Source organism: Pan paniscus, chromosome 19 (genome assembly GCF_029289425.2).
Source record: "Pan paniscus chromosome 19, NHGRI_mPanPan1-v2.0_pri, whole genome shotgun sequence".
Classification (NCBI taxonomy): Eukaryota; Metazoa; Chordata; class Mammalia; order Primates; family Hominidae; genus Pan; species Pan paniscus.
This window is the reverse complement of record NC_073268.2, coordinates 74,146,525-74,211,675: the sequence shown is the minus strand read 5'-3', so window position 1 is coordinate 74,211,675 and position 65,151 is coordinate 74,146,525. Positions and strand designations below refer to the sequence as shown.

Sequence of the window (65,151 nt, the reverse complement as noted above, 5' to 3'; positions counted from 1 at the left end):
CTTTATTTCAGCAATATCACCAACTATGTTGCTATAATCTAAATTCTTCACATAACTTACATTCTATTGATCTAAGGGGTCAGCAAACTATGACCCACTGGATAAATTCAGCCCACGACATGTTTTTGTAAAGATTTATTGGCACATAGTTACACTCATTCACTTATTGCAGTAATCACCTATAACTGCAGAACTGAATAGCTGTGACAGAGATCACATAGCTAAAATACTTATTAGGCATGCTAAGCCTAAAATACTTATTATCTGGCTCTTATTACTTATTATTACTATCAAGATCTTTACAGAAAAGGTTTGCCAAGCCCTGATCTAACAGATTAAAAAATAAAATGTAATTTTGTTCAAAAGATATACAATTTAAATACATTTCATCAAAAATGTACATTAAAGGGCTGGGTGCACTGGCTCACGCCTGTAATCCCGGCACTTTGGAAGGCTGAGATGGGTGGATCACCTTAGGTCAGGAGTTTGAGACCAGCCTGGCCAACATGGTGAAACCCTGTTTCTACTAAAAATACAAAAGTTAGCCAGTAAGTTAGCCAGGTGTGGTAGGGGGCTACGCACCTGTAATCCCAGCTACTCGGGAGGCTGAGACAGGAGAATCACTTGAACCTGGGAGGCAGAGGCTGCAGTGAGCCGAGATCGCCCCACTGCACTCCAGCCTGGGTAACAGAGTGAGACTGTCTAAAAAAAAAAAAAAAAAGTACATTAAGGTCAGTGCCAAATATTGAAAAATTTAAATTATATTTCTGTTATTAAATCTTAAATTGCCTATTAAAATTAAGACAAAATTCAGACCAGGCATGGTGGCTCACGCCTGTAATCCCAGCGCTTTGGGAAGCCAAGGTGGGTGGATCACCTGAGGTTAGGAGTTTGAGACCAGCCTAGCCAATATGGTGAAACTCCATCTCTACTAAAAATACAAAAATTAGCTGGGCATGGCGGTGTGCACCTGTAATCCCAGCTACTCAGGAGGCTGAGGTAGGAGAATCACTTGAACCCGGGAGGCGGAGGTTGGAGTGAGCTGAGATCATGCCATTGCACTCCAGCCTCGGTGACAGAGCGAGACCCCATCTCAAAAAAAAAAAAAAAAAAAATTCAAGCTATCAACAAATAAATATCAATATTTTAACTAAAAATAATTTAAGGCTGTGTACAGTGGCTCACGCTGTAATCCCAACACTTTGAGATGCCGAAGCCAGCGAATCACTTGAGGCCAAAAGTTCTAGACTACCCTGGCCAGCATGGTGAAACCCTGTCTCTAGTAAAAATACAAAAATGAACTGGGTGTGTGGCGTGTGCCTGTAGTCCCAGATACTCGGGAGGCTGAGGCAGGAGAATCGCTTGAACCCAGGAGACAGAGGTTGCAGTGAACCAAGATGGTGCCACTGCACTCCAGCCTGGGTGACAGAGCAAGACTGTCACAAATAAATACATAAATAAATTAAATTAAATTGACATTTTGTTTTTGGGCATTTTAATTAAATCTTAATATTTTTATTAAAATAAAACTATTCTCAATTTGTCTTAGTCCCTTAAGACTGCTATAACAAAACATCTTTGAGTACCTTAGAAACAACAGAAATTTCTTGCCTACTGTTCTGGAGGCTGGGAGGTCCAGTATCAAGATGCCAGCAGATTTTATGTCTGATGAAGACCCACTTCCTTGAAGATGGCACCTTCTAGCTGTGTTCTCACATGGTGGGTGGAAGGAGTGAGTGAGTTCCCTCAGGCCTCTTTTAGAAGGGAACTAATCCCATTCATGAGAGCTCTGCCCTCATGACCCAGTAACCTCCTAAAAGCCCTACTTCTTAATACTATTACTTAGTACTATTATACTTAATACTATTATGCTATTGGGGGTTTGGTTTCAACATATGAATTTTAGGTGGTGCTGTGGTTTGGATGTTTGTCCCCTCCAAACCTCATGTTGAAATTTGATCCCCAGTGTTGAAAGTAAGTCCTAATGGAAGGTGTTTGGATCATGGGGGCAGATGCCTCATGAATAGATTAATGCCCTTCCTTGAGGGTGAGTGAGTTCTCACTCTATTAGGTCCCTGGAGAGGGGGTTGGTAAAAAGAGACTGGTACCTCCCATCTCTCTTGCCATGCAATCTCTACACATGCTGATTCCCCTTCCCCTTCCACCAAGAGTGGAAGCAGCCAAGGTGCTTAGCAGAAGCCAAGCAGATGCCAGTGCAATGCTTCTTGTAGAGCCTGCATAATCATAAGCTAAGTAAGCCTCTTTTCTTTACACACTACCCAGCCACAGGTATTCCTTTAATAGCAAAACAAAACAGACCAAAGCTGGAGACACACACATTCAGACCATTGCACAATTCTAGTATACAATGTTCATCTAGTGACCAAAATAAAGAACCTGTATCATGCATCGCAAATCATGTTACCTACACATAGGCACATTTAAGACTAATATGAATTGTTTAATATTGCAAAATATTCCTCAGTCACAATGTGAAACTTTTGCAAATACCACATTAATTAGCATGAGCCACAAATGGAACAAAAAGAGAAGCAAGAAAATAGATGTGTGGTACTCCTGGGAAACAGTACTTCATTATGCAAGAATCTATTGCATTCATGTTATCTGAGAGAAAGGATTTGACAAGTTAATTTGTCTTTTCTCTTACCTAATCCCCCGATGCTCAAATCCAAAGCGTTCTGTCACCAGCACAGGCAGCAGCCACAAACCATTTTGTTTCATGGATACTGGGCACAGGCAGTGAAAAAGCATTGCCCTGGGGCCTGAAGAGCATTCATCGTGAGAATGGATGTTTAGGATGATAGGTCATGTTGGTTCCATGCTGAGCATAGAATTCAGAATGACAAAGGCATATTTTGTTTTTTAAAATAAATGTGTGCTTGTGATATGAAGTGCTATAAAGCATTGAACCCAGAGCAGGGGTCGCTCTTTCCTGCATCTAAAGGTGGTATTTCCAAGACTGTTAGAAGGAATTGGCATGAAAATCTGGAGTTTAGGTAGAATCATCTTGGAAACAGAGCTATGAACCAATATTTTAGTACAGAATATCTTACTGTAACCCAAATCTACAACTATATTGTGGTACCGAGGCTTCGACTAAATAAGCCTAGCTGGTTAGCTTCTCTTGGATAAGGGACTTTATCTCATGAAGGTATAGAAGTAGATATTTGAAATGTTTTAGAAAATTTAAATCCTCTAAGATGTTAGATAATTTATTATATAAAATTTATTATTTCGATTTGAAATGCTTAATGTCTTTAAGCATGATATTTTTAATTTTTGTTTGTTTGTTTTGTTTTTTTGAGACAGGGTCTCACTCTATCACCCAGGTTGGAGTGCAGTGGCACAATCACAGCTCACTGTAACCTTGACACCTCCTGGGCTCGAGTGATCCTCCCACCTCAGGCTCCTGAGTAGTTGGGACAACAGGGACATGCCATCACACCCATCTAATTTTTTTGCATTTTTTGTGGAGACAGGGTTTTGCCATGTTGCCCAGGCTAGTCTTGAACTCCTGGCCTCAAGTGATCTGCTCGCCTTGGCCTCCCAAAATTCTAGGATTACAGGTGTGAGCTACCACATGTGGCCGATATTTTAAAAACCTTAATCAAAGTTCTCCATGCTTAGGGATGTAAATATGTTTTTGTTTGTTTGTTTGTTTGTTCAAAATGGAGTCTCACTCTGTCACCCAGGCTAGAGTGCAGTGGCGCGATCTCAGCTCACTGCAACCTCCGCCTCCCAGGTTCAAGCAATTCTCCTGCCTCAGCCTCCCAAGTAGCTGGGACTATAGGTGCATGCCACCACGCCCAGCTAATTTTTAGTATTTTTAGTAGAGAAGGAGTTGCACCATGTTAGCCTGGATGGTCTCGATCTCCTGACCTCGTGATCCGCCTGCCTTGGCCTCCCAAAATGCTGGGATTACAGGTGTGAGCCACTGTGCCTGGCTGTAAATATGTTTTTAAAGATAACTTAAAAAGTGAAATAAGCTGAGTGCAGTGGCTCATGCCTGTAATCCCAACACTTTGAGAGGCTGAGGTGGGCAGATTCAGAGTTCAAGATCAACTTGGGTAACATGGTGAAACCCCATCTGTACAAAACAAACCAAACAATGACAACAGCAACAACAACAACAAAATTAGCCAGGTGTGGTGGCATGTGTCTGTAGTCCCAGCTACTTGGGGGGCTGAGGTGGGAGGATGGCTTGAGCCAGGGAGGCTGAGGTTGCAGTGAGCTGAGATGACACCACTGCACTCCAGTCTGTGCAATAGAGTGAGACTCTGTCTCAAAAATAAAAAAATAAAAATTTAAAAATGAAATAATAATTTAAGGCTTAACAACAATAACAAAAACTATAGTTCCCCATCAGTTCCTAGTAGCATGCATTTCCAATCTTTTAGTTCTAGTAATTACTTCCATATTTCTATAGCATATTGCTCTCTTGTTTCATCAATTGCAGACAACATCTATGACTTCCTATTATGGTAGATGAGAATGTTTAACTCTCTTACAGCCCCCATCCTATTTCCAAATATACTTATATCACAATTTTGCTTGGATTCATGTTTTACTTTTTTTTTTTTTTTTTTTTTTTTGAGACGGAGTCTCGTTCTGTTGCCAGGCTGGAGTGCAGTGGCGCGATCTTGGCTCACTGCAACCTCTGCCTCCCAAGTTCAAGCAATTCTCCTGCCTCAGCCTCCTGAGTAGCTGTAGGGACTACAGGCACGCGCCACCCCGCCTGGCTAATTTTTGTATTTTCAGTAAAGACGGGGTTTCACCATGTTGGCCAGGATGGTCTTGATCTCTTGACCTCATGATCCACCCGCCTCAGCTTTCCAAAGTGCTGGGATTACAGGCATGAGCCACTGCACCCGGCCCATGTTTTACATTTTAATTATGATGATGATGTAAATATTGCTCAAGGTTGAGCCAATGTTTTACTATGATTTTTCTTCATTTTTTGTTCATTTGGTTCTCTTAGAATCAATATTGCCTCATTGTTAAAAATAAACTCTTAAAATTTTAGAATAGTTTTAGTTCACAGAGTTGTTGAGAAGATAAAACAGAAAGATCCCATATACCCCACACCCAGTTTCTCATATTACATTAGTGGGTATGTCTGTCACAATTAATGAAACACTAATGATACATTGTTATTAACTAAAGTTAATACTTCATTCATATTTCCTCAGTGTTTCCCTAATGTCCTTCTTCTGTTCCAAGATCCCACGCATGATACTTTGTTACATTTAGTTGTCATGTCTCTGTAGACTCCTCTTGGTTATAATAGTTTCCCAGACTCTCTTTGTTTTTATAATGTTGAAAGTTTTGAGGATTACTGGTCAGGCATTTTGTAGAATGACTCTCAATCAGGATTTGTCTGATGTTCTTCTTGTAATTAGACAGGGGTAACATTTTTGAAGAGGAAGATCACGGAAGTAAAGTGCCATTTTTATCATGCCATACCAAGGTTACGTGTTATCAATATGACTTATCATTGTTGATGTTAATCTTGATTGAATGGCTTGATGGAGTTTATCAGTTTTCTTCACTCTAAAGTTACTTTCCCCTTTTCATTTGTCTTTTTTTTTTCTTTTTTTTTTAGATGTTGTGTCGCTCTGTCACCCAGGCTGGAGTGCAGTGGCGCGATCTCGGCTCACTGCAACCTCCGCTTCCTGGTTCAAGCAATTCTCCCTGCCTCAGCCTCCCAAGTAGCTGGGACTACAGGCACCCACCACCACACCTGGCTAATTTTTATATTTTTTAGTAGAGACAGGGTTTCACCATGTTGGCCAGGCTGGTCTTGAACTCCTGACCTCAGGTGATCCACCTGCCTCGTCCTCCCAAAGTGCTGGGATTACAGGCGGGAGCCACCACACCCAGCCTGCCCCCGTCATTTCTATACTGTACTATAAAAGAAAACCACAGGCTGGGCTCCTAATACATTTAATCATGTATTTATATCATTTATACTTTGGTGATACTCCAATACTACTTTGTGTATTTTTTTTCTTTGTTATTTCTCAGATTGTTTTAGCTTGGGCCATTGGGTGCTCTGTCAGTTGGGTCCTATATCCTTTATACATATCCCCATTATTGTGGTGGTTTTTTTTTTCTTTCTTTCTTTCTTTCTTTTTTTGAGACAGAGTCTTGCTCTGTTGCTCAGGCCAGAGTGCAGTGGTGCGATCTCGTCTCACTGCAACCTCCACCTCCTGGGTTCAAGCAATTCTCCTGCCTCAGCCTCCTGAGTAGCTGGGATTACAGGCACATGCCACCACCATGAGCTACCGTGGCCGGCCTCATGGTGGGTTTTTAGTTTGGTTTTGGTTTTGTATGCACTTTCTTACTTTACGGCACTAAAAGATGCTCCAGACTCATTACGTATATTTCCTGTCCCAGTCCTACAATCAATCATTTTTCCAAGGAACCCTGGCTCTTTTATTGGAGAATGGTATTAGAAACCAAGATCTGGGTGCTAGGTGTGCTCATTGCTACTGGGGTGTCTTGCTTCTAGGCCCTCTCAGCTGACAGAGCAAGGAGATATATGTGTGTATACTAACATGTGTGTGTATATATATATATATGCATATTTATAAATATATATATATGTAGCCATCTGTGTTAAGTCAGTTTTTGCATTACTATAAAGAAATACCCAAGGCTGGGTAATTTATAAAGAAAAAAGATTCAGTTGGCTCAAGATTCTGCAGGCTGTATAGAAAGCATGACACTAGCATCTGCTTGGCTTCTGGTGAGGCCCCAAGGAGCTTTTACTCATGGTGGATGGTGAAGCAGGAGCAAGTATGTCACATGGCAAGAGAGAGAGCAAGAGAGAGAGAGAAAGTGGGAGGTCCCAGACTCTTTTTTGTTTGTTTGTTTGTTTTTTTTTGAGGCAGAGACTTGCTCTGTCACCCAGGCTGGAGTGCAGCCATGTGATCTTGGCTCACTGCAGCCTCTGCCTCCTGGGTTCAAGCAATTCTCCCTGCCTCTGCCTTCTCTGGGTGGCAGTGGGGCTTCTTTCTGGCAAAGAGCTTTAGGAGTCCTTTTATTAAATCCTCATGGTTTTGTTTTGTTTTGTTTTGTTTTTGAGACAGAGTCTTGATCTGTCACCCAGGCTGGAGTGCAGTGGCACAATCTTGGCTCACTGCAACCTCCACATCCTGGGTTCAAGCGATTCTTCTTCCTCAGCTTCCCAAGTAGCTGGGACTACAGGCACACACCACCACACCTGGCTAATTTTTGTATTTTTAGTAGAGACGGAATTTCACCATATGGGCCAGGCTGGTCTGGAAACGGAGTTTCACCATATTGGCCAGGCTGGTCTGGAACTCCTGACCTCGTGATCCGCCTGCCTTGGCTTCCCAAAATGCCGGGATTATAGGCGTGAGCCACCACGCCTGGCCCCAGGCTCTTTTAAACAACCAGATCTCACATGAACTAACTGAGCAAGAACTCACCCATTATCACAAGGACAGCACCAATCCATTCATGAAGGATCCACACCCAAGACCCAAACATTTCTCATCAGGCTCCACCTCTAACATTGGGGATCTCATTTCAACATGAGCTTTGGTGGAGACATACATCCAAACCATATTAAGGTAAACACGAGTTCATGCTGATTTCTCTAATTCTAATTACCACACAGATTATTCTAGCCCCTGCCTCTTGCTTGTCTGTAAGCTTTCCTTCTAACAAGGAGAACCCCACTTTCACCATTGGCCATCCATTTTCTTAATTGTTCAATTCCAATATACATGTATAATGATTTTGGAATTCTTAACCTGTATCCCTGTGAGAAACAACTAGTTTTTTTTTTAATTAACTAGTATATTTACGGTGTTTATATAGAATGCCTTTTGCCTTATAATTACAGACTCCACTCATTTCCAAAGTTACAGAGGTCAGACCCTTATTCCCTCATCCTCTCTGGAAAGATTGCTTTGTATGTTCGCAACACATTTAGATTCCTTTGTCACATTCTGCATTTCATGCTGAGTTCCCCCAACCTCCTAAATGACTTAAATTTTCATACATTAAACTTTACTCTTTGTATAGTAGTTTTAGGGTTTTAACAAATGCCTAATGTCTCATGTTCACTATTACAGTGTCATGCAGAATCATTTCATCTCCCTAAATAATCCTGATTGCTTCACCTATTCAACCTTCCTCCTTGAGACCCTGTTGACCACTGATCTGTTTACCATTTCAGTAATTTTGCCTTTTCCAAAATGTCATATAATTGAAATACAGCATGTAGTTTTTTCAGACTCCTCTCTTTCACTTAGCAATATGCATTTAAGATTTTTCCATATCTTTTCATGGTTTGATAGCTCATTCATTTTTATTGCTAAGCAATATTCCACTGTATGAATGTATCGATCCCATTTTTCATGCACTTAGATTACCTTAAACTTATAGTTAAATCTTGCAACACTACCCAACATTGAAGTGTTTTCATGCAAGTTTTACATGGTCAGTTGGTCAATGCTGTCAGATGATCTACCAGTTCCTTCTCTCCCCACCTCCTGCCCAGAGATACCACACCTGCAGTTTTCCATTGTCACCCCTCCAATCTAAACTAGCAGTCCTTGGCCAGGCGTGGTGGCTCACGCCTGTAATCCCAGCACTTTGGGAGGCAGAGGCAGGCGGATCACCTGAGATCAGGAGTTTGAGACTAGCCTGGCGAAAATCCATCTCTACTAAAAATTCAAAAATTAGCTGGGTGTGGTGGCACTGCCTGTAATCCCAGCTACTCAGGAGGCTGAGGCAGGAGAATCACTTGAACCTGGGAGGCAGAGGTTGCAGTGAGCTGAGATGGCACCACTGTACTCCAGCCTGGGCACCAGAGTCAGACGCTGTCTCAAAAAATATAAAATAAAATAAAAATAAAAATAAAAAAATAAAATAAAATAAAATATAGAATAGAATAGAATAAAATAAAATAATAAAATAAAGCAGTCCTCTAACGAAGCTATAGAATCGTTGTCCTGGATCTGTTCCTTGATATCATGCTGAAAATTCCTTTGTCTCTCTCTGTAAACCTCTTGTTCCCTGCATCCAATGTCTTCCTTTTTCATGGTTTGTTTCTTTATTTTGGTGGAACATATCCTCCAGCAGCTTCTGGAGAAATAGTAAATGGAAAATGCACTTTAATAATAAGAGCAAAAATGGGCAAAAGTCACAGATAAGCAAAAAAGAAGGAAAGAAAGAAAGGAAAGAAAGAAAGGAAAGAAAGGAAGGAAGGAAGGAAGGAAGAAAGAAAGAAAGAAACAAAGAAAGAAAGAAAAAATAGAAAATGCACTGCTGAAAATTGTGGCTTCACTCACAATTGAGAGTTTGGCTAGATTTAGAATTGAACATTAAAAATAATTTTTACTCAGAAATGTAAAGAAATTGCTCCATCATTGTTATTGTTGATTTTAGCTCCCTACATTGTTGAGAAATCTAATGACATCTGATTCCTGTTTTTTGTATGTAACCTATTTTGTTCTTTAAAGGCTTTTAGGATATTTTCTTAATCCATAATGTTCTAAGATTTCATGGTGTTGCGCCTTATCAATTTGAAGATTAATGTTCTTCAGTTCTGGAAATGTTTTTGTACTCTCTCTTTAATAATAATATTTTCTCTACCACTCTGCTTTTTTGGAGTGCCCATTTGTAGTTTTTAAACTTCATAAATCTTTTATTTTTTTATCTTTTTTCTCCTTAGTGTTATCTATTTAGTTTTTCTGTTCTAAGAAGCATGCTTGATTTTATCTTCTAACTCTTCTGTTTAGTTTTTCTTTAATTTTTTCTATCATATTATGAATTTTAAAGTGTTTCTCTCTTATTCCCTGATTTTTAATATATATACATACATATGCATGAATGCATGGATGTGTGTGTGAGAGTGTATACATATGTATAAAAGATAGATGGCAGATAGATAGATATTCCTGTTACTAGTTTGTAGAGATACATTATCTTTTATCCATTTGGGGAAACTAATTATAGTTTCTTTGAAGTTTTTTCCTGTACCTCACATTGTATCTATTTTCTCTGAACCCTCTTTTTTTCCTGTGTTCACTTCAATCTCTCTCATTGGACATTTTCCTTAAACATCCCTAGCAATCCTAGGCTGGCTATTCATACTTATAAGGCATTAAAAGTTGATTGAAAGCACCATATATATGGGTGGGACTTCACTGAAAGGAAATCTCTGGCTGTAGTCTTTCTGCTTTTTGTCAAATCAAACTTTTCCAGAGATTTTATATTCTGTGCTAACCCCACCTACCCAGGTACCTAGAATCTGTTTCTGAGCCTTTTATGGGTTTTGAGAGGGAACCAGCTTGTTATTTAGGGTGCCCACATTTGCCCTTCTGTAACTCTTCCAGCTTGCCAAGTCACCCATCACTTCCCCCTCTACTTTCTATTTTCCTATATGGCTCAAACCTCAAGTGTCTTCTTACTAGTTTTCTTTACTTTTCTTTTTCTTTCTTTTTTTTTCCTGCAAGATAGGGTCTTGCTCTGTTGCCTAGGCTGGAATGCAGTGGTGGCAGTACAATCATAGCTCACTGCAGCCTCAAACTACTGGGCACAAGCAATCCTCCCGCCTCAGCCTCCCAAGTAGCTGGGACTATAGCTGTGCATTACCACACCCAGATAATTTTTTTTTTTTTAGTAGAAATGAGGTCTCACTATATTGCACAGGCTGGTCTCGTCGAGCCCTGGGCTCAAGTGATCCTTTCCGGCCTCGGCCTCCCAAAGTGCTGGGATTAAAGGTGTTAGCTACCTCACCCAGCCAATATTTGTGATTTTAATTTTTAAAAATTAAAGACAATTTGGTTAATTTAATTTATTTATTCATTTATTTTTTACTTTATAGCTCACTGTAACGTTGAAAGCCCTTTTTGTTTTCTTCTGTGGGGAGTGGAGTGGAGGGGAGGTATGGGGCAGGGACAGTTGTCTTGCTCTGTTGCCCAGGCTGGAGTGCAGTGGTGCAAACATAGCTCACTGCAGCCTTGGATTCCTGGGCTCAAGCAATCCTTCTGCCTCAGTCTTCTGAGTAGCTGGGACTATAGGCATGAGCCACCATGCTGGCTAATTATCTAAATTTTTTGTGGAGACATATTCTTACTATATTGCCCAAGCTGGTCTTGAACCCCTGGGTTCAAGCAATCCTCCCACTTCAGCCTTTCAAAGTGCTGGGATTATAGGCATGAGCTATTGCACCCAACCCCTAATTTTCTTTTCTTTTCTTTCTTTCTTTTTTTTTTTTTTTTGAGACAGAGTTTCGCTCTTATTGCCTGGACTGGAGTACAATGGTGCAATCTTGGCTCACTGCAACCTCCGTCTCTCGGGTTCAAGTGATTCTCCTGCCTCAGCCACCCGAGTAGCTGGGATTACAGGCATGCACCACCATGCCCGGCTAATTTTGTATTTTTAGTAGAGACGGGGTTTCTCCATATTGGTCAGACTGGTGTCGAACTCCCAACCTCATGTGATCTGCCCGCCTCGGCCTCCCAAAGTGCTGGGGTTACAGGTGTGAGCCACTGCACCTGGCCAATTTTCTAAATATAATTATGTTATTATTGGATTGGTAAGTAGTGTTACATTAGGACATTTTTCTTTATATCAGATTTACGTGATGGCCATGAGTGTCATTCCCAACACACTTGTGCAGCTAGTATTCTGGGTGTAAATTAAGTTACACCAATTAGATCTATAGGTGGACTATGCAGCAAACTAAAACTTTTAGCTACAGCCAACCACTACCAAACATCTACTATCCACAGCAAAATAGCTACTTAGTAATGTCTGCAGTGGATGCCTCTGTTTTTAATTGGAATTGGAAGTGCCAATGGAAGTGACCCAGTTATCCTTTCCCATTGCAATAGTGCTTTCTGTGTAAGCTCATTTGTTTTTGGCTGGTGTACTGAAAATCGAGCTAATGAATCTGGAAGATGAGGATAATCCATCAAAACCCAAGGCATCAAGATGACAGTATCAAAATAGAGAATACCCAACCATCAAAATCCATTTACTGAGCAACTTCTGTTTGCCTGTGCCTCGGGCTGAAAACTAAAAAGTCACAACACCTTTCCTCATGGAGGTTTCAATTCACTTAGACAAATCACGACATGTATATGAGCAACAATTACCAAACAAGACTGTGGAGAAAAGCGGCAAGGTCCCTCTTCCTGATGCTACACAGTATGTACTGCTAGTGACATTTCGGCTTCAGTCTCTATCTTTGGTGTTGAGAATCCACTGTGGCAGTGACAGCCAGATAGTACAATTCAGTGATGAGACAGTTGTGGTGGTGGCTTCTACAGCTTCTTGATCCTGGCTTTATGATCTCTGAATGGCATTTTGGTCAATATGCCAGGAATCTTTTGATCCCAGTAGTTTACTTTTGGCCTCTGGATCTCCACTTTTCTGTCTGTAGCAAAGGAAGCATCATTCTTGATAGACCAGTTCTGCAACATTCTGGGAGTCATGCCAGAGATATGCCTAGAGCCTACCCCTCCATCTCTTCCAAAAAGTTTCTAAATACCTAATCTAATCTACTGTATTTAATCCCTTTCTGCTTAAAATACCTAGAGTAGGCAGGGCGAGGTGGCTCATGCCTGTAATCCCAGCACTTTGGGAGGCCAAGGTAGGTGGATCACCTGAGGTCAGGAGTTCCAGACCAGCCTGACCAAAATGGAGAAACCCTGTCTCTGCTAAAAAAATACAAAATTAGCTGGGTGTGGTGACACATGCCTGTAATCCCAGCTACTCAGGAGGCTGAGGCAGGAAAATCCCTTGAACCCGGAAGGCGGAGGTTGCAGTGAGCCCAAGATCGCGCCATTGCACTCCAGCCTGGGCAACAAGAGCAAAACTCCATCTCAAGAAAAAAAAAAAACTAGAGTGTTTCTGTTTCCTGCATTGAGCCCTGACTAATGAACCTTGTTAGGAATTTGAAGTGTTTGAGAGAATAAGATATATTAAATTTTTAATTACTTGAAATATTTAATAAAAGTTAATGAACTACTTATATAATATGCTAAATGTTTAGGGATTTAATCTTTTTTTTTTTTTGAGACAGAGTTTTGCTCTTATTGCCCAGGCTGGAGTGCAATGGTGCAATCTCAGCTCACTGCAACCTCCACCTCCCAGGTTCAAGCAATTCTCCTGCCTCAACCTCCCAAGTAGCTGGGATTACAAGCATGCACCACTATACCTGGCTAATTTTTTGTATTTAGTAGAGATGGGGTTTCACCATGTTGGTCAGGCTGGTCTTGAACTCCTGATTTCAGGTGATCCACCCGCCTCCGCCTCCCAGAGTGCTGGGATTACAGGCGTGAGCCACCGTGGCCTGGCCGGGATTTAATTTTTTACATATAAGTATTTTTTAAAATAAGTATTAATTGAATATTAATCACAGAACAAGTAAAAATAATGAATCTTATTTCTTATATAACATAGGATTAGATTAATAATTATCAAGATTTGTAAGTTGAGTTTAAAGACTTAAGAAAAACTACTGGGTTTAGTGGCTTACACTTGTAATCCCAGTGAATCAGGAGCCTGAGGCAAGAGGATCATATGAAGTCAGGAGTTCAAGACCAGCTTGGGCAACATGGTGAGACCCTCATTACAAAAAACCCAAAAATTAGCCAGGGGTGGGACATGGTGATGCACAGCTGTAGTTCCAGCTACTCAGGAGGCTGAGACAGAAGGATCATGTGATTCCAGGAGTTTCAGGCTGTAGTGAGCTATGATTACACCATTGCACTCCAGCCTGGGCAACAGAGAGACTCCATCTTAAAAAAAATTAATGTTTTTAAAAAAGAAAAACTAGGCGGGGCACGGTTGCCCCGCCTGGAGTGCAGTGGCACAATCTCTGCTCACTGCAAACTCTGCCTCCCGGGTTCAAGTGATTCTCCCACTTCAGCCTCCTGAGTAGCTGAGATTGCAGGCACACACTACCACGCTTGCCTAATTTTTTGTATTTTTAGTAGAGACGGGGTTTCACCATGTTGGCTAGGCTGGTCTGGAACTCCTGACCTCAAGTGATCTGCCTGCCTCAGCCTCCCAAAGTGCTGGGATTATAGGCATGAGCCACTGCGCCCAGCCTCATAATATCTAATTAGTCATAAGACAGACTGACTTGAATTTCGCATCTTATTCCTTCTTCCAAAGAAGAGTAAAGTTGATCAGTCTAACCACAAATGTTGAAAAAGCAAGGGAATAGGTTTTTGCAGCCTTAATAATAACCACTGTTTATTATGGTGCAGGGCACAGAGTAGTGCAGAGCATAGAGTGCTACTATATTCAGGGCACTCAACGACTAGTTGATTTCCATGTTATTTCATTTAATCTTCACAACAGCTCTATAAGTGCTATTATTGACCCCATTTTATAGGTGAAGAAATACAGGCTTAAGCAGGTTAAGAGAGTCATGCAAGATCACACAAGTAAGAAGTGGTATTGGGGATTTAAGCCCAAATCCATCTTGTTAAAAGCCCATCTTTCTGCTGCACTTTCATGCCTTTTAGTGATAAGATACAGGGGCTGTGCCTCTGCCAACTCGTGGCTACCAATATGTAACATAAGCAAGAAGCAAACCTCGGTTATTTTCTTAAGACACTGATATGTTTGGAGTTGTTTATTACTGCAGCCTTATCTAACAGAAGCTGGCTGATAATAGGTATCTTTATTTTCTATTTACAGTGGTGTAAACCTTGGAAACTGTTTTAGTATTAATAACTTAGTACAGTGCAAAACATGCTTGGTGAGAACCTCTAGTAATTTATACCATCCCCAAACAAGTACTTTTTTTTTTTTTTTTTTTTTGACAGGGTATCGCTCTGTCGCCCAGGCTGAAGGGCAGTGGCGCAATCTTGGCTCGCTGCAACCTCCACCTCCCAGGTTCAAGCGATCCTCCCACCTCAGCCTCTTAAGTAGCTGGGACCACAGGCGCGTGCCACATTGCCCAGCTAATTTTTGTATTTTTTGTAGAGGCAAGACTTCGCCATGTTGCCCACGCTCTCAAACAAGTATTTTATTTAGACAAATGCTCAACAATGATTGATGCTCTCTGGGGAAGACAATGAATCTGTTGGGGGCATGGCTTTGCCATTCAAATTTGTGGCAACACAAATTCCTGTATAAATATCTAGAGAAGTATATTTTCTTAAGAGCAATTAGAGAATTTAAAAACTGTATTGTCAGATGGGAAATGTAAATAGAGCCCCATATTTTCCTATGTGTATTTGCAAAGTAATTAAGAATTTATAAGAAACTTACTAGAATTATGACATAACATTATTAACAAGGTGCCCAGGCAAATGCCTATAATTTTCCTAGCCTGGATTTAGTTGAGGCTAAGAAAATGTATACTAAGGTGATAAGCAGTTATTGTATCTATAGAGGTGGAAAACCTGAATAATTCTTTAGGACAGACTGTTTCCTTTGTGTTAGGAAGTCTGCCTAAAGAGGCTCTTCAGTTGCACAAATTTAAAGCAACACTCACTTCTCTTGGGAAAAGTTATAAACAAACCTTTTTTCTGAATGCAAATATATATATATTATATATATTATATATATATTTTATATAATATATATATGTATATATATATTTTTTTCGAGACAGAGTCTCACTGTGTCGCCAGGCTGGGGTGCAGGTACAATTAGAGCTTACTGCAGCCTGGAACTTCTGGGCTCCAGTGATCCTGCCACCTCAGCCTCCCGAGTAGCTAGAACTACTGGCATGTGCTTCCCTCGCTGTGTGTGTATCTGTAAACAGGGTCTCTCGGGTCTCCAAAAAACTGGAGACTCAGAGCCAGGGGAAATAATTTTTTTCTCCCCTGGAGTCTTAATTTGATGGAGCAGAAATTAACCTGGAGTGAATTGCAGCTGGTGAGCAGAGTGGCTCCTGGCCACATGGAAACAGATGGGAGGCAAACAAGGAAAGACCCCCTGGACATGGGTCTGGACTGTAAACTGTAAACACATCTAGTAGCCTCCTGGGGACAGGGTGGTGGTACCAGCACCAGCCTGAGAGTGAATGATCCCAGTACTGTAGAAAAACAATATGAACATTTTGGAAATTTCACTTGCAAATTCCATAGTGAGTGGACACTAATATTTACTTAGAACAAAACCTGTCATGGACTCATTGTGTGCCACATTACTTCAATGCAAGAATGGTTACAGAAACCTGCCATCACTGAGCAATTTTGATCAACTAGACTTAAAAAAGAAAGAAAGAAAGAAAGAGAAAGAAAGAAAGAAAAAGAAATCAACTGCAGTAGAGCAATACCTCCTCTTCTAGGCTGGGCAGATGGGCAGGAGAATTTCTTTCCACCAGCTCTCAGTACCTTATCACTGAACTGTAGTAGTGGCTGATGAAACACGTGTTAGCAACCTATCGCTTGAAAAGGTTCATTATTTATGTTGACAACTAATAATATATTACCCATGACAGAAACATCTGCAAGAGGAAAAGGACACGCATGACAAAGCTGAATATTTGAATTAGGTTAAGCACAAATGACAGAAGCAGGTTATTATTTTCCTTTTGGTAAGGGGTTGACAAACTTTTTCTGTAAAGGGCCAGATAGTAAATATTTTGGGCTTGTGAGCCATGAAGTCTTTTTTTTTTTTTTTTTTTTTCCTGAGATGGAGTCTTGCTCTTTCACCCAGGCTGGAGTGCAGTGGCGAGATCTCGGCTCACTGCAACCTCTGCCTCCAAGGTGCAAGCGGTTCTCCTGCCTCAAACTCCCGAGTAGCTGAAACTATAGGCACGTGCCACCACACCCAGCTAATTTTTTGTATTTTTAGTAGAGACAGAGTTTCACCATGTTAGCCAGGATGGTCTCAATCTCCCGACCTCATGATCCACTCACCTCAGATTCCCAAAGTGCTGGGATTACAGGCGTGAGCCACCGCGCCTGGCAGAGCCATGAAGTCTTTGTTGCAATTACTCAACTCTGCCTTTGTTGAATGAAACCAGCCATAGACAATATGTAAACAAGTGGTCATGGCTGTGTTCCAATAAAACTTAAATATGGACACTGAAATTTGATTTTCATATACTTTTCACATGCACAAAATATTATTCTTCTTTTGTGTGTTTTTTAACCACTGAAAAATATAAAAAACATTCTTAACTCATGGGCATTCCAAAGAACAGGCCATGGGTCAGAGGACTGTAGTTTGCTGACCCAGTGCTCTCGGTCTAATAAGCTCTGCAATGGTCCTGCAAGTAAATACACAAAAGTAATTGTGAGAGATTTTTAGCTCACCTAATCTGGAATACCTTTTGAAAAGAGTAAAGAGGAAAAAACTGTCACATACTCAAAACCTGAAACTAAAAAATTTATCAAAATTAATTTTCTAACATACTTGATAGTAGTAGTAACACAGAATACCACTATTACTATTAATAAAGATAGCTAACATTTATATAGGACTCACAGCATAAGAATCACAAAAACGGCCGGGCACGGTGGCTCAGGCCTGTAATCCCAGCACTTTGGGGGGCCGAGGTGGGTGGATCACCTGAGGTTAGGAGTTCAAGACCAGCCTGGCCAACATGGTGAAACCCCGTCTCTACCAAAAATACAAAAATTAGCTGGGCACGGTGGCGTGTGCCTGTAATCCCAGCTACTTGGGAGGCTGAGGCAGGGGAATTGCTTGAGCCCGGGAGGTGGAGGTTGCAGTGAGCCAAGATTGCACCATCGCACTCCAGCCTGGCCAACATGATGAAACCCCATCTCTACTAAAAATACAAAACTTAGCTGGGCATGGTGGCGCGTGCCTGTAATCCCAGCTACTTGGGAGGCTGAGGCAGGGGAATTGCTTGAGCCCAGGAGGTGGAGGTTGCAGTGAGCCAAGATTGCACCATCGCACTCCAGCCTGGGCAACAGAGTCAGACTCCATCTCAAAAAAAAAAAAAAAAGAATCACAAAAACAAAGGTAGCATTTTTAGCAAATAAAGTATGTCTGCAATATGTTTTTATAGGACCTTAAAGAGCCACTTACTCTAATTAGGAAATGTATAATATGAATTGGAGTTTGAAAAAGAAAGAACTAGGCAGAAAGAAGGGGAGAGCAAGTTATAGTAGTAATAAGAAAAGAAAAACATGGTGAAAATACATCTTTTCATAATCGATTTTTTTTTTTTTTGAGACAGAGTCTTGCTTTGTCACCCAGGCTGAAGTGCAGTGGCACGACCTTAGCTCATTGCAACCTCCACCTCTCGGGTTCAAGTGATTCTCCTGCCTCAGCCTCCCAAGTAGCTGGGATTACAGGCGCATGCCACCACTCCCGGCTAATTTTTTGTATTTTTCTACAGATGGGGTTTTGCCATGTTGGCCAGGCTGGTCTTGAACTCCTGATCTCAAGTGATCCATCTGCCTCAGCATCCCAAAATGCTAGGATTATAGACATGAGCCACTGCACCCAGCCCATAATAGATCATTTTAAGAGCTGTTTCCTGCCAAAGTCATATTCTATTATTATCAGTAACGGGACAATAAAGATGGAAAGAATTAGCCAAAGATGAAACAAAATGAATGAAAGAATGAGGTGGGCAAGTCCTAAAATAAAATTACTAAGACTATATTATTAGATGACTTATTTGGGCTTAAAAGGTGGCCATCTTTTTTTTTTTTTTTTTTTTTTTTTTGAGATGGATTCTTGCTCTGTCTCCCAGGCTGGAGTGCAGTGACGCGATCTCGGCTCACTGCAAGCTCCACCTCCCAGGTTTTACACCATTCTCCTGCCTCAGCTTCCCGAGTAGCTGGGACTACAGGCATGCACCACCTATGCTCAGCTAGTTTTTTTTGTATTTTAGTAGAGACAGGGTTTCACTGTGTCAGCCAGGATGATCTCGAACTCCTGACCTTGTGATCTGCTTTGCCTCGGCCTCCCAAAGTGCTGGGATTACAGGTGTGAGCCACCACGCCTGGCTTGGCCATCTTTATTATACTGTGAAGTAAAAAAACAGGCTGGGCGTGGTGGCTCACACCTGTAATCCCAGCACTTTGGGAGGCTGAGGTGGGTGGATCACGAGGTCAGGAGTTCAAGACCAGCCTGGCCAACATGGTGAGACCACCCCCCCCCCCACCCCCATCTCTACTAAAAAAATAAAAAATTAACCAGACAAGGTGGCACACACCTGTAATCTCAGCTACTCAGGAGGCTGAGGCAGGAGAATTGCTTGAACCTGGGATGTGGAGGTTGCAGTGAGCTGAGATTGTGCCATTGCACTCCAGCCTGGGCAACAGAGAGAGACTCTGTCTTAAAAAAATAATAATAAAAATTAAAAAATGAAAATAAATAAAAAAATCTTTATACCCATTGTGTCTATTCACTGACAGCAACATGATGAAGTTTCCATATAAACAGCATTCTGCTCACCTAACTTTTTCAAAGAGCAGTCAGTAAATAGTCAATAATATTCATTTTAACAGATAATATACTGGTAATAAAGGGAGTTACAGCAGAAATCTGTCCTCAATATAATTTACTAAGGAAGATGAGACAAATATAAATGAAAATTTAAAATACACGGTTTCTTTCCTTTTCAGAGAATATTTATCCCTGAATCAAGTGGAGCAAGGGAACAGAGAATCTTGCAAGTGAATTGTTTCTGGAAGTAAACTCCTGTACACAGTGGAATCGAGTGGTAATCCCAACCTTTCTAAGTGTCTCTTTACCTAGTAGTAAAAATAAGAATTATGCGCTCAAAAGACAGTAGGGTTGGCACAAAAAATGTTGGAAACAGAGTTTCCAGATTAGGAAAGCCGTATTTCAGTGCAAATTACTCTTGGACTTCCCCCACTCCCAATAATACCTTTGGAGGATTGGTACTGGAGAGAGATTTTTCTAACTGTGGAGATACAGAGGTATTTCTTCCCCCAGTCATTTGAAAAAAAAAAGTTACTGAGTTATAATTTACATACCATACAATTCATCTGCTCTAAGTAGACAATGCCATGATTTTAAATATGTGCACAGTTATGTAACTATCACCACAGGTGGAGTTTTGAGTAGTAAGCAAATCACTGAAAAATTGTGTCTCGTGGCCGGGCGCGGTGGCTCATGCCTGTAATCCCAGCACTTTGGGAGGCCGAGGGGGGTGGATCACGAGGTCAGGAGATTGAGACCATCCTGGCTAACACAGTGAAACCCCGTGTCTACTAAAAATACAAAAAAATTAGCCAGGCGTGGTGGCAGGCGCCTGTAGTCCCAGCTACTCGGGAGGTTGAGGCAGGAGAATGGCGTGAACCCGGGAGGCGGAGCTTGCGGTGAGCCAAGATCACGCCACTGCACTCTAGCCTGGGCGACAGAGCGAGACTCCGTCTCAAAAAAAAAAAAAAAAAAGTGTCTCATGATTTCAGCTCTTACAGCAGTTAACTCTTTGAATTTCTTTCTTCTCCTACCCCCCAAGTAATCATTTCCAGGGTAAAGTATGGTGCTGACACTAATATGAGGGAACTTCAGGAAGTTTATGGAAAAAATGGAATTAAAAAATAAAAATAAAAACTTTATTTCTCCATATAAGCTCCATCAAGCTCAAGACACTTTCATAAGTAATGATACCAGCCATTTAGTCCATCCCTAAAGAACTTCAGGTCCTGGGAATTTAACCATGTCAATGTACTCTTTTTCACTTTTTAAATTTTTTAAAATTTATTTTGTTTATTTTTTTTTAGATGGAGTCTCACTCTGTCGCCCAGGTTGGAGTGTAGTGGTGCAATCTCAGCTCACTGCAACCTCTGCCTCCCAGATTCAAGTGATTCTCCTGTCTCAGCCCCCACGAGTAGCTGATTCCAGGCGCACGCCACCATACCTGGCTAATTTTTCGTATTTTTAGTAGAGACGGGGTTTCACCATGTTGGCCAGGCTGGTCTTGAACTCCTGACCTCAGGTGATCTGCCCACCTTGGCCTCCCAAAGTGCTGGGATTCCAGGCATGAGCCACCGTGCCCAGCCCTTTTTCACATTATTATTAAAAAAAAAAAAGGTGCCATTTAAACATTTTTAAAGATTAAGAAACAAAAAGATGTCAGAAGGAGTCAAATAAAGACTGCCAGGTGGATGCCTAATGATTTCCCATTAAACCTCTTGCAAAATTGCCCTTGCTTGAGAGGAATGAGCAGGAGCATTGTCATGGTGGGGAACTCTCCAGTGAAGCTTTCCTTGGCAGTTTTTTTTTGTTTTTTTGTTTTGCTAAAGTTTTGGCTTTCTCATAATAAGCATATCTGCTTATTCTCATAATAAGCACAAATTATCATTCTTTGGCCCTCCAGAAAGTCAACAAGCAAAATGCCTTGAGCAGCCAAAAAAAACTGGTGCCATGATCTTTGCTCTGGGACTGATCCATTTTTGCTTTGACTGGACCACTTCCACCTCCTAGTATCCATTGTTTTGATTATACTTTGCCTTCAGGATTGTACTGGTAAAACCATGTTTCATGTCCTGTTACAATTCTTCAAAAAAATGCTTCAGGATCTTGATCGCACTTGTTTAAAATCTCCATGGAAAGCTCTGCTCTTGTGTGCAGCTGATCTGGGTGTGCAGTTTTAGTAACCTTTAAGTGGAAAATTTGCTCAGCTTAAAATTTTCAGTTAGAATTGTGTGAGCCAAACCAACTGAGATGTCTATGGTATTGGCTTTGGTTTCTGCTATTAATTGTTGGTCGTCTTTTATGAGAGCATGTGAGAAACAAACTTACCCATCCAAACCCAAATAATGGTCTCAGAGACCCAGAGAACAGCGAAAGTGAGACTTTTAATGACAGTCTTGCAAGATTGGGTGTCTGATAGACAGGCACACCCAGCACAGTTTTTTTTTAATTAAATTTTATTTTATTTTTTTGAGATGGAGTTTTGCTCTTGTCGCCCAGGCTGGGGTGCAGTGGCACGATCTTGGCTGACTGCAACCTCCATCTCCCAGGTTCAAGTGATTTTCCTGCCTCAGCCTCCCGAGTAGCTGGGATTATAGGCACCTGCCACCATGCCCAGATAATTTTTGTATTTTTAGTAGAGATGGAGTTTTGCCATGTTGGCTAGGCTGGTCTCAAACTCCTGACATATGGTGATCCACCCGCCTCAGCCTTCCAAGGTGCTGGGATTACAGGTGTGAGCCACCACACCAGGCCCCAGCATAGTTGTTTTTTTTGAGACGGAGTCTTGTTCTGTCAACCAGGCTGGAGTGCAGTGGCGCAATCTCAGCTCACTGCAACCTCCACCTCCCAGGTTCAAGTGATTCTCCTGCCTCAGCCTCCTGAGCAGCTGGGACTACAGGTGCATGCCACCATGCCCAGCTAATTTTTGTATTTTTAGTAGAGACGGGGTTTCACCACGTTGGCCAGGATGGTCTCTTGACCTCATGATCTGCCTGCCTCAGCCTCCCAAAGTGCTGGGATTACAGGCGTGAGCCACCACACCTGGCCCCCAGCACAGTTTTTTAACAAGCAATTTATCCCCTAGTGTGCAGGTCCCTCCCCTGGTTTCTCACAGGCTGCGTACTATGGGGTCACAATCTTCCCAGACATTGACTATTAATTGTTGGGTAGGGGCTTTAGGGTTTTTTTAGGGTTGTCTTGCTGCATTTTATTGCAGTCCATAATGCATTGCAATCCTAGTTAGGTCAGGGGCAATTCAAGTATTTAACTTATGACCTAAGTAGCTGGGCAGGCTGATAAGAGAAGACAAAATGAGCTATTTTGCAGACTAGTAAACTTTCATCTTAGACTAAACTTTTTTGGTTTGGGTGAAGGCAACTAAGGGGTAAAGAGAAGTGCGGGGGAAGAGGGAGGCTGACAAGCAGGCATCAGCTATCCAAGTAGGGGTCTAGTATGTTCTGTTTCTTCTGTAGTTTGCTGACCTAAGCCCATGTAAGGCATTTTGTCTTGAAAACGGACCACTGTATTTATTATTGCCTTCAAGCATGACAAGATTAATTTTTTCCTTGCAAATTGATGTGGGTAGTCTGCCACTGCAGGCTTCCTCTTCAACACTGTCTCATCCCTTTTTTTTTTTTTTTTTGAGACGGAGTTTTGCTCTTGTTGCCCAGGCTGGAGTGCAATGGCGCGGTCTCAGCTCACCGCAACCTCCGCCTCCCAGTCCTGCCTCACCCTTCCTAGTAGCTGGGATTACAGGCATGTGCCACCACGCCTGGCTAATTTTGTATTTTTAGTAGAGACGGGGTTTCTCCATGTTGGTCAGGCTGGTCTCGAACTCCCGACCTCAGGTGATCCGCCTGCCTCGGCCTCCCAAAGTGCTGGGATTACAGGCGTGAGCCACCGCGCCCAGCATCCCTTCTTAAAGTGAACTCTCCAATTATAAAATACTGATTTCTTTGAGGCATTGTGCCCATAAACTTTTGGTAAAGAATTAATGATTTCACCATTCTTTCACCCAAGGTTCATCATAAATTTGATGTTTGTCCTTGCTTCAATTTTAACAGAATACATGTTGCTCTGATAGGGGCTCTTTTCAAACATATGTCTTATTCTTTTTAGTACCTCAAACTAGATCCTGTTCATACATGTTATAACAAGTTAGTACGAGTTTATTTTGGTGTAAAAAAATTTTGAAATCCATGCATGATTTGTTCATAATACACATTTTCCATGAACTTTTAAAAGTCTCCTCCTGAGATTATTGGATTGAATCAAAAGTATTTAAAAAGTTTCTCTTGGAGGAAGGAACTTTTAATAAACAGTAATAGTGTTAAAAATGAGGTTGCTTCCGACAATGAAGTTGGTAAAGTCCATGCTTACTAAATCAGCTGGTTGTGGCAGCAATTCATAAAAATGCCAGTGAATGTATAACTAAGGAGTTTAGAAAACCCTCAAACTCCAATTAAGATGAGAATGTAATCTTAGGAGGCAAAACTGGAAGTGGTTGTAATTTGCTCAGCACAAAAGGAATCAACCATCTAGTATATTGTTTAGAGAACTGTGTGAAGATTAGCCTGTAGAAAGATAATTGCCAGTCTCTACCCAGCACTGCCCAGGAACAGAGACACAGAATCCAGGTGCTGTGAATTTTCCTGTCTTGGAGAGAAATACTTTGCTGTGGGGGCAGGGATCGTTTCTCAGGTCTCAGGATCTGAATGAAATATCCCTCAAAATGATTCACCTTGTTTTGTTCTTATTTCCAAATAAATTGTTTACTTGCTTTTTTGATGTTTTACTCTTGTGGACTGAAATATGTTAACTCTGGATAACTGGTAACATCCTTAATTGTAATCATCACAAAGCTAACGCCATCCTGCAAGACCTGATAAAACAGCCATCAAGACTTTTCCTGCCATATACTGACCTCATCATCAACTCCAGAACAGTTGGTTACATTCAAATACAAAAAAAGATGCCAACAGAAATAAGAATGTCCTATTCACTCTCAATTAAGTTTTACTTTGTACTGTGCTGAACTGAACAAAATCAGAAATTACTGCATTAAATTAGACAAGAATAAATCAAAGCAAATTCAGGTTGGGTGTGGTGGCTCATGCCTGTAATCCCAGCAGTTTGGGAAGCCAAGGTGGGCAGATCACTTGAGGTCAGGAGTTCAAGACCAGCCTAGCCAACATGATGAAACCCCATCTCTACTAAAAATATAAAAATTAGCCAGGCGTGGTGGCATATGCCTGTAGTCCCAGCTACTCAGGAGGCTGAGGCACGAGAATCACTTGAACCTGGGTGGAGGATATTGCAGTAAGCCGAGATCCTGCCACTGTACTTCAGCCTGGGTGACAGAGCGAGACTCCACCTCAAACAAACAAACAAAAAGCAAATTCAATTATATTTTTCTGGAATGAAAATACCTTGAAATTAAAAGTACCTATGTGTATTGTCTCATCCCTTCTTAAAATGAACTATCCAATTATAAACTACTGATTTCAGTTATCACTTCAGTTATCATTGACTTATCATTAATTAACAGAAGCTTTGCCTGCATAAATTTAAACTGATGTATAAAAGAACAGAAAGAAAAGGTGTTCAGCAAATAACTGTTGAATGAAAGAATCAACAGGCTGCAAGTTTTTAAAAACTCTCCTCTTTTCTGCCATTCACTTAATGGAACAATGCTAGAAACAGCAGATTTGTTGAAATAGTATCTTTTTTGGTCACCTTCTCATTTAAAAACATATCAGGTTCTGGCCAGGCACAGTGGCTCATGCCTGTAATCCCCCCACTTTGGGAGGCCGAGATGGAAGGATCGCTTGACTTCAGGAGTTCAAAAGCAGCCTGGGCAACATGGCGAGACCCCATCGCTACAAAAAATACAAAAATCAGTCTGAAGTGGTGGTGCATACCTGTAGTCTCAGCTACGAAGGACACTGAGGTGGGAGAATCGCTTGGGTCCAGGAGGTCGAGGCTGCAGTGAGCTGTGATTGCACCACTGCATTCCAGCCTGAGTGAAAGAGCAAGACACTGTCTCAAAAAAAAAAAAAAAAAAAAAAAAAAACTGGCCAGGTGCGGGGGCTCATGCCTGTAATCCCACTACTTTGGGAGGCCAAGGCCGGAGGATCACCTGAGGCCAGGAGTTCGAGACCAGCATGGCCAACATGACGAAACCCCGTCTCTACTAAAAATACAAAAATTAGCTGGGCGTGGTGGCTCATGCCTGTAATCCCAGCTACCAAAAATATAAAAATTAGCTGGGCATCGTGGCACATGTCTGTAATTCCAGCTACTCGGAAGGCTGAGGCACAAGAATGACTTAAGCCAGGGAAGCAGAGGTTGCACTGAGCTGAGATCATGCCATTGCACTCCAGCCTGGGTGACAGAGGGCAACTCTGTCTCAAAAAAAAAAAAAAAAAAAAATATATATATATATATACACACACACACACAAACACACATCTATATATATACTTAAAGGATGGTCTGAAGAACAGGCAATCTATCCTTCCCTTGACAAATTTCAGAAGTTCTTTTTCCTTTTGGGATCTATGGACTCCTTTAAGAAGCTGATTAAAATTCCAAATCCTCTTCCCAGAAAAAAGTACACACATGCATATAATTTTGTACATGCACACATGCATATAATTTTCGAAAATATTACAGAAAGCTCAAGGATTACCAAAGGTCATCTGTAGATATACCGAGGATCTACAGCCACAAGACCAAGCATCCCTGCTCATTTCAAATTGAATTTGTATTTTGGGGTCACCGAGAAACATTTGTAAAATATATTTCATCAGCTTTTAGAATTAAGAAAACATGTCCTTCTCCTGAATGACCTATTTACTTTTATCCCAAAGGCACTTTGGATTTTGAATACACAATACTTCTGTACCCTTCTTTACCGTGACTTCTGGGAAGACTAAAGTAAAATTTGCAATCTATCTCAACAAATTCAACGGGCTTTCACTGCAGGCATTTTGTATAGTAATTTATGCGTATTTCATTTAATCCACCCCTCATTTTCCCATTCCTCTGATTTCTTACTCTAGCTTTTTTTTTTTTTTTTTTTTTTTTGTGAGATGGAGTCTTGTTCTGTCACCCAGGCTGGAGTGCAGTGGCGTGATTTCCGCTCACTGCAGCCTCCACCTCCTAAGGGTTCAAGAGATTGTCCTGTCTCACCCTACCGAGTAGCTGGGATTACAGGCACGCGCCACCATGCCCAGCTAATGTTTTGTATTTTTAGAAGATACGGGTTTCGACATGTTGGTCTCCGACTCCTGACCTCAGGTGATCCGCCCGCCTCGGCCTCCCAAAGTGCTGGGATTACAGGAGTGAGCCACCACGCCCAGCCTCATCTAGTTTTCATGTTTTATGGTATCTCTGTAAGTTGCCTCACATCCTTGCGGAAAGGGACTGCTGTAAATAAATAACATGAAGAAAATTATCCCTTAAATTCAGTGTGTAGATCTGTTATGGCAAATTTATGACTGCAGGGTTTGATTTTAATTTGTTGTTGTTTCCCCCTCCTTTTTTTTTTTTTTTTGGAGGAGTCTCACTCTGTAGCCCAGGCTGCAGTGCAATGGCGCCATCTCAGCTCCCTGCAACCTCCGCCTCCAGGGTTCTAGCGATTCTCCTGCCTCAGCCTCCCGAGTAGACTGGATTACAGGCGCCTGCCACTAAGCCCGGCTAATTTTTGTTTTTTCAGTAGAGACGGGATTTCACCATGTTGGCCAGGCTGGTCTCGAATTCCTGACCTCAAGTGATCCAACCGCCTCGGCCTCCCAAAGTGCTGGCGTGAGCCACCGCGCCCAGCCTGATTTGAATTTTAATTCATTAGCGACGTTTAAAAATCCCAGGATTTCACATAAAAATCCAGATTTCAGACGTCGAAAAAAATGTAAAATGTTATCTCCCAATGCCGCAGGCAAATAGGATCACAGTCCTGAATAGCAACCGCGGTCTCTAGTGGTTACGGTTCTCACATCCATTTTGCTCCATTTTATTACCTGAGAGGACCGGTATTTTCAAAACCTGGTGTATCAGTAACTTTTAGGGAAAACTTTTGAAAAAAGGACTGCACACACGCACCCTTTCTTCCTTCTCGTTCTTTGAAAGGAAACAACAGAAACGATTCATTCTGCAGGCATTCTGCGCTAGTCCCACGGACAGGCGACTAACAAGAGATAAAAAGGTGTGGGTCCCATAGGCGGTACGGTGTTACCCCTTCTGGTTGGCGGGTACCACGTTGCCGGTCGAGATACGGACCCACTGCGACTAGCACTAGGAGTGCTGAACCGAGCTATGCAAAGTTCTGACGAGAAGGTGGAACGGTACTTAATGAAGAGGATTAAGGAATCTAAATCGGTTTCGCTAAATTAGACACATCTGTCTAAGCAGCCACGGTCTATTCGCAGCAGGGGCGGGAAGACAAACCAACGCCCCAGCTCTCCGTTCAATCACCCGCAACTCAGCTCTGGACTAGACGCACCCTACGAAGATACCCGGGTTTCCGGAGCAACCGCCCGGGCCGTCCCCCTTTGGTCCCGCCTCCGAGACTCTTTCCCGCCAAAGGCCGTTATCGCCGCAGAGCATGGTGGGACAACGCTTTAGGCTAGGTTTCACCAAGTGCTTTGAAGGCGCCGAGTTGCTTTCAAAGATCCTCATTCCTGGAGAAATCGACCATCCTTCAAGACCCGACCTGGATGACTAGCTCCTTTAACGAAAGTTCGTTATTTAACTTTTACCAAACGGCTGGTCACTCTGTTCGCAAACCACCCCAAGCTGGGAACGCGGGGGACTTTTTTTCCCCCTTCGTGCGGAGGGTGACGTCGCGCGTGCGTGCGCGTGCGCTGAGCGTAGCCCTCGCAGCACCCGTTGCGCTCCCGCGCGTGCGTGTTGGGATCGAATCGCTGTTTCCTTCCGCTTCTCTTCCTCTGTCTCCCCCCCATATCCGTGCGCCGAGCTGATAAAGGCGCCATTTTGGAGGGGCCGCGGGAGACGTGGTGCCGCTGCGGGCTCGCTCTGCCGTGCGCTAGGCTTGGTGGGAAGGCCTGTTCTCGAGTCCGCGCTTTTCGTCACCGCCATGTCGGGAGGTGGTGTGATTCGTGGCCCCGCAGGGAACAACGATTGCCGCATCTACGTGGGTAACTTACCTCCAGACATCCGAACCAAGGACATTGAGGACGTGTTCTACAAATACGGCGCTATCCGCGACATCGACCTCAAGAATCGCCGCGGGGGACCGCCCTTCGCCTTCGTTGAGTTCGAGGACCCGCGGTGAGGCGGCATGGGGCTTGCAGCCTTGAGGAAATAGGTCCGAGTAGTCGGGGAAGGCTCCAAGGCCTTAACATAGAGAACGGGGAAGCGGGGGCTCTTAGAGAGGTTGGGGCGAGACTGTATCGCCCATGCAGGAGTCGAGTAAGGAGCTGAGTTGGTGTGGCTTCTCTGGCGCCTCGCCTTGGACGTCCCCGGAGCCCATTCGCAGGCTGGAGCGGGAAACTGAGGCGCTGAGGGCTGGTGTAGTGGTTGGGAGCCTGGCGTGTTTCTGGGTGGGGGAGGGGCCATTCCTATTATGCGGCGCATGTGGGCTCTTCCACGTTGGGTGCGCATGTGCGGGGGGTTTGCTGGTTCCCGACTGAGCGAGCTTCTCCTCCTGGTGTTTCTCATCCTTTTACTTTCTGCGATCCCGCAGAGACGCGGAAGACGCGGTGTATGGTCGCGACGGCTATGATTACGATGGGTACCGTCTGCGGGTGGAGTTTCCTCGAAGCGGCCGTGGAACAGGCCGAGGCGGCGGCGGGGGTGGAGGTGGCGGAGCTCCCCGAGGTCGCTATGGCCCCCCATCCAGGCGGTCTGAAAACAGAGTGGTTGTCTCTGGTGAGTGTACTGGTTGTGTGGATTGATGTGAAGGGACGAAAACTACCTAAAATTTTTCTCTTGCGTGACAGGTTTAATAATTGCAAATTTTTCATGCTAGGTCTTAAATTGCTTAAGTTTTTGGGTGAATTTAATAAACGAGGATTGCTGCTGTGGTGATTTACCAAATTAGGTTGCGGTACTAGATACGAAGATCGTTACAAATAATTTTGGACTCTGGATTCCAGAATCTTACCAGCTCTCTTTACCTGGTATCACTTAAGTACACCTATTAAGTACTTTAAAGTACTCTTTGTCCTAATGTACCTTACCAGCTTAACGTGAAATTTAAGATAATTGATACTAAGAACAAAAAAATCACTTTTCCAGGACTGCCTCCAAGTGGAAGTTGGCAGGATTTAAAGGATCACATGCGTGAAGCAGGTGATGTATGTTATGCTGATGTTTACCGAGATGGCACTGGTGTCGTGGAGTTTGTACGGAAAGAAGATATGACCTATGCAGTTCGAAAACTGGATAACACTAAGTTTAGATCTCATGAGGTAGGTTATACACGTATTCTTTTCTTTGACCAGAATTGGATACAGTGGTCTTAACAGTGGAACTTCAAGGTAAGGATTCAGGCAAGGGTGTCCAAGTAAATTGCCAGATTTCTGGTTTTAGTTACATTGTATTCATTCAGCATGTCTGAAGACAGATGAAAGCTTAGATCTTTCAATGGAAAGTTCTGTCTATCCAATAGGGAGAAACTGCCTACATCCGGGTTAAAGTTGATGGGCCCAGAAGTCCAAGTTATGGAAGATCTCGATCTCGAAGCCGTAGTCGTAGCAGAAGCCGTAGCAGAAGCAACAGCAGGAGTCGCAGTTACTCCCCAAGGAGAAGCAGAGGATCACCACGCTATTCTCCCCGTCATAGCAGATCTCGCTCTCGTACATAAGATGATTGGTGACACTTTTTGTAGAACCCATGTTGTATACAGTTTTCCTTTATTCAGTACAATCTTTTCATTTTTTAATTCAAACTGTTTTGTTCAGAATGGGCTAAAGTGTTGAATTGCATTCTTGTAATATCCCCTTGCTCCTAACATCTACATTCCCTTCGTGTCTTTGATAAATTGTATTTTAAGTGATGTCATAGACAGGATTGTTTAAATTTAGTTAACTCCATACTCTTCAGACTGTGATATTGTGTAAATGTCTATCTGCCCTGGTTTGTGTGAACTGGGATGTTGGGGGTGTTTGTGGTTATCTTACCTGGGGAAGTTCTTATGTTTATCTTGCTTTTCATGTGTCTTTCTGTAGACATATCTGAAGAGATGGATTAAGAATGCTTTGGATTAAGGATTGTGGAGCACATTTCAATCATTTTAGGATTGTCAAAAGGAGGATTGAGGAGGATCAGATCAATAATGGAGGCAATGGTATGACTCCAAGTGCTATTGTCACAGATGAAATTGGCAGTATTGACCTTATACTAAAAGGCAGGGGTTAAAAATGATTATATACATTTTCCTTAAAACACTTGCAAACATTTTATTCAGTTGTCTTTAGCTACAATTGCTTTGCTTTTTAAACCTTGGCAATTGTGGCAAAATTATATTGCCCATTTTGTAGCAACTTTGCTCCCTTCCCCCCATTTTTGTTTTAATAGGGACTAATGTGGGAAGAACTGGCTAATTTGTCACAGTGCTTAGTTACAACTGTTAATGTGTGACCTGCTGTTGGTGTACATGTGGGTACAGGGTGTTTTTAAATCCAACAAGATAGAGTATAATATCAATACTGCTAAATCTGCATGTCCTCTGTGTGACTGATAGAGCGTTGCTATTTCATTTTTTTAAGACAAAATGAAAGCAAAATATAGAGTTCCAATGTATTGGTGTAGATAATCTAGTTGGGAATACTTTTAAGTCTCACCTTCCCCTTTAAACTAATATTCATAATTGGTTCATATGTTTAAAAGACTTTAATTTACAAATTGAATTCAAATGGGAGCATTAGATTTAGTTTTAGACTTAGGTGGGTAGCAATGCCAGTAAACTTAAATTACGTAACTTCTTGCAACCACGAAACCTGTAATACGCTGTACAGTAACAAGTGTTGGCATTATCAGTTGAACTGTAAATACAAAATGCTTCTTCCAATTAGTCTCTATGATGATTAAGTTTCTAAAATTTATCTGAACACCATTCAGAAACTTGTTTTGGGGAATTTGATAGTTATTGATGTGCATCTGTTAAACTGATGACAGACATAACTCATCATTCCCCAGAAACCTTTTTTGATTACAGTATCTAACATTTTGCCTCCTCTTTTTTGGTTTTGCTGGTTATAAAGGTTTGGATTGGAGAGGGCTCACTGGATCCCAATCCTTGGAGCTGGATCATTGGATTCAAATCATAATGTGGATAGGATAGGGAGGATGAATTACCAGGATTCATGGAGCGGGATCAGATTACCAGGAACATAGGAGTGGATTCCTGCCCCAACCAAACCGCATTCGTGTGGATTTTTTTATTCAACTTAATTGGCTATTCCAAAGATTTTTTTTTTCCTATTTTTGACGATTGGAGCCCTTAAGATGCACGATGGAATTGTGTTTTGCGTTTTTTGGTAAAAGGAGCAAAGCGAGGACCTGGAGATAAACGCTGGAGCAATCTCCTTGGAAGGATTCAGCACGAGTAGATGGTAAACATTTAAAGGGGAAAGGGGGGGTTTGTTTAAAATAGTAAATCAGTAAGTCACTTCTAAATTTAAAGAAAACAAAATTGGAGTTGAAGAATAAGTAGGTTTCCAATTGGCTATTGCCGTTTTCTTTGAAAAAATAAACATTTTTTAAAAAACTATGCATGGTTGTCCTTTTTCCTCTTCATGTAAGATTCTAACTGGGTCTATCAGTTAATCTTTAAATTGTTAAGATTTTGACTCTTGTGTTAATGTGTTAGCAAATTAAAAGTTCTTAAAAGGCAATCTAATGGTATTAGCCATCTTTTATTGTTAATTGTAAAAGTCTTCAGGGGAAAGCAAAAGGGGAGAATAAGGCATTTGTGTATGTAACTTGGTAAATGACGGTGGGGGATGGATCTAGCATCTGAAAGATAAGTTTCTCTACTTTGTTATAAAGTGGTTAAAAAACTATAGATGCTGCTTATTTTCTGGTGGTCATAGACAACATAGGCTTTTGTGCAAAATTGGTTGATGGCTAGTAATGTTCACTTGGAGATAGCTTTTGATATTCTCAATGAAACTCATCTCAAAAAAAGGTAAGTATTAAATGTTAACATCAGCACAGATGTATTAGAACTGTTTTTTGTTTTTGAGACAGAGTCTCGCTCTGTTCTCCAGACTGGAGTGCAGTGGTGTGATCTAGGCTCACTGCAGCCTCCACCCCTGGATTTGAGTGATTCTCGTGCCTCAGTCTCCCAAGTAGCTGGGACTACAAGTGTGTGCCACCCTTGCCCGGCTAATTTTGTATTTTTAGTAGAGATGTGGTTTCTCTGTGTTACCCAGGCTGGTCCCAAAACTCCTGGCCTCAAGTGATCTGCCTGCCTTGGCCTCCCAAAGTGTTAGGATTACAGGTGTGAGCCACCATGCTCAGCCTGTAGAACTTTTAACCCAAGTCTCATTCTTTTTTGAAAGGGAAGAGTGCACAAGATTAACTGCTTCTTTGGATGAATCATTGCTAATAAAAAGCTGGGCATTTAGAATTTTGCCTTATAAGCCCTTCTCCAACCATAAGATTATTTTGTACCAAAAACTTTGGTGTTCTCTACCAAAGCAGTTGTTAAAAACTTTTAGTCTGCTACTTCTTGTATTTGTATACTGACAGCCCCTTGGTACTATTTAGGTTGGGGGAGGGGACCTAAAATAAATAGACTTTAACATTTCCCTTGGATGCTAATCATAGTTGGAAGTTGAATTTAAGGTGATTATTTGGGTGACAAAAACCTAAGGAAAACCAGAAATCTTGGTAGTGGAAGAAATGTGTAAGGTCACCCCAATTGGTAGATTTTAATGAACGTTGTGGAATGTTGGGAAGAGGGGATGTTAAGTTGAATGCAGAATTTCACTAAGTACTTAGTGTAAGTTTAAGGATGTAGCTCTTTTTATCTAAGAATTCAATGTAATGGCCAAAAGGCAGATTTACTGTTTAAAATTTGAATAATTTTACATGACATTCTTGAAATTCTAAGAAGTTTTATGTGTAGAACATTTTAAAAATTCATCAGATTATTAAAGGGAAAATAAATGATTAATGATAATTTTGGAAGGTTAATGTGAGCTAGACTTAAGTAAACTTTGGTTCATTTGTGTTCATTGAATGTTTTGGAAATGACCAAAAAATGTAAATGGCCTTCACTCAAGTTTGAGTGTTTAAAGTTGAAAGATGTGCTCTACTAAAAGTTATAGTAATTCTAACCTCACATTGAAATGAGACCGTATTCCTTGTTATACAGGCTGAATTTGAAGATTAGAGAGGATCTAACGTTTACTTATGAAAGGTAAAGGGGCATAGGTTTTGTAGTTAAGATGACCAGACAGCTAAAAGCTGTGATGGGAAGTATGGACTGCTCCTATTTATAGTCTCAGAAAATGGACCTTTAGGTCTCTATCCGTATTGGCAATTATTAGAAGAAAGTTACACCCTTTTGAAACTACAAAAGCTGTCTTGGAATTTCCCCCTCTTCTCCCTATTTATGTCCCCTTAGAATATTTTAGGGAGCCTATAATTATTTTCTAACCAAGGAAAAACTTAAGTCTCTTTAAGAAGCAATTACTTTTCATAACATCAGATTGAATAACCCACCTTGCTGTTCAGCCCACATCCTACTGGAAACAAAAGGTAAGAAACTCATTTTCTGGTTCTTGATTGTTTGGGTCTGAATTTTGTTTTTAAAACTAAGCTAAGTTTAATGTTTTTTAAAATGCTGTTTGGAATATGAATAGATTCCCCATAAAATGATTTTTCTTAAGTTTTATGCTTTAGTAAATATTCAGTGCTCACGTCTGTGCATCATAGTGCTTGCGTTTAATATGATTTATTGTAGAATCTCAACTTTTCTTGGTGTTTGTTGTCTTTGAAACATTGTCTTGGTCATTAGGGCCGGTGTTTTCACATTTCTGTGGTCAAGGTGGATTTCTTATGTGTGCCTTTTTGCTTACTTTGTATATGAATTTTGTAATTTAAATTGCAAGTAAGTTATATATATGTATTTACCATAAATAGTATTAAAAGATGAGAAACTGTTAGACTGAAGTTCTGTTGTAACATAACCATTATTTCCATCACAGTATGAAGACTGCAAACGCAGAAAACAGATTACAGTCTCTTATCCATTTTTTGAAATCCAAAAACTACGAAAACAAAAGATTTTCTGTTGTTGAGCTAATTAAATGTGAACCCTGACCAGAATTGCTGCCTTCATTTTGCACTTAGTGTGACTAAACTGTTTCCTGTTGAACTTCATTATTCATTGCACAGTTGCCACAGACTTTGCTGAGGGTTTTATGTAATACAGGGTATATATGTACCTCATAAAGTGCATACAGCTCTGAATCCCAGATATGTCTGTCTCCAAAGAGTTCATATAAGGGATTGTAGGAACTGTACTAGCATACACAGGCCTAATGCTTTTGTCTGTAACTGGGGTGTCTTGACTGAAAAACCTGTTATTGTGAATCCTTTGTTGATTGAATTTTAAGTTCCCCCATCTTTTTAGGCTGAAGCAGCCACAAGAAAAAAAGGTATGGCCCACATTTCTTTACATTCTGTTGTAATACTGGACTCAACAATTATATCCCATTGAAGCAAATACTCAGGCATCCTAGAGTGTACAACATTCTTTTGAGTTATTGTTTCTGTATCAGTACTTAAAGGAACATTGACCAATTAGATCCTATAGGAAAAGCTGGGATTGGCATGAAGTAAAGAGATTATCAGGAAACATCTGTTCATTATGTCTATCGTGATTGTCTATTGAATGAATAGTAATGCTGCCAAAAGTAACTTGCTTTAAACAAACCCCAAGAGATTATAGTATACTTAAACCAGTACTTATTCCTGTTATTGAGACCTTCACAGTGCTTCCTGGTAGCTTTGAAAGCTAATGCCTAACAACCCTGAGGGTTCTTGTGAGCTTGTAGTGATTAAAGGAAGGATTTTTTAATTATTATAAAAATCACTCCGTGCTTCATTAATGCACAGAATAAAAATTGAATAAATGACTCTTTGTCATATAGAAGTTAATTTAGGCAAATATAACATTTGTAATTTACAACATTTTAATAGGTGCTAGGCTGGGATTTCAGGGGGTGAAAAGTCATTCATGACTTTTCATAAGAAGTTTACTATTTAGGTAAGCAAAACAACACTTAGTTCAGCTTGATACTCAAGCATCGGGTTAAAAAGCATCAGACTTCTGTTACCAGACAACTTATAAGTGCCAACTATTGGTAGAACTGTGGACATGAAGATAGTGGAAACAGCTTCTCTAGGATGCTATACTCATCTCCACCAAATGCACTTTGAACAAAAACAACTTGTAGAAATAGGTCTTAATTTTTTTTGTTTGGTTTTTTTACAACATGCTGTACTGCTCTCCATTGGTAAGTGCCAGGGAAAATCACTTAGCCACTAGAGGGAGGTATAACACAAAATTAAGCAGGAAATAATCCCCATTATAGATACATACAACAAAGTAGAGACCAGCTAACTACCTTGATCCTCTGTATCAGCTCTAAAGTTAGATGGTTTGGGTAAGTTTTCTTGCAACTTTACCTTTGTCTTCCCATCTTTTGTGTAAAATTCTTCCCCTTTTCAGCTTTTGCATCCGTTTAGGTTTTCAGAGTTTACCTTACAGGCACTCATTTTGTAACAAATCTAGGTTCTGGGACTAAGAAAATACTGAAGACATAAGTCTGCCTGTTTTTCTGCCTACCTTGTACATCAGGTATGGAATAATAAGGCCATGAATGTGAGAATTGGGAACAGGAGTTAGGTGTGCTGGGGAAAACTAGACATAACAATTTGGTTATGAACTAGAAGAAATGAATATGCTTTTAGAGACCTGCAGTTTGCTTTTATGGAGTGACAGTTTCAGGTGTGATGATCTTCTCAGTATTACTAAGAGGTTCTTAAAGTTTGTCTTAAAATCCTACTTATGTGTCAGCTTAGCTGTTTTCTATTTTCTAGGCCTCACTTAAGTAGCAGGTTGTCTTGTGATCAAAAAGTCAGTACACACAGTAGTTAATGCCATATTAACAGCTGAAAATTACTGAGAATTTAACACTTTTAGTATCTGTCATTCCCATCACCGCTTTCTCCCCAGGTTTCTTTTATAAAAAATGGAAAGGACACAAACTTGTCTCCTGTTTACATTATAAATTGTCATTGAGAATACTAAACCTTTTAGGCCCATATGATGGGATTTAGTCATCCAGAAGACAGGTGTGGGACAACTGGCCTTAAAATGTTAATTTTAGAAAATCGGTCTGTTTCAAAGAATAAAGCACTAAAAGTGGACAAAGTGGACTTCTTGTGGGGGGAAAAGTAATCAAGTTTACACAGTAGGGATTTCCCTGCCTGCTAAGGTAACACTAAGTAGCAAGGAAGGCTACAGAAGGTAGTTACTGTTAACTAGTAGTCTTGCTGCAAATTGGATTGACAGCTGAATGGGCACTAACTAGATTGAAGCCTGTCTTTAATCCTGTAAATGTTAGCTCTGGTGTCCCTTTGATAATTTTTAAATAACTTTTGAAGATGCACTCTGAAGCCACAAATTAGGCAAATGAAAATTCAGAATTCTCCTTGTAGAAAGTGCTAAACCTGGAGATTGTAAAGTGCTAAGAAAAACCATGGTAGAATTGTTCCCTCAGGTGCTGTGTATTAGAGGAGTCTTTATATGTCATTTTGGGATAAGCTTTCAACAATTATTAAGACTTAATACATAAGATTATAGGATCAGTCAAGCAAAAGGGAAGATATAACCTTTAGATAGGACTGGGAAGTGCTGGGTGAATCTCTTCTACCCTTAACGGTGGCATGCCTAGAAATTTGAACTATAAAATAACACCAAGAGTGACATTCACCTTTTTTTGGTCTTTGTTTTTGACACAGGGTCTCACTCTTGTCACCCAGGCTGGAGTGTAGTGGCACAATCTCGGCTCACTGCAACCTCCGCCTCCCGGGTTCAAGCGATTCTCCTGCCTCCCAAGTAGCTGGTATTACAGGTGCCCATCACCACACCTGGCTAATTTTTGTACTTTTCATAGAGACAGGGTTTCACTATGTTGGCTCAGCTGGTCTCTGAACTTCTGATCTCAAGTGATCCGCCCGCCTTGGCCTCCCAAAGTGCTGGGAATATACAGGTGTGAGCCAGCGCGCCTGGCTGACATCCACAACTTAAGGCTAGAAATGTAAAATGTTGGTTCGCAGTGTAACAAGCACATTCCAAAGAAAACTCAAATGGCTCCTTTGTACTCTAAAAATAGTAAATTTGCAGCAAGGTGATAGTCAAGTTCTGTGTCTTCAGGGTGCCACCGCATCTATGATTTAGATTAACCTAGAGATGTGTTTACTTGCCAAATAGAGTTCTTCCAGATGCTGTTTGGATTTGTCTTCCCATCTCCAGTTGCCATATCAGCATTTTTGTCTGTACCCAAATTCGTATTACTGAAGTGTTAAAGCTGGTTTCAGTGACTCCAGATCCTTAAAACATGTCACTCCCTTAATATGAGTTAACAATGGGTTATATTCTACATTTCCAATTTATCCTGTTCTCAATCACATCTTCCCCTACCCTGGTTGATTTGGTAAATATATGTATTTTTTAACTCTACAGACCCAGGAACTGAATATATTTATATTTCCCAATGAGCTAAATGCAGTGCTGACAGTTTTAATATTGATGGGTGAGATGGGAAGAATTTAGTACTCCCTAAAAGCAAAGCACTGTAGAAGTCTGTTTCACAAGCTATTCGTTAACTGGGTGGATTATTGGAGAAGGTATTTTAATACTAATAACTCCTCAGATGTGAAGCCAGAAAATTTGAATTAATCTAAATGCTAGCCTAAGTCCAAGTATAATTGGATAAGTAAATGTTGCTCCCAGAATTGGTCTTGCAAAGTAAGACCAATTGTAAGACCAAAGTAAGTGGTTATGATGTAAGCTGTGCACACTTTCAGTACAGATCAAGAATTGATGACATTGTCTCCAAAAAGACTAAGTAGTTGCCTCCTAGGTATCCTTTTTCAGTCATTCTCTTTTAAGCTTCTTCCAGAGGAAGCTTTAAGTTGCCTCAGAATTTAGTGGTATTGCCTCAATGAGAATTCCTGCATATTTCTCTTTGGGATGGAATCATTTTGGTTCTTTTTTTGTTGTTGGTAACTATTCATAAAGAGATTAATGCATAACGATGTATTGTGAAGAGACTAGATAGCATGTATATTATTCCTTGGGTTGGGAGTCTTAAGCATTAACTTTAGGACCCTGACCCTGGGCTTTAGGTTTATAGGATCAGCTAGCTTAAACAATTCTCTCAAAACCAAGAGACCCAGCATCCATACATTTTAACACCCCACATCATAAATCCCATAAGCAGCCCCATTCCTTTTGCCATTAAAAATCTCACCCCTTCATGATCACACCTAATGACTGAAGCATTCTTGAACTAATTGCATTGTTTCTTATTTGCTTTTCTTCATGTTTTAAAAAGTGTGCTATATGTGCAGGCGGACATGTTGCCCTTAAGCTGTTCTCTAGTTTAATGTGTATGCTTTGTTTTCCTCAGCTACATAGTAAACTGAGAGCAAAGGCTGGTTTTTTTGTTTTGTTTTGTTGTCTTTTTTTTTTTTTTTTTTTTTTTTTTTAAGACAGCGTCTTGCACTGTCACCTGGGCTGGAGTGCAGTGGCGCAGTCTCTGCTCACTGCAACCTCCACCTCCTGGGTTCAAGCGATTCTCCTGCCTCAGCCTCCCAAGTAGCTGGGATTACAGGCACCTGCCACCACACCTAGCTAATTTTTTGTATTTTTAGTAGAGACAGGGTTTCACTATGTTGGCCAGGCTGGTCTCAAACTCCTGACCTCGTGATCTGCCCGCTTCGGCCTCCCAAAGTGCTGGGATTACAGGCATAAGCCACCGCGCCCGGCCCCCCAAAGTCTTACGTTTTAAACTTTTTGACATTTCTTCTAAGATGTCCAGAATGCTAGTACCTGCACCTTAATAAATGTTTGTGAATAAATACATTATTGAAATCTTAGGCAGGTGTGCCACATAGCTTAAATCTGAGACACTGTGTTCTTCAGTCAGATCATGCATATTCTTAGAATAGTAACCTCAAAGGTTTATACCCTTGCTACCTTTTTTATGTTTTTTGTAGAGACAGGGTCTTGCTCTGTTTCTCAGACTTTTTGAACTCCTGGGCTTAAGCAGGCCTCCCACCTTGGCTTCCTAAAGTCCTGGGATTACAGATATGAGCCACTGCGCCCAGTCGACACTGTGGCTCATTTTAATTCTCACGTAGTATTTAGTTTCATTTTGCAGTTTGAAGAAATAGGCCCAGAGATGTTAAAGGGGCAGGCCCAGAACTTGAATCCAGATCTTGTGGTGAGAAATTCTTGTTTTACTATCACGTTGCTTTTTAAAGCCAGCCTGCTTTTTCCAGTTGGGAGGCCTCGGGGAGAAAAGTCTGACCCAAGTGAGAAACACCTGTAATATCTACCAGATGCCAGCAGGGTGTCCCATGGTGCTGTCTTTGATCCATGTTCTTACCCTGTGTGCTGAGGGTTCTAGAGTAGGACTACATCTAGTCACAGTGGCCATGTTCCAGAGCCTGGCAGCAAGAAAGAGGGATGCCTAGCTCCTTGGCTTTCCAGTGTGCAGTGCACAGCCAGCTCTCTCAGAGAAGCCCTGGCCCTCTTTTGACCCCTACTATTGAGGCTGGCCCCACAGGAGGACAGCTGGTCACACAGTGGCTGGGGCCTGGCTAGCCACTCAATGACTACACAGCAGCCCCACAAAAAAATCATAGAAAAGAACCTGTGAAAGGGTAAATGTTTAAAACATCTGCATTTGTGTTGATAGCTGAGTATACACTTAAATTTGTATTAGTAACAGATCCACAAAAATGACCCACTCTAGGAATTTTAAGTTTTAAAAGCCAATGTGTGGTAACTTCCAGTTTCCAATAAAAATGTTTGCATTACACTTAGCCTACATATACTATCTCTTAGGTATCAGTTTTTGTATTCAGCAACCCTAGTTGGTAATCTACAGTGTCAAAACTATCACTTATGTGAAAACAAATGAGCAAATAGCCCTTTAAAAATTTCCTTTCCCAGTGCTCGTTACGCACTTTATACAAATGTCTGTAACTGTTTTATAATTATTTCTTTGCAAGGCTTGGTTTCTTCAGTAGAGAAGATTCTTAGAAGTATCCCCAGTGACAGTACAGCTCCTGGCATTTAGTAGGTGCTCAGTAATTATTTTACTGAAATACTCATACTTCCATAATAGTTCTGGGACAATTCTAAACACAAGCCATTTTTCTAAGGAGAGTCCACATTAGAGAGGTCTTTGTTTTGTATTCAAGATGATTAAAATTAATTATGAACTGGGAAGTTAGTCCCTGGGGTGTCCTGGCTGGCCTTTGGAAATCTTCACTACATCTTTCTGGGTTGGAATTCTCACCACAGCCTGAACGTGGGGCTGTATCTGAGCTGTCTCTGAGTGCTTTCCATTTGATATATCGAGTACTGGGTGTTTACCAGGGCTCTTCAAGCCACTGGGAGAAACAGCTAAAGAGTAACCTACTGATTTGAGATGTGGATTTGTGCCCCATCCCTTTCTCCTTGTTTCCCACAGGAGTTTTATCTCAAACTCCTAAGCCATTTTTAAGGAGATCACTGGAACAAACTCCAAACCTACCCTCTAATAGTCAAGTTTACCTGAATTTTCTCAGTTCTCTCGGGAGAAGACTAATCACACATTGTAGTACCAACTTGGACTCTTCATGTGCTTTTCTTAACTGATTAGAGTAACACCTCAGCTAAAGTGTATAGAACATACATGGGGCTTCATCAGGCTTCAGAATCAGTTTCACTAGATGTGCTATGTAGGAGGCCACGGAAAAATTACCGTAGTAGTAAAAGTTATCAGTTCTGATGTAAACAATCATTTTGTCCCATATTATAAATAAATTGGCCTGAAAATATCCTTTCATATGTGAGGAATAAGTATATGATGCCTTTCTCCTTTAAAGTATGAACTGCTAAAAGACAGGGATAACGTGTATTCTGTATTCCAGCAGCCACAGTGTGTTTCTGGTCTTTGTACCAGGTGCTCAGGAAGTGTTTTCACTGGCTTGGGTTGACTACTTGCCATCTGCTCTCTGAGCATTCATTTCTGAATGAAAGGGGAGAAAGTGAAAGGAGAGGTGGGAAGAAAGAGGAAGCTGCAGAAATGAGAGGAAACAGCTGGAGGAGGGAGGTGAAGTTGAGGAGGTAAGGTCAGTAAAACAAAAAGCTAGCAGAGGGCAGGGTCAGGCCCTTGGGGTAGAGGGCTAATTAACTTCTGTCAGCTAGTTGAATAGAGCCTTGTGTGCTTTGTTAGAGACCAAAGGTACTTCAAAGGAAAAAAATCTAGATTCTTCCCTGTGTACCTTAATAATTGTTCATCAGGTCAAAATCTATCCTGTCCTCTAGGAATTCTGGTCTTCCCTCAGGCCTAGCAGAGAGCTTTCTGCCACTACTCAGGCAACCAAGGGTGAAGTGCTTCAAGTAGTATTTGTGGACAGCAGCAGGTAAGCTTGATGTGTTATTCACAGCTTAAAGAGTAGATGCTGAGTACAGCTGTTGTCCATGTGTAGAGCTTTTAATAACCAGCTCAGCAGGCCCCTTCACCTGCTTTTATGCCTGGACCAGATGACTGAATGTAGAACTTTAGGCACTTTTTTTTTTTTTTGAGACGGAGTCTCGGTTTGTCGCCCAGGCTGGAGTGCAGTGGCACAATCTCGGCTCACTGCAAGCTCTGTCTCCCGGGTTCACGCCATTCTCTTGCCTCAGCCTCCCAAGTAGCTGGGACTACAGACTCCCACCACCATGCCCGGCTAATTTTTATATTTTTTAGTAGAGACAGGGTTTCACCGTGTTAGCCAGGATGGTCTCAATCTCCTGACCTGGTGATCCACCTGTCTTGGCCTCCCAAAGTGCTGGGATTACAGGTGTGAGCCACCAGATCTGGCCCTTTAGGCACTTTCTACTTCTCAAGGTCAAGAAACATCCTTTAAAAAGTTAATTCCCTTTTCTGGAGCCTAAGCCAGATCTTATCTAGGCCTTGTGTTGCCATCTGTTAGCATTGATTTCTGGAATGGAGCAGCTTTCTCAAAGTTTGGTCTTGCTAGTCATGAGGTCATGTCAGTGTCTTAGGTCACTGCTGCTCACCTTCCTTACCCAGGGAGTATACTGCATAGGTTTCTGAACACCTGTTTTCATTATTCACTGTTCCTCTCACTGCCAAGAATGGAGGGACCCTCAGTTGAAGATCAAATTGACTCTGAAGAAAAACTGGAGATGTTTCTCTTGGAGTTTGGATAGAGTATTCACTTGATAACATGTTTTTCCCCTGCCTTGCTCTTCACAAGAACATCTGGCCAGGTATTAACAATTAGTAAATTTTTTTGCATATGAACAGTATTTTTCTGGTGATGTAGATGGGTGCACATGACACTAAACAGCATTGTTTAGTATTATCCCTCTTAACTGGTGGGTTGTATTTGGGGTGGAGGCTATAGCCAATGAGAAGACATTCACCTCTGTACTCGAGAAACTTTGTGTAGGAATTTAGTTTATTTTTTTATTTTTTTTAATTTTTTATTTTTTACTACTTTTACTGTTAGCACAATGCTATAATTGAGCTAATCTTTGTAGTTTGGTGCAGGACCACCAAGTTTGTGTGACCCATTACCTACTTTTTCCATGCTCAGCCATTACCCTGTCCTGGGGCATCTGAGGGCAGTAAGGAACAGGTGTCCAAAGGAGGAATGTTGGTGCCTATGAGTATGTTTTCCAGTTGTATTGAATTTCTTACTTGGTGTATTTTTGACTTGTCTTAGTTTCTTTCCTTGTGGTCTATGCTATTTTACTTGCGATTTGTTGGATATTCTCCCTGTCATTAAAGAGTTGTAAAATGGAAGTTAGTTTCTCTATGCAAATGCTTTAATGGATGAAGCTGATAGGTTTAGCATTGATTTTTGCTGGTGTCCTTCAACAAGCATGAAGGTGATAAATGTGTTTCCATGGCTTTAGACTCATTTTTGAAGTCTTGGATTGTGTGAACATTCTTAGAAACAATAAAATGTTTTAATTAAAAGCCCTCGACTACCAGTTGAATTCAGTGTCTACTAGGAAAATGGGTAGATTTGTTACATTGTCCCTTTGCTCTCTATGACTTTGTTCCAGTTGTCAAGGAACTTAAATGGGTATTCAGGAAAAAGAATTCTTGTTTCCCTTTCCTCACCTTGCCAGTTAAATAACTCCTGGTGACACTTCAGGTGGTAGAATTGAAACACAAACCTGACTTCTGACCACATGGGTCAAAGGCAAAAGGCAAATGGCTTCAAAGCCCTTAGTGTGCTTATCCAGTTCAGGCAGTGAGGAGATAACCTCTGCTTTCCTCCTTGAGGAGTTTGGAGTATTTAAGGGGGGATGGGGGGGGGGTGTCACTTTGAAAATATGTTGCTTTTTCTCCTGATTGTATTGAGGCTGATATGGAAGGGTTATTTCTTTCTGGCCAATACTTTTTGGTATTTCTAAATATTGCAATCTTGATTTTTACTATTAAATTTGTTAATTGTCAGTTCTGGCTTTTTTGCATAAAGAGTTGGTCCATTAACTTGCCAATTTGAAGCTTCTAACTAGATATTCCCTACTGAAAGTTTTGGATTTGTTTTTAGTTTGTGGAGCAGTCTTAGCTGGGGACAGGTAATTGACAACGGCAGAGATACTTTTCCTAGGATTCTAAGTCTGTAATCCACATCCTCAATGTATTCACAGGACTTTAAAATTCTCTCCAAATGAGGAAGGAAATATCCTGTTGCTTTCTAATGTTTACTAAAAGTTGTGTTTAGAACAACAGATTTTAATAGGCATCTTCCTTTGTTATGTGTCATAGCCCTTTGCCCGTTTACCTTAGGGCTCTTTGAAGGAGAAATGGATGGGAGAAAACCTGTCACTTGGCGAAAGTAAAAGGGATAATTAACTGGCTCAGAGCTTATGTGCAGAGTTCCAAGCCCCAAAGTTAATCTAGAACTACTCGATAACACCAATAAAAATATTTATTTCACATCTGTTATATATCTGGAAAATGTTCTAAGCATCTTACATATATTTCTCATTAAATCCACAGGTGACCATTGTGAGGTAGATATTTTGTTCTAATTTTCCAGATGAGGAAGCTGAGACCCTAAAAGGTTAGGTGACAGGTTATACAACTTGGAGTGTGGGAGGAGGAGAGAGGAACCTGAACAGGGCAAGTTGGGGATCTGACTTTTGTTTGGGTAGATGTAGGCACATTGTATTTTTGGCTTAGATGCTTTATTCATCATGGCTGAAGGTAATACCATTTACTCACTCACCGAAAATTGTTTACAATAATCTAGATGAATTTGCTGTCTTTGGACATCTGTCTTTTGACTGGACCCCAGTATATAGTCTGTGGAAGCTCACTTAAGGAGAGAGCTCCTTTTTGTTTGGTTAGAGAAATTTTCTGTCCTAAAAGTAGAAATAGCCCCTTCTAGGTAAGGATGGAGCATTTGATCATACTGGTTTCATTATATTCCTCTAACAGTTGGAACCGATTGTTTTTGAGTACTTGTTTCAAACTTCTGAGTATTTTCCTTCTGGAAAATAGCTCAGTGTTTAAAATTTACATGAACTTAAAAGGTTAATCTTTTTAAAAAAAAGTTTGAGGAGCAATCAATTCTGATTTTGTCTTATGGATAGAAATAGAATTAGCCATTTTCCTCAAGAAAAGTGATTCTTCTGAATCTTAGCTCTTCAGTAATGAGAACTGGACTGTTTCCACTTGACCCTCTATTTCCTGTTAGTGGGAAACCGCTTCCCAGAGGTGCTGTGTGAAAGATTGCTGGGGAAAGGGTTTCTAGATCCCAGCATAACAAGTTCAAAAGAGTCCAGCGATATTGTCATTTAGAATAATGGTCTTCATTAAGTACTAGTTTTCATAATCCTGAAGCTTCATTTTCACCAATTTGAAAGGCAGCTAGGGAGGAGAAGACTATGCAGGGAAGGAGGAAAACTCTGGAGTGCATCACAGAGACCTTGAGTGAGTTAAGGCAGGGAAGAAGCAGATTTGCTATCCACTGAATGAAAATAAAAAGAATTCCATTGTCCAAGGTCAGAGCAAGAACACAAAGGTTTTAGTTTACTTAGTTAATTCCTTAGGTTTGGACATTACAGGAGACATGGGGGTGACCATAGCAATTTAGCTGATAAATGTATCAGAAACTCTTTCATCATTTTCTGTCCCCTCCTATCTTAGGCTGACCGGTTCCCTGATGTGTTACCTGCTTCTGCTACTGATCCAAACTGCAGAACTTCTCATTCATCCCCAAGGCCTCCAGGCAGTATCCAATGGGGAATCAGCTCTAAAAGGAACCAGACCAACGTTTTCCAGCCCCTTCATTCTGGTGACTGAGGGGAGGAAAGAATGGGAGGAGGGGGTATTCTTGTCTAGTGGATGGAAAGGAAACACACTGTCAAATTACTATATCTCCTTGGTTTTCTATTACAGTAGAATTCTCCAGCCATATTTTTATTGTCTATGGGGGAAGTTGGAGATGGTGACCTTGATTAGAAGTGTCTGGAGGGGGATAAATGGAGGGGATAAGATTCAGTTGGTTTTGGAAAATGTTAAAGTCTTAAAATAATGCGTCCATCTGAAGAATTTTTTCTAAAACCAGAGCTTATAAAAATATCACTGATACAGCCTGCCCCCTCATTTCCCTGCCACAGGAGATGTCTTGGACTAGAGACACTTGTTTAATAATAGCTTGTCTCTGATATTCCCAGTAGCTTCCCTCTGTGTGAGGAAAGGATAGAAATGTTCAGGACATCATCATACAGGCTCCTCATCTACAAAGTTCCAGTAGCAGTGACGCCTACACGGAAGACTTGGAACTGCAAACAGGCTGGGGTCACCTCAGTGACATCTGACGCTGTCCAACCAGAAGTTCGATTTTTGTTCTGGGGGTGAAGGAGGAAACAGACTGTACTAAAGGACTAAAATAATTTCTTGTCTATACTATCTCACTTGTTTTTATTTTTGGCGGGAGAGGAGGGGTGTTGGGATAGAATTTCACATCCTATCTTGGAGTGAAGGGGAGGATGGGGAGGCTCAGCCCTTCACCCAAGAATAACCCAGTAATGACATCTCTACGCGTGGGAAGTGTTTCCCTCCACACTGAGAGGATCTGAGGCTGCACCCCAGTGGGATTCCCTGCTTGAGTTGGAAGGCCATCTCGCCATGAGATGCATATCATAGCGAGAGCGCAGAGGGCTTAGCCGGCCGGGGAGGAAATGCCAAAAGGAAGAGAGGCTCGAAGTCGAAAGGGCTTCCCCCAATTTGGAGGTGGGGACCATGCTGTGCATGAGCGACTGAAGAGCCGAGTGTCCGCCGTGGCCTGTGCCCTCCGCTGAGGGTCTAACAGGGACGCGACGGTGCTGGACACCGTGTCTGAGTCACGGGAGACGGCCCAGCTGTGCCCAGCGGGCCAGCGCCAGACCCTGGCGTCCTCCATCTTCTCTCCTGAGCTCCCCCTGCTCCAGCTGCCTGAGCCACGGACCGCAGCACCACACACCCCCGCGGGGGGGGACGCCGCGCCCCATCCCCGCCCCGGGCCCCACCCCAGCCCCCCCGCGGGGGCCCTGACCCCACCGCCAGCGGGCACTGGCTGAGCTCCGAGGCGGCGAGCCGGCAGCGGGGACGCCCAGAGGGGGTCCGGGCGACTGGGGGCGGCGGCGGCCGGGCCGGGGCTCCCCCCCCGCCCGCGCTCGCCGCCGCGGTGGTGCGTCCCGGAGGTTACCGGAAGTGGCCGCGCTCGGCGCTGCCATGTTGAGGAGCCGCCGCTGCCGTTGCCGCCGCCGCCGCCGCCGCTTTGTTGTCGCCTCCTCCGGCTGAGGAGGCTCCCCGAGCGGGGGGAGTGGGGAGGAGGGGGGTCGGCCGCCGCAGCCATGGAGGCCAACTGGACCGCGTTCCTGTTCCAGGTACTGGGGGCCCCCCCGGGGGGGCACGGGGGGAACAGGGGGGCCGGGCCCCGGGCTGGCGGGCGGGCGGGCGCTCCTCCTCCCCTCCCTCCCGGCTCCGCTCTCCGGCCCGGCCTTAATCCCCCTTTGTTTTTCCGCCCGCCCGCCCGCCCCGGCGGAGCGGGGCTGCTGAGGTGAAAGGAGGCGGCCTCACGGGGTGCGGGGGAGATAGCAGGCCTCGGGGTGAACCCGGGGGCCCCCCAGCACACAGACGCACACACACACACTCACACACACCCTTCCCTCTCGCTCTGAAGGGGAAGGGAGGAGGCCGGTCGCTGTCACCACCCCGCGGCCCAGAGAAAGGAGGGCGCCGGGCCGCTGGATAGCGCGGGCTGCTGGGCCATTGCGTGCCGGCCCGGTCCCGCACGGTGGGGTGAGGAGGTCCCCAGGTCCTGCCCTGAGTCTCCTCCCCGCCACTTCATCCATCTTTCGCTTGTTCTCTTTTCACCTTCCTCGTCTTTTTGTGTGTGTGCGTGCGTGTGTTGACTTTCTGACCCCCTCCCGTGTCCCCGCGAATAGCGGGTATCCCTAGGTTCCCCGCCACTCCCCCTCACCGCCACCACCCCTCTCGTGTTTACCCAGTTGGGGGGGGGCGGATGTTGTGAGTGTGTATCCCCTCCCCAAACTTTTTCACTGGATTTACATTTTTTTTTCCCAAGTCTCAGCCGAGCCTTGGCAGCTGACACCTTCTCCCTCTGTCCAGCTCTCCCGCCGTCCCATTCAGCCTGGGGAATCCCCCAGCCGGGCCGGCCCGGGGCAGGCGGGGAGCGGTGGGGGCCGGGACTCCTGGAGGCCCGACCTTCTCCCGAAGCGCTTTTCTTTCTCGCCCACCTCGAACGTTTCCTCCAACCAAGTGGAGAGAGCAAACAAAGTCCGCTTACAAAGCCCCCAGATGAGTCACTCTCTGGGATGTTGGTCTTCGCTTTTTTGCAAGAAACTTGAAAGTGACTGTAGCCGATGTGTTTTGGCAATTCTCTTGCCCGCCCACTTTAGATGGGGGACCCCTGTTTGGCAGATCTAGGCTGGAACTTATTTTTTTCCTACTTCGTTTCTGTTTGCAAAACGAAGCATTCAGTGGGCAGTAGCGATGAGCTCACGGGGAAACTTCGGAACTGGAGGAGGTTAGGAAGCTCGTCACTTTTAAGTGCGTTCTTCCCGCCTCTCTGAGTTATTTTCCTTTGAATACTTCGTGAAATCCCAAACGCGTAGCTGGGGCGCTTGATACCTTTTGAAACTAACAGGAACGGATGCAGAATTTTCAAAAAATTACTCTCCCAGCCACTGGATTCATCCTAGTGGAGTTAATATAGAGAATTGGATAACTCAGAAATTACCTACTGTGTAGACTGGCCTGTTGTTTTAAGACATATTTTTTCAAATGTGGGCAATTTGATCTTTAAGTAGTTATGGAAATATATTTGGGCTTCTTAAAATCTAAAATACCCAACATTATGGAATTCATGAACTTCCCCCTTTTCTCATTCTGATCAGTGTTGTTTTATTGTACTTTGATGAGCTTGCTAATGTGATAAACCAACTTGAAAATGCATTGGAAAAGAAATGATATATAACTAGCATGCATCCAGGTTGGTGTAAAGGTGGCAAATACTTTCCCCAGAAAAAAGCTCAAATGGTTATTTTAAAATATGGGATTGATGGGCCACTGAAGTGATTTTCATGTGATTAAAAACCATATTAAGCATGGTGTCTATAGAGATTGAAAAAAAAAAAGTGTTCTTCATGTAAAGGAAAAACCCATAACGCATCTTTGGAAAGCTGGTTGAAAAATCTTTTGAAATACTTTTGTAAAGATTATTTTTCCCCTGGGTAAAACAAATGCCAAGCGTTTATTGATCAACTTTTTAATTAGATTTTATATTATTTAATTTTTTTCAGCTATTAAAATCTTTTTTTCCACCTGATGGAGAAGTGTGAAAACAAATATTTAATCCTGGGCTTGGCAATGTGTGCAGTGAAATTTGTTGGAAAACTTAAAATTTAGAGCCGAGAGCAGTTGAATGGGTAAAGAGAATATTTCAGTCTTTTCTATGGAAAGGTATGAATAGACTTAATCAGTTCTGGTTTTAAGTAATTTTCACTGGGGATATGGAGTTAAATTATCTTGTTTGTTTCCTGGAGCATCCTGTTGAATTTATTTTTTGAAACAATTTAATACCTGCTTGCTTTCCAGATAACTTGGTGGAAAGTGAAAGCTATAGCTATTAAAATGTTTGATGGATGATTCTTCTAACAGGACATTCAAGATATGACTCACCGATGCTAATTTGTTCAGTACAAAATCTTTTACCCTCTGGCACTGGAGATTTCATGGTGCCATATCCTACTACCCTGGGTGATGAAATAACATTTCTGTTTTGTTTCTTGCCAGCCCCAGGAAAAGGAAAGCTTGGGCAGGGTTAAAAAGCCTTGCAGTTGAAAGAGATGGGATATAAAATTAAAACTTTGGTTTGATGATGCTAGTCAAATAAAAGCCTACCCAGAAGTTATATTTTTAAAATAAATCACTTAACTGAAGGCTGGCCGTGGTTGTTATTTTACTCTGTCTCTCCCCCAGAGAACAAGTTGGGAAAACCCAGTTCCCCCTTAGAAGGCTTCATGTAGAAGTGTGGGGATCCTAGGAATCCTCAGAGAGTGATTCCTGTAGTGGTTCTGCAGCATTTCACCCAAGAAGCAGGGACCTGGTGTGACCCTCGTGTGAGAGTGAGCTTCAGCAATGCTGTAAAAATACTTTATGTTGCCACAGACATCTGAATTGGTAAAATGGCAGTAAGTGCTTTTAGTACTCCATCGTACTAATGGTTGTTTAGAGTTGAAAAATGCCTCTAAATGCTATAAGTCTGAACTTTGTCCAGAAGATCTGCATTCCCTATTATCTGATCTGTTAGCCTTTGAAATTGTATATCTTCAGCTATCTTCAGCTATTAACTATTTGTATACTGTATGGAAACTTGAGTATCCTACAGCCAGGTTGGAAAAGGGGTTACAACTGGAGTCCAAATTCTGTAAAGTTTCTAGTGATGTCACCTGGGTAGATAGACCCTTACATTTACAGGAGCTTCACAAATTAGATTAAAAGCGGACTGTGATTTGCTAGGAGCAGTTAAGTCCAGAAAGAGACTCATAAGTAACCACATAATTTCTGAGAATGCTTCCAGGACTCAAAGGGTGATTACATCAAAATTATTAAATTGAAACTGAGAACTCTGGATACCACACCTCCTAATCGTTTGGGGGAGACTAGTTCCAGGCTTAACTGTTATGCTGCCATCAAGTAAACATAGAAGCAATGTGTGGTAGATGTTCTTACCCATCAGAGGAGGAGCTGTGAGTGTGTGTGTGTTTCTCTTTGTTTTTTTGTCCTTAAGTTAGCTGTGGGACTTGTGGTTATAGAGTAAGAAGGGTAAGTAACTGTCTAAAGTGTCTAAAATGATGGGATGGGCCCCTAGTAGGACATTGTATGCTTAAAATATTTGAAACTCCTCTTGAGTGCATGCATCTTATTAGGATTACAAAACACAAGCATAGGGGCTTGGGCTCACTGTCAAGAGTTTCAAAAATAATGTTGGTAAAGAACAACATATTAGGAAGAACTATTTCAGGAATTTTTTCCATCATTTCCTAAATGTTTATCAGTATGGAGAATTTTGAAAGTATCAGAACCAAGAGAGTAACTACTCATAAATGTCAAGAACCTGATCCATGGTGAAATTTTGGTTTCATTGCGGCTAAAAGAATTTCCAGTGTGCAGCCTCCAGTTTTGGGAGTGGAGAAGCACATCATAACAGCAAATGTCTAATACTTTATTGAAACCTACAACTGCTGGAAGAAGATGAATATGAAAGGAATTTAAGTGTTTATAGTTTGTTTTTCTCATTAGTCTGTCTTTGAGAGTTTGGGATTTGAACAGATAGTGTTGCTGAAAGATGCAGACTTCAGTATACAATTAAATGACCTGAGAAACAACTGACAGGTGTTTGCTATGGGCTACCTTCACAGATGCCTTGCAGGTTGCTTAATAGCAGATTTTGTTTCAACCAAACCTTTTAGTAGAGTCAAGTGAAAACTTAAAGTTAACAACTAGCAAATGTATTTAGAGAACTAGATTTCTTTCATCACTTAGCAACAGCCCCTTCCTCAATCTGAGTTTTCTGATAGAAAGACATGATGCTTTTCTTCTGGATAATAGACAAATAGATGATTGTGTTATTGCGTGTATGTGAGTGTGTATGTGTGTATTGCTGCAGTAAGGTACTATTAAATACTTAAATCTGGAGTGGTTTTTTTAAGTAAGTTATTTAAACTTGGTTTCAGCGCTGACAGACTAATGCAAACTGATTTCATCAGCTGGTCTGTCCCTTATGAACCAGGATAGTGTGTAGTTTAGTCAGCTGTTTAAAAGCAAGATCACTGTCAGCAACTTAGTTGCAAAAGTTTTGTGTCTGCACAGTGATTTTTCAATGCTTTGTATTGTGAGCTCTTAGAGTAACTAGGTGGTTGCTGGATTACCGCTGCAGAGTAGCTTATAGGTTCTTTGACTGTTTCTTCTGGTCTCTATTGTCTGGAGCATGTTGAATTTCGAAGGCCATTGTGAGAGGCTGAGTTTCTGAAGTGTAAATGTTTGGTTTTAGGCCCATGAAGCTTCCCATCACCAACAGCAGGCAGCACAGAACAGCTTGCTGCCCCTCCTGAGCTCTGCCGTGGAGCCCCCTGATCAGAAACCATTGCTTCCAATACCAATAACTCAGAAACCTCAGGGTGCACCAGAAACATTAAAGGATGCCATTGGGATTAAAAAAGAAAAACCCAAAACTTCATTTGTGTGCACTTACTGCAGTAAAGCTTTCAGGGACAGCTATCACCTGAGGCGCCACGAATCCTGCCACACAGGGATCAAGTTGGTGTCCCGGCCAAAGAAAACCCCCACCACGGTGGTTCCCCTTATCTCTACCATCGCTGGGGACAGCAGCCGAACTTCGTTGGTCTCGACCATTGCAGGCATCTTGTCAACAGTCACTACATCTTCCTCGGGCACCAACCCCAGTAGCAGTGCCAGCACCACAGCTATGCCAGTGACCCAGTCTGTCAAGAAACCCAGTAAGCCTGTCAAGAAGAACCATGCTTGTGAGATGTGTGGGAAGGCCTTCCGAGATGTGTACCATCTCAATCGGCACAAGCTCTCCCATTCAGATGAGAAACCCTTTGAGTGTCCTATTTGTAATCAGCGCTTCAAGAGGAAGGACCGGATGACTTATCATGTGAGGTCTCATGAAGGAGGCATCACCAAACCCTATACTTGCAGTGTTTGTGGGAAAGGCTTCTCAAGGTACTGCATTTTGCTTTGCTTTGCTTTGCTTCATTATGGTATCAGTGTACTTCAGTTTTGTCTCCATGTGATCTAGAATGTTTATGTGAGAACAGATGTGGGCAGACCTGTGTTATTAGAGGAGATTGGTGATAGATAAGTATTAACACCTCCAGGTCTAACCCCAGTTTGGTGTGATTGACAAGTGGTGACATAGTGATTAACCTGTTTTTTTCACTTAAGTGCCTCGGTGGACTCAGGCTTTCATTTGGCACATGGATACTTATCACTGCAAAACCACCAGTTTTCAGTTCAGTTGGGGGACTAGACATGAGGCTCACTGGGCAAATTAAAGTAACATTTCTTGGAAGTTGGGATGACCTTGGATACTCTTAATTAAACTTTTAGAATGTTTTTTCATTTTTCTGAGAGCACCAACATTTCACTAATTTTCATTTATAAAAGCTTTTAGAGTTAATATAGTGGTAGCTGTTTCTGGCAAGTGTTAAGACTAAAACTTCGGGTATTTTGTAATTGTAAAGAATCAAGACCTAATATGATTTGATGTTGACTAGGAGAGAAAATTAACAGGTAGAGGCCTAAGACTTTGTTCATGGTAAGAGAGGGAAGGAGACTTGCACTGGGGGAGGGAGGTTGGTAATTCTGCTAGCTTTCCCTAAAATGCACCCCTTCCCAATCTGCCAAGCATGTAAGCATCACATAAGTAGCATTTCTCTGTGTGTTCGATTATATCTTCTGTTGAAACTCTCTTTTTCACAGGCCTGACCACTTAAGCTGTCATGTAAAACATGTCCATTCAACAGAAAGACCCTTCAAATGCCAAGTAAGAGTTAAAATGACTTATCCTTAGTGTAGCACTTAATGCACATTATCCAGAAGGTCTGAGCCAGTTGAATCTCACCATTCTTGAATAGTCTTAAAATCACTGACCTGAGTAAATGTGGCCCATTTGACTTCTAGTTTTATAAAATATAACTGACAGCTTCTGTTTCTGTAAAGCAAGATCATTTAAAAATTTAAGCGTGTTGTTTTTTTTAAGCTATATTTCCCTTTCTTTGGGCAATAGTATTTTTTGTTAGGAAAAAAAAGTTACAGTCTTGCAAAGGTGGTTGTGTATTTGAAATGAATAAAAGAATAAAGGGCTTTAATTTCTGGGTTGATTATTGAAGTTGTTTTAACTGTAATAGGAGAAAATAATGAATTTTTCTCCCAAATGTTACCACTTACTAGATTTTTGTTCGTTATTACCAAATTGGAGCACTTTCTAGTTGTTTAAAAATCTATTCCAGTTAATGATTTTATTTGACATCAATTATAATAACGAAAACATTAAGAATTTTGCTAAATCAAATGACTGTTTTAGGCATTGGTAATTTTAGTTTGTTGCTGGAAGTCTTTTAGTACACCTTTCAGTTAAGTTTGTTAATGACTGATTTTATTAAGTAAATGATTTGAATGCTAAGAAAGATCTAATTGGAGGAAGGAAGCTAGTGTCATTGAGTGAGTGCCTGCTGTGTATACCAGGCTTTTCTTAATCCACCAGTAATTTTGTGAGAGATGTTATCCCCATTTTACAGATGAAGGAAGCTTTCAGATAGGTTAACCAACTTGTTCAACATTACACCATTTAGTAAATTGTGGAGCTCAACTTAAACCCAGGTTTAACTTACCCTAAAGCTTACATTTTTTGTGCTACTCTGTGTTGATGTATTTTCTTCCTTCAAAATGGAAGAGTCTAAAATTTATCAAGAGTTTTATTATGATTATGATTCTAGGTAACATATGCAATTAAAATTCAACTAGTTGTCAGCTTGCTGATGTGGATAGGGTAATGCACAGAATATAACGTACTTCAAAATGAGTAGAACAGGATAGTCTATATTTAAAAAAAGTTTTCCTCCCTCATGCAGACGTGCACTGCTGCCTTTGCCACCAAAGACAGACTGCGGACACACATGGTGCGCCACGAAGGCAAGGTATCATGTAACATCTGTGGGAAGCTCCTGAGTGCAGCATACATCACCAGCCACTTAAAGACTCATGGGCAGAGCCAAAGTATCAACTGTAATACATGTAAACAAGGCATCAGTAAAAGTAGGTGGTGCTTCAGATTTTATTTCTTTTATATTTCAGATGGGTGAAATATGATGTTTTCATATTGTATCAAAGGTATTAATATTCACCTTACATGTTTCCTCCTATTGCCAACATGTGCAAACAGGCAACAATGGACAGAGTATATTAATGTCAGAACTATGCTTTACTTTCATGTATGCAAACAGCGTTGATAAGCTAATAATAACCTTTAAGGTGAAAGCAGTATTAATAAGCTTGCTTTTCAAACCCAAATCTGTAGAGAAATGAGATATCATATCCACTTGAAGGTTTAAATGCTTTGCTTGCCTTAAATTCAGAGTTGAAGATAGAATACTTGCATTTACCCAGGCTTTTTCTTTTAAGATTGCCCTAACCACTAGAAGAAGGCATTTTCCTAATCCTTTATTCTATTATATATGTACTTTATGCAGTAGAAACATCAAATTCTCAAAAAAAATAGGTGGCCACAAGAGAATGGGGAAGAAAGCTTAATGTGTGTTAATCTATCCATTTTTACTTCTTTGTAAGTACACTGGGTTTGTTATCTAGTATGTTGTACTTTATAAGCATTCACTTCTGTTTTGTTTTTGTTTTTGTTTTTGTTTTTATTGAGACGGAGTCTTCACACTGTTGCCCAGGCTGAAGTGCAATGGCACGATCTCGGCTCACTGCAACCTCCGCCTCCTGGGTTCAAGTGATTCTCCTGCCTCAGCCTCCCAAGTAACTGGGATTACAGGTGCACACTGCCATGCCCGATTACTTTTGCTACTTTTTTTGTATTTTCATAGAGACGGCGTTTCACCGTGTTGCCCAGGCTGGTCTCGAACTCCTGAGCCCAGACAGTCCACCTGCCTCGGCCTCCCAAAGTGCTAGGATTACAGGCATGAGCCACTGCACCCGGCCTATAAACATTCACTTTTAGTGTACATTATTGTGGTCAAATAAAAAATTTTGTTGAATGTTGATTAGTCCTATATTAATATCAAACTTCCATTTTTAAAGACACTTGCTTTTTTTTTTGATGGTTTTTTTTTTATAGCAAAGAGTCCTTTTCTCTTTTATATTGATTTTTGCTAGTTCTCTAGACTTTTTAGTGCTTGTTTATTTTGACCAATATAGACACAGCAGCAAAAAAGATGCACTTACTAAGAGCTATCAGGTTAAATGGTTAAGATCACAGAAGCATGAGAAGTCAATTTTGAAAAAAACGGCAACAGTTTTACAGGTAAATACAGTGTTTTTGGTTTGTCTTTGTAATAGCATGCATGAGTGAAGAGACCAGTAACCAAAAGCAGCAGCAGCAGCAGCAGCAGCAGCAGCAGCAGCAGCAACAACAACAACATGTGACAAGCTGGCCAGGGAAGCAAGTAGAAACACTGAGACTGTGGGAAGAAGCTGTTAAAGCAAGGAAGAAAGGTAAGGCACAGCTTCCAGTGTTGAAAATATGGCTAGAGAAGTGTTTTCATTTAGTATGCCAAGTGATCAAAGTAGAGAAGCCACAGTTTTAGGAAATCTAGCTTAATGGAAACATGGAAATAGTGCATGCTGGGAAATATCTGGTAAAGTATAGTTATTGGCAATAAAGTGTCCAGATAAGTTATTACTAGGAATTAAAAGTTCTCAGTACTTCCTATCATGTTCTTTCTTTTGATGTACTTTTTGCTACAAAACTGGATCCAAATTTGGTCCTTTGCTATGCTCAGAGTTGCATTTTTATATTCAATTTGATGTCAACCTCCATGCATTATGGGCTTTTTTTTCCTTTCTAAAATATCCCCACTTTAAGAGGTGGATATCCTTGTGTGTACATAAGTTCATTTTCTTACAACTGTGCTATTTTTGCTCTGTAGTGTTCTTTTTCATTGTATTATTTATTACATGTTTCAGATTCTGTAGTGTTGATGTCTTTTCTCTTGGACACACCCTTAATCTCCTTCAGTCTATCACTGGCTGGCCTTAACATATCTAGTCTTCTGCTGCTGAGGACTTTACTGTAATTGTTTAAAAATTTTTAAATGGTTTGCTTTTCTCTCATGTGTATATTTTCTAACGAATCAGTTGGAGTATCAGTTTTCAACGTACTTTTCAACTTACTAGTACAGCTTTGGCTTCTGGACTATTGTGCAGCCATTTCAAATGAATCATTTTGTCAATGTATCATGAGCCAAAGGACAGATTTGTAAATTCCTTCTTCCTCCTCCACCTCTACAATGTCTTACTATGTTAAATGTTAAGGAATCCTCTATCTGTGGGCTCCTCTGTATGTAATTCCTTTTCTGTGTAGTTTCTTCCATCTTTTGCTTTCATGTAGTGTGGCTCTTCCCTTCCTCAGAGTGATCCTTCTGTTTTTTTTTTTTTTTTTTTTTTTCTTTTTTAGACAGAGTCTCTCGCTCTGTTGCCCAGGCTTGAGTGCAGTGGCGTGATCTCGGCTCACTGCAGCCTCCGCCTCCTGGGTTCAAGTGATTCTTGTGCCTCAGCCTCCCGGGTAGCCAGGACGACAGGTGTGTGCCACCACACCCGACTAATTTTTGTATTTTTACTAGAGACAGGGTTTTGCCGTGTTGGCCAGGCTAGTCTTGAACTCCTGATCTCAAGTGATCCACCTGCCTCAGACTCCCAAAGTTCTGGGATTACAGGCATGAGCCAGCACACCTGGCCAGAGTGATCTCTAAACCTCCTATACTTGGATAAAAATAAAAGGAATAGCATTCTTTTTTTTTTTTTTTTTTTTGAGATGGAGTTTTGCTCTTGTTGCCCAGGCTGGAGTGCAATGGCATGATCTTGTCTCACCACAACCTCCGCCTCCCAGGTTCAAGCGATTCTCCTGCCTCAGCCTCCTGAGTAGCTGGGATTACAGGCATGTGCCACCACGCCCAGCTAATTTTGTATTTTTAGTAGAGACAGGGTTTCTCCATGTTGGTCAGGCTGGTCTCGAATTCCCGACCTCAGGTGATCTGCCCGCCTCACCCTCCCAAAGTACTGGGATTATAGGCGTGAGCTACTGGGCCCTGGCGACATTCTTTTTCATACATTTACTGGCATTGGAAGAAAAGAATGCAGCAGTCCGTATAGGCTTTTCATCATTCCTCAGGTGCTGCTTGTTCCTAGCTTCCATCTGAAGATTTGTCATTATTTTAATAAAATGTTTTGGCCAGGTGTGATGGCTCACACCTATAATTCCAGCACTTCAGGAGGCCAAGGTGGGAGGATCACTTGAGGCCAGGAGTTTGAGACCAGCCTGGGCAAGATGGCAAGACCCCATCTCTACAAAAACTCAAAAAAAAAAAAAAAAAATTAGCCGGACGTGACAGTGCGTGTCTGTAGTCTCCGCTACTCAGGAAGCTAAGGTGGGAGGGTCACTTGAACCCAGGAGTTTGAGGCTGCAGTGAGCTACAATTGCGTCACTGCACTCCAGCCTGGACAACAGATTGAGACCCCCATCTCAAAAAAAACAAAACAAATGAACTTTTGTGTTAGAATGGGGAGAGGGGACGGGCAATGGGGAGGAAAAAGTGTAGTGCTGTGATAATTGTATAGTGGGTTGAAAGTATATTATGAAGGGTATTTTACTTAGAGAAGGAGTAAAAATGTTTAAGTCATAGTAAAAGGACACTGTTAGATTAAAAAGAAAACACGGAGGAGGAGGTAAGGGGGTCAGCAGATAAGAGAGTAAAAATTCTTTGGTGAAAGCAGGTGGAGAATATCCTCAGCAATACTCCCAGCACCTTAAAGTGAATTGGTTTTCTCTCTCAATCTCTCTCGGTGTACTCCTCTATTTGGTATTGTATTTCAATTTGCTTGCACAGTAAGACTTGATTGTTTAGCTCATCTTCTGACTTCCATGAAACAAAATGTTATTGTATTCCCATTTGTAGCGTGAATCTCTCTCAAAAAGACCACTGATCTTAGAAACCTCTGTATTCATGTTAGTAAATGTCACATTTTAGAGGAGAGGAGACTCCTGACCTGAAAATCTAAACTTGAATCTATAACGTCCTTTAAATATTAGGCCTAAATAAGGTAACATAAGTTTTCAAACCTGATCGACAATCATATTGTCTGGGAAGCTTTTTAAAAATACACATTTCACTATTGATTCTCCTGGAGTCCTTTGTTTTTGTTTTGTTTGTTTGTTTGTTTGTTTTGAAGTCCTCTAGATAGTTGATTTTGATAATCAGCCAGGTTTGGGAATCCCTGATAGGGAGAATGGTGTATGCCAAAGTTACATTGTATTGATCAAGTAAGGGCTGCTTGACTCAAGGGTCCCCCTGCGGTGATAAGACCTTTGTGGATCATATACAGATCTCTATCTTTAGTTCAAGTATATTTCTCCATTTTGATAGCCAAGTCACAGCTAGCCTACCCATCATTTTACTGCTGTTTTCTGGTGCTGAATTTTGTTGAGGGGTGGGTTGGGGGTGTCACCTTGAGGGGAAGTATTTTTTAAGAAGTGTCTAGACCTGGCTCACACCTTAATCCCAGCACTTTGGGAGGCTGAGGTGGACAGATCGCTTGAGCCTAGGAGGAGACCAGCCTGGGCAACGTGGCGAAACCCAGTCTCTACAAAAAACACAAAAAGTAGCTGGGCGTGATGGCATGCACCTGTAGTCTCAGCTACTTGGTAGACTAAAGTGGGAGGATTGCTTGAGCCTTGAGGGTTTGAGGCTGCAGTACGCTGTGATCATGCTACTGCACTCCAGCCTGAGCAACAGAAGGAGACCCTGTCTCAGAAAAAAAAGTGTCCAGGTTTTGTTGGATAAGAAGGACCAGGGTCCTCTAACTCACTGCAGGGTCTCCTTGCCTAGCTAGTTCTCTTTGGTATGCTTGGTGGTATGTGTAATATGTAGAGTTAAAGATACTAGGCATAAAATAGGTGATTGTGTCAACATCAGAAACAAGAAGAAATGGGAGTGAGGAGAACATGAACTTATTGAGGAGTATTTTTTTCTTTCCTAATGTAGTTAAGAAACATAACCAGAAAGAATCAGATTATTTAACTGAAACATATTTCTAAAACTGAAACAAACAGATGATACTAAAATAGCTTGTTTATCATTCCCCAATTATGCATTTTTAAAACCTTCACAGAATGTGGCTTCATGTCTCAGGCTTTAACATACTTATTGAGTATGCACACCTCTCTCTGCTAGTTACAGTGTGCCTTACGAGAAGATTTTTCTGATTATCTGTTATTGTGTAACCATTGGCCCAGCTCTGTGTAAACAAGCTCTTTAGCCTGGCCTGCTGGAGGTTGGCTCTTCCCAAGAAAGTTTTTAGAACTCAGAGGAACTGCATGAAGTAGTAGTGAGAACACTTAGCCCTGCATTGCAGAAGTTAACTGATCCTCTCAGCATCACTGTGAGGTAGGTAAGTAAATCTGAACTTGAAACCTAAAGTGCAAGGCTAAACAAGTTGCTTAAGTCCTTGCAGGAGGTATAGCATCAGAAGGTGATTCATACACTGGGATCCCTGGCCCCCAGGCTTGTGCTCAGAAAGATCCTCTGTTCTGTTGACCACTTGATAGAAAACTGGAATTTGATTTATTAAATGTTTGACATTTTTAATGAAAAGAAATTGATTCAGAAACTTTGTGAATTTTGCTCACTGTTTTGAGAATCTAAAGACCCTTTTTCTTCTTATTTTAGAAGCTGCTAACCTGTGCCAAACCTCCACGGCTGCTACGACACCTGTGACTCTCACTACTCCATTCAGTATAACATCCTCTGTGTCGTCTGGGACTATGTCAAACCCAGTCACAGTGGCAGCTGCAATGAGCATGAGAAGTCCAGTAAATGTTTCAAGTGCAGTTAACATAACCAGCCCAATGAACATAGGGCATCCTGTAACTATAACCAGTCCATTATCCATGACCTCTCCTTTAACACTCACTACCCCAGTCAACCTCCCCACCCCCGTCACTGCCCCAGTGAATATAGCACACCCTGTCACCATCACATCTCCAATGAATCTACCCACACCTATGACATTAGCCGCCCCTCTCAATATAGCAATGAGACCTGTAGAGAGCATGCCTTTCTTGCCCCAAGCTTTGCCTACATCACCGCCTTGGTAAACAGTATTATAAAATCAAAATATGGGTAAAAGTAAATATTTACCAGCAACTTAACTTTTAGTTGATTAAAGCAAAAACTAAACCATGAAATTGGGAGATTTTATTACATTAGTTAATAAGAGTGTGGTAGCATTTTCCTCCAATTTGGCTGGGATTATTCAAAGTAGGGTGTGTATGTAACTTATCACTGGACCACTTTAGTTTAATCAGAAATTCCTTTTAGCTGACAACATTGCTTAAACAGGATAGTAGTTGGCAAGATGAAATGCCAGAATTAAAACCAATCATAAGTAGAACCCACTTCAAAATAAAAAAACAGCATTACTATTTCTAATCCCAAGGAATCACTTTATTGTAAACACTAGCAGAACTCTTCTCCCTATACAAGGTGGATGGCTGATTTTAACCTGAAATTTTAAATCCACAGATTGAGAGCTAGTGTAGAATTGTCTGTGTTTATTGTTTTTATGAGTAAATACATGCATTGTCATAATAAAATGCATTTCAGAGAATATGCATTTTACCTTTGGGAATATGTTAATTTCAGGCAGCATTCCCTATGGGAAAGGTGATACCAGCTCTGATATGCAAAGCATATGATAATTTATCATTCTAACTTCAACGTATAATAGGGATTGTGACCTGATATTTGGAGATGTAAATATTGCTCAGCATATTAATCCCGATGGAATATAGCATTGTAGTTGACTTTTTAAAAAAAAAAAAATTTAAAAAAAATCTACAAATTGTGTTTTGCTAAGAAAAGCCTCAACTGACAGAGGAGAAGTCAAGTGTGTGGACAGGCAGGCTCCTAATAAACAGAGTCCAGTGGGATTCCTATTTAGGAGCCAAGGAGTACTTTGGAACAGTTCAAATATATTGCTTTAAATTGGAAGACGCTGGAGGCACTGGGATGTGATATGCCCCTCTCTCTCCCAATCAGAGCCTGTTGATATTACAACAGGGACAGATGTGTTAGTTGCTCACTAGAGTTTATGTCTTATATTAAATTGTATACAGTTTTTATTCTAACCACTAACTAGGTAGTGTATGCCCCTTCAGAACATGCAGAGTGTATCTTTTTTTAAATTTCTCCTGTTTCTTAAGTATTGCGCAGATTTGTTCAACTTTGTAAATATGGACATCACTTTTTTTTTTTCTTTGAGAAAACACTTGTATCAGCTTTGTGGTGTTTTCAGGGAGACAGCTGTCTGCATTCCCTGTAGAAACCCAGCAATGATTATGCACGTTGAGACATGTGCTTTTTATTTCTTAGCAAGATATTTTATCTCTGTACATAAAGTAGAAACCAAAAGCTAGGGAAACAGATACTCTTTACACCATCATGCCACGCATTGTTTTTAAAGCATTGCGTTAAAAAAAAAAAATTAACTAAACCAAGACGCTGTGATTTTTTTAAGTTGCAATATGTTTTTGGTTTTTTTCATTTTTTAATCATTGCAGTTAAGAGAAATGGAAATTAGTTGTGTTAATCTTGCAGAATGTTTGCAGGACTGACTATCAAACTGGATGATTTCCGTTTATACCCTACTGTGTCAGTTCAAGCATCAAAATACCTTGCATCTGAGACAGACTTCCTACATCAGGGACAGGTATCTGTGTGTCATTATACAAAACAGTTCTAGGGGGTTGAACTACATAGTAAAAAAATAAAATAAATAGTACTTAGTGTAAAATAATTTTATAAATGATCTTTTGTACTTTAGGACATTAAATTGTACAACTTTTGTATATATAAAAGCTTAGGAACTTTCTGTTTAGCAGGAAGGCAACACATTCCTACACTTTTAATGTATATGTTTGTTATAATGTCCATGTAAACATGCCCTATGTTTGTGCCTTTTAATTAGTTTGTCTCAATAAACAAAATGTAGAGAAAAATATGTAGCTATGACTTTGTTACAACTGTTCTTATCCACAGTACAAAAATGGTTTGTTTTTAATATGTAGAGCATTATGTGTGGACTACTGGAAGGACTCGTGTAGGGAAAGCCCAAGAATGACCTTGCTGAGGCCTGGATTGGGAGGCACAGTGGCCACATTTGGAGGAAGTTCACATTTCCTGGCCTGCAGACCCAAAACTGGGTTCTGGCTCTGCCTGCTGGGATCTGTTATCTCTGGTGGGCTGGCAGTCATAATTCACAATTCAGACAGCCCAGGCTTCCTCCACAGTGGTCCAAGGAGCAGTCCTCAGTGGGGGCAGGTGTGGGCCCTACCCCTAAGCTAGAATGTGGTTGTCAGAACCCTGAAAGTATTAGTTCTAAAAAAAAAAAGATATATACTAGAAGTAATTGTTTTATCAATTCATTGTATAATAAACAGGAGTGAGACTTCATTGTATGACTTCAGTTAAAATACTATTTTGTATGCATTCTTTATTCACTTAAGAAGCTTGTCTGCAATAATAAAGCCACGTCATGTCTTCTTTTGGGAGGGAGAGAGTCGATGGCAGGAGGGGGTTTTGGGTGGGCCACTGAAAAGGGGTACCGAATAGGTTGTGTGATGAAATTCTCCTGTGTCTTGGAACTGGAATTGAGTTTCGATGTTGATGAACTGATTCAACCAGGTGTTGAAGGCACAACGGCCACTGCTCTACGAAAAGGCAGAGTACGTTTTTCCCTTCTGGTTGTAACCTGGTTGAGAGCTTCCCCTTTATCAGATTGGCAGCTAAACAGTTGTATTAGATAATCCTTAAATCTGACATCCAGCCTGTTACGCTCTAGGGCTCGCTGCTTGGCCTGCGTTTGCTTTTTATTGTGTATCCGTTCCCCTCCTACGGTGTGCTCCTAAATGAAGGTTTCTATGTAAGCAGATGATGATTTTACCTGTCAATACCAGCACTGTATTACTAACATGCAAAATACTGCAGATTTATTTTGAAAATTAAAGTTAACCGGTCACAAATGTTATGATGGATTGTTTAATACCTCAGAAGCCTCATCAGTTTTGCTCTGGTAATAGAGGAATTTTTCAAGTACTTTCTTTTCAGGTGCACACATCTCAGTATTGGGTTGGAGAGAGAGGGAGGGACCAGTATCAGGCTGGTTGGAGGGTGGAAGGGCACCAGACTGACTGCCCTTGGTAGGTGCACCCTCCCAAGCAGCTCAGGTAAGGCCCAGGAAGCTAGCATGGAGGCAGTGGCCACAGGTTTAGGTCCCTGTCCTACCCAAAAGAGAAGATGGGTTTAAAACATTTCTTCTCATGCTCTAGGACCTAATTTCCTTAGTTGAAAGGGGCTTTAAGCTGGGTCCCTTGCCCATTTGTGTTCAACTAGATTTATGAGATGCCCACTGAGGACCAACAATGTGCCACGCACTATTAGGCACTAAGGGGCGTGAAAAGTTGATTAAGACATGGTTGCTGCCTCCAAGGAGGCTGTTAAGGAAGATGGGACGAGTGATGGTATCACCAAACAGCAAATCAGGATGAATGTGACACTTCATTCAATGAAAAAGTTTTGGATACCTACATCTGTTTTATATAGAATTGAGGCTTTCCAAACTTCCTGTGATAATTGTCTTAGGCCTTTAGTGACTCAGTGAACACAGCTGGAGGAAAGTGTTCTTCGTGCTGTGTTTGTCCTAGGAACAAGGGAAGTGTTATTTCACTGAGTTGCTAGTTAATCATTCCAGTGCCGGCTGTTTAGGTGTCTCCACTCTTCTCAAGGGGCCCTGTAGTTTGGTCCTCTGAATAGACCTGGGTTTAGGATGTAGAGGAGATAGTGGAGGTTTTCACTTCAGTATCCTCAAGGATCATTGGACCTAAAAGTCCAATCTGTTCATGGGACGGTAATCAATTTTTCCTCCCTGCCCTAATAGGTCTGGCCATCAGTCTTGCACTTTTTCCAATTCCTCCTTAAAGAGTCCTGTATCCTGAAAGAATGTCTTTTGTCCCTGGTTTGGGTCTGTAAATCTCCCTCACAGCTGGCCTGACATTGGCAGATTACTGGAAAATCTCCCCTTGTAAAAATAGGGGGCTAGGCTGGGCACGGTGGCTCACGCC

The 65,151-nt window shown here is 41.5% G+C and overlaps 2 protein-coding genes across 7 annotated transcripts; both read left to right on the top strand.

The window, feature by feature from the left end:
• Positions 1 to 26,043: 26,043 nt before the first annotated feature.
• SRSF1 (serine and arginine rich splicing factor 1) lies at positions 26,044 to 32,140 on the top strand. Of its 4 annotated transcripts, XR_010110689.1 has the most exons (6): positions 26,044 to 28,695; positions 29,111 to 29,295; positions 29,665 to 29,837; positions 30,038 to 30,224; positions 30,597 to 30,715; positions 31,632 to 32,140. XR_010110689.1 is itself a non-coding variant. In XM_063599291.1 (5 exons), exons 1-5 carry the CDS (start codon positions 28,502 to 28,504, stop codon positions 30,617 to 30,619), a joined length of 762 nt encoding a protein of 253 aa, XP_063455361.1. In that variant the 5' UTR covers positions 26,044 to 28,501; the 3' UTR covers positions 30,620 to 32,140. The 4 variants fall into 4 exon arrangements, 2 of the variants coding, with proteins under 2 accessions (XP_063455361.1, XP_063455362.1); XR_010110690.1 differs by lacking the exon at positions 30,038 to 30,224; XM_063599291.1 differs by having other exon boundaries at positions 30,597 to 32,140.
• Positions 32,141 to 47,301: 15,161 nt separating this feature from the next.
• Positions 47,302 to 64,058, top strand: VEZF1 (vascular endothelial zinc finger 1). 3 transcript variants are annotated; one of them, XM_063599290.1, is made up of 7 exons: positions 47,614 to 47,987; positions 50,190 to 50,401; positions 52,264 to 52,958; positions 53,718 to 53,781; positions 54,869 to 55,052; positions 56,316 to 56,471; positions 60,701 to 64,058. In XM_063599290.1, the coding sequence occupies exons 2-7, from the start codon at positions 50,396 to 50,398 to the stop codon at positions 61,126 to 61,128; spliced, it is 1,533 nt and encodes a 510-aa protein (XP_063455360.1). In that variant the 5' UTR covers positions 47,614 to 47,987; positions 50,190 to 50,395; the 3' UTR covers positions 61,129 to 64,058. The 3 variants fall into 3 exon arrangements, with proteins under 3 accessions (XP_034798436.2, XP_034798435.2, XP_063455360.1); XM_034942545.3 differs by lacking the exons at positions 47,614 to 47,987; positions 50,190 to 50,401 and adding an exon at positions 47,302 to 47,572; XM_034942544.4 differs by lacking the exons at positions 47,614 to 47,987; positions 50,190 to 50,401 and adding an exon at positions 47,361 to 47,572 and having other exon boundaries at positions 54,851 to 55,052.
• Positions 64,059 to 65,151: the final 1,093 nt, after the last annotated feature.

What these genes read in the sequence shown, in the direction of transcription:
- SRSF1 (XM_063599291.1), top strand. Translation starts at nt 28,502, where the DNA reads ATGTCGGGAGGTGGTGTGATTCGTGGCCCCGCAGGGAACAACGATTGC. An exon ending in GTTGAGTTCGAGGACCCGCG is followed by an intron (nt 28,696 to 29,110) that starts GTGAGGCGGCAT and finishes GCGATCCCGCAG; the next exon opens with AGACGCGGAAGACGCGGTGT. An exon ending in AAACAGAGTGGTTGTCTCTG is followed by an intron (nt 29,296 to 29,664) that starts GTGAGTGTACTG and finishes TCACTTTTCCAG; the next exon opens with GACTGCCTCCAAGTGGAAGT.
- VEZF1 (XM_034942544.4), top strand. Translation starts at nt 47,540, where the DNA reads ATGGAGGCCAACTGGACCGCGTTCCTGTTCCAG. An exon ending in AAAGACCCTTCAAATGCCAA is followed by an intron (nt 53,782 to 54,850) that starts GTAAGAGTTAAA and finishes ATTTAAAAAAAG; the next exon opens with TTTTCCTCCCTCATGCAGAC. An exon ending in TGTTAAAGCAAGGAAGAAAG is followed by an intron (nt 56,472 to 60,700) that starts GTAAGGCACAGC and finishes TTCTTATTTTAG; the next exon opens with AAGCTGCTAACCTGTGCCAA.